Source organism: Mustela putorius, unplaced genomic scaffold, assembly GCF_011764305.1.
Source record: "Mustela putorius furo isolate JIRA1106 unplaced genomic scaffold, ASM1176430v1.1 tig00000127_pilon_pilon_pilon, whole genome shotgun sequence".
Lineage (NCBI taxonomy): Eukaryota > Metazoa > Chordata > Mammalia > Carnivora > Mustelidae > Mustela > Mustela putorius.
Window position 1 is genome coordinate 935,740 of NW_025421288.1, and position 72,089 is coordinate 1,007,828.

The 72,089-nt window shown below is 37.8% G+C and overlaps 3 protein-coding genes and 1 pseudogene across 3 annotated transcripts; all 4 read left to right on the top strand.

Moving 5' to 3' along the window:
• The window catches only part of LOC101682213, a 932-nt pseudogene extending 929 nt beyond the window's left edge, over nucleotides 1-3 (top strand).
• A 6,050-nt stretch (nucleotides 4-6,053) lies between these two features.
• Nucleotides 6,054-6,980, top strand: LOC101681937 (olfactory receptor 140-like). The gene has a single exon (XM_004782460.2). It carries the CDS (start codon nucleotides 6,054-6,056, stop codon nucleotides 6,978-6,980), a length of 927 nt encoding a protein of 308 aa, XP_004782517.2.
• A 16,974-nt stretch (nucleotides 6,981-23,954) lies between these two features.
• On the top strand, nucleotides 23,955-24,827 carry LOC101671047 (olfactory receptor 4C6-like). The gene has a single exon (XM_013050576.1). It carries the CDS (start codon nucleotides 23,955-23,957, stop codon nucleotides 24,825-24,827), a length of 873 nt encoding a protein of 290 aa, XP_012906030.1.
• Nucleotides 24,828-42,211: 17,384 nt separating this feature from the next.
• Nucleotides 42,212-43,126, top strand: LOC101691515 (olfactory receptor 4C11-like). Its single transcript, XM_004781644.1, has one exon. It carries the CDS (start codon nucleotides 42,212-42,214, stop codon nucleotides 43,124-43,126), a length of 915 nt encoding a protein of 304 aa, XP_004781701.1.
• Nucleotides 43,127-72,089: the final 28,963 nt, after the last annotated feature.

The following is a 72,089-nucleotide window of genomic DNA, read 5'->3' on the forward strand; positions in this document are numbered from 1 at the left end:
TGACCCAATACAAAGATTTTATTTCTATCCTGATCTTTACATTTTTTATATTACTTTAAAACACTTTCCATACCTCCCATGTGAGACAACTCCTCTGCAAGGTAGGTATTATTATGATTATTGCTGTTTTACAGATGAAGGAAACGGAAATTCAAAAACATTGAATAAGTAGCCCAATGTCAGAGCTAGTGTGTGGATCTGCTTTTTTCTAAATCCAAATCTGATGATCTTTCAACCATTTCAAAGACTATTAGGGAAAAGACAAGCAGTAATTCATCAGAACCGTTCTTGTTTTATAACAAACTTAAAACATGCCTTTCTAGCTACAGAGTTGTATAATAGCTTGTGTATATAAGCAGTTGGTACTCAGAAAGCTGTACTGCCTACTGGCATATGGGACAGTGTGGAGTATAATTTAGAAAGAGGATACTTGCCAAGACACTTTTGGCCCACAGTTGATATACCTAATGTTTAAAGTTATTTTGGGGTTTCCTGTTCTGTTGAATAAAAGTTGTCAGGAATCATAAAAATTAATGGTATTTAAAATGACATGAAAATGTTTAAGTGTTTTCACATGGTCACCCCTTATAAAATTGAATTTCTATTGTTTTTACTTTACAGAAAAAAGTGGAAAATCAGAAGGTTTAAATAAGTAGATTCTAGAACATAACAGTCAGCCTTGAGCCCAAATATTCTTACTCCCCATCCTTTGATCTTTTCGCTATATAGGGGGCTTGGACCAGTATTAGATTATGATTTGTACTATAAAAATAATTTTTATTATATGCTATAGGTTATGACACTTTATCAGAGTAATAATTATTAGTAAAATCAAATGCAAGTGTTTCTCAAAACATACAATAGAATATATTTTAGAAACTTTTACTACTAAAAAACTGGCTTTACTTTTAGTTCCTTGAGACTGGAATCGTCTCTGGAAACTGCTTTAGGAGGTCATTTATAAGAGATACGGAAAAAAAAAGGAAGGAAAAAACTATTTTTTAGCAAAACAACTTATATGACTTTGTTGGCTCTTTTTAAAAATAAAGTCTGTTAAAAAAAAGTCTGTACCTAAATTCAAATGTATATGCATGTCATAAATGTGCTAATAGCTTCTTCTTTTCTTAAAGAAGATTTTATTTATTTATTTTAGAACTGAGATAGAAAGTGTGAGCACGTGGAGGGGCAGAGGCAGAAAGAGAATCTCAAGGACACTCCACACAGAGCATGGAGCCCAATGCTGGACTCAGTCTAATGATGCTAAGATCATGACCTGAGCACAAATCAAGAGTTGGAACTTCAAAAAACTGAGCCACCCTGGTGTTTCAGTAATTTTTTCATTTGACAGAAAGTTCCAGGCTCCTACCTCACATGGATACCACATGTTTTATTAAGAACATCAGTTGATTGCATGATGTGAAAATATTTAACAAGCGTATTATGGTTAAGAAAATGTAGAGCAAAAACCTTATCTTCAGGATGAGGAGACATGATCTTATTTCTCACTATGCCATCATCCCTTTCTGTGACACAAAACAGCTCTCCCTATTTCTACCAGTAGTTTACTTAGGTAATTCAGAAGCTATTTCCAAGTTCTGTGATTCTGCTTATGCCAATATTTTTATTATTATAAATGCTGTTAATTTGCTTCTACTTCAGTTTGAAGAAGTAAAATTGGAAAGGTTATGAGAACACATATCATCTCATGTAATTTTTCCATTACTCATAAACAACTTAGATGTCCTTCTGGGCTGAAAGGGTCTGTGGATTGGTCTAAGACAGTATGAGTCCTGCTCTTTGAGAACATGTCCTTCTCCCTACTGAAATGTATAAAGCTGCCCACAAAAAGAACACTTTGGCAGGTATCTGATTTTTATGAAACTAGTCCCCGAACCCATCAAACATCACATCATACCTCATCTAGTTTCTGACCAGCTATGATGTGATCTATATTTAATTTATTTTTCATTCTGGTTTACCCTTCTAGGTTGAAGCTCTGTGATGCTATTTCTCAAGGGTTACCAACCAGTCTGTCTCTGGATTTATATTCTGGAAATAGACTTTCTTGGGATAGCTCCAAATAACTTATCTTTTGAATAATTATCTTCATTGCCAAGTCTCAGTGATTTAGATTGACCTTCATTTTATGCTACTTTCATCATTGAGGGGGGTAGACTAGACAGATGTAGAGGTTCTAATGCAATTAACGACCACTGTAGCTAAGTTGAGGCTGGATGACCACTTAATGGTCAATATGAATGGATTGCAATCTTTCCTGATGTTGAGTATGATGTCTGCTTAAATACATGCTAATTCTCTGATCTGGCTCTGGCTTTCATTCAAGAGCTGAAAGACAAGTTCAAAACATTTTCACAGATGATACTTCAGTAAAATGTGTATTCTGTACAGCTTTTAATTTTCCATCCTCATTCAAGCTTTCTTTGGCGTCTGCCATCACAAATATTATCATAGCATTGTAATACTCAAGTGTCTAATGAACCTGGGTTTAGTTGGTCTCAGTTATCGTAAACTGTTCTCCTCATGACATGTGTTGCTCACAGTGACCACCTTCTCTTGAGCCAATCCAGATTTATGTACAATTTCTTTTTCTTTTAATAAAGGAAACATATTTGAACAAGGGTGAATGTGGTTCTATATAGGAATATTTCTGAATTGAATTGAATTAAATTTGTTTAAAAATCATTCTAAAAATTAATATTTATTTCTCTTAGTATATAATTGTATTCTAAATCACAGTTGATGACAGCATAAACGTGTAATGACACTTTAGTTGTAAAACAATAATTTGGGAATTAGGATCCTGAGCGAAGATTGAGAGGCCTGGCTTTTTCTTTTGCCTTGGTGAATAGCATTTTCAGTTCCTGTCTTATAATTCCTTGTTATGAACTGTGAATTCAGATGCATATTTCTCTTCCCTTTCATAGGTATATCAGAGATTAAGTTTAAGTGGCTGAAATAAATGCATTTTATCATCTGTGACTTGATTCATAGAATGGAATTATTTTCATTATTATGTTTATCTAATTTCAGAATTGGCCCAAGTAACAACTGCTTTGAAGAAGTAAGCTTTAGCTGGTTTGAAGTGTCAGTATTATAATGGGGTTCATAAATATCACTTAATTTATATCTTTAAATAATATTTAAAAATTATTACCAGGAATGATAGATCAGTCAAAAACACAAAATATTATAATGAAAATTTAAAAGGTAAGATTCTTATCCTCCTAAGTGTTTAATTTATACAATACCAAATATAAAGTCTCTTTATTAAACTCATCTTTATCAAGCATATAAATTCGTAAGTGGTTGAGTTTGTTTTTTGCTCTTGTTATGGAGTATTGTTTTCATACAGACTAAAGGAAAAGAATTAAAAATTAAAGATGAATACTATAAAACTTCTCTCATGTTCAGTTAAGTTTCATGAAATAATTGGGTTGTTGGTAAGATCGAGTAGTAACGGTGACATATCCCTGAGGTCCAATTAGCCACAGCTAATAAACTTCGCAGAATGCACCCACAAACAGGGTATGTAGTCGTGCCTGTGAGGCTCAAGAGAAAAGTGCTGTTTATAAATCAACAAAGACACTTACCGAGCTGGGTGAGTTAGTAATTTCAATCTTACAACCTAACTTATTTCTTGGTGAACTAACAGCTGCCGGGGATCCTGGCCATGAAGCTGTGCTAAACAAGTCTGTAGGTGAGATAATTTTTTCCCCAGAAATTTATATAATTATAGAATCTCAGGTTTAAATGCATCTAACATATCATATAATCACGTCTCACATTCCATGGAACTGAGTGTTAAATCTCTTCAGGAGGTCAGGCATCACAATACAAACAACTACATCCCACCAATTTAGAAGTGAAAACATTTTTTGGGTCTTTTTTCTTACTAATATATACATTTTTATATATTTCAATTAATTAGAATCCGGTTATATTTTCAAATTTGTTCCAAACTTTTGCCCACCTATTTTTACACTTAATACTTTTCCTTAGGCATTGTACAATTTTTAAATACATCTTTCTTATAAACAACACATTATTCAAAGAGGTGCACTATATTTTAATTATCTGCTTCTCTAATGTTGGACATCATATGCAGTTTCTAGTTTTCCACAGCACATAATAATTTTGTTGAACAGATTTCTACATAATGATTTTTCTCTTTTAAAAGTATTTTTCTTTGGGTTTCATTCCTAGAAAGAATATGTTGAAACAAAAAGGACCATATAATTTCTATTTCTTCACAGCTATTTCTAAATCTCTCATTAACTGTATTTTTCTGAGTTTATGTCCACTATACTATTTTATGATCTGTTGAGGGAGTGCACCTCAGAATAAGGGAATGCAATGAAGCTTCTGCACTTGGTTTTCACACATGAGTAAAATTTTCATTTTGGATAATTAAAAAATAATCTTCTTTGTCCACTTATCTTTGCAAGGAAAGGAAATATTTTCTTAAAAAATACATTTCATTATATTTACATTTTCTCCTCTGTTTTCTTTGGGAACTATACATCTTTAAATTTCCTCATTGTATTAGTATTGCAATATCCTGCAACCAAGAATGATGGTTGATGGACGTTATGGGAGGATGGGAAAAGAAGCCATGAGAAGGCACATAGGAGATATGTGAAGGAGTGGAGGGATCTCATTAATGATAGCTCTGCTGCCGTTTGGTGATAACGTGTTGGGGAGGGATTACCAAAGGCATTTAAACTGGGACACTTTTTATGGCCTTCTCTGGACAAACATACATTTATATACATGGAAGTGCCAATAAATGTTTGTTGAATGAGTGAACATTTAATGGGCACTTACAGTAAATAGTAGATATTACGTATTTGTGTGTGTGTTTGTATATATGTATGTATATAGATAGTATGTGATCTATCTTACCTAACAGAACATTTCTTTCTGTTCTCTGATTAAATTTCTATTTTCAAAACTTTTAAATAAGGGTTTCCTTTGCTTGATAGAGCATCATGTAATGAACACCCATCTAGGAGTTTTTATCCTGTTCTACTGAAGCTGCCCATTTACTGAATGTGGTTATGTTAAATTGTATGTGGAACAGCATGTTGAAGAATAAAAAATATTAACTAACAAACACTGTAATAATCTTGAAAGTAAAATGACCTGGGAACATATTCTTTCCTAGAAGCCAGTTATATTTTCATACTCACTTTATAAATTTTGTCAGAAACTATTAAGCTAGAATACAACTTTTTTCTTCAGAAGTCTATTGATGTGTCATAAAGTAAAGAGTAAAAACAGAGTGGGAGGACAAGAGAGCTTGGGTATCTATGTTTATGGGATGGGGAAGTGAGTGCATTCTTACCCATGGAGATACAGGAATGTGGTAATTCACCAAGCATTTATTCATTACCTAACAGGGACCAGACACTGTAGACATTGTGCCTGACACTGTGGTAGGCACAGTGAAGAAACACAGGAACACTATATATGTTATGGTAGTTCCAGGGAAAACATGTCACCAATGGCTTGTGCATCTTCCATTTTAAATCACCTGCTTATGATTGGTACTTATGACCATGTCTTTCTTTCCACATGTGTGGTTCGAATGTAAATTCCCTTGAAGAGGGAATAGCTCATACTTTACAAAATACACATGAGAGTTAACAATTTGTAAGCTCACAGACACAGAGGACGGCTCAGAAGCATGGGACACTGACATGACTTAGCAAAGTCATGGAGAGTGGGAACCAGGAAAATCCCAATGTCATGTTTATAGCCCAGTGTTTTTTCAGTTAAATTTACTCATCCCGGGTTGTGCTATGGGTGTTTACAGGTCACAAGTATGAGGTATCTGAGGAGACGGAATGCATTGTAGAGAAAATAAGAAAGAATTGAAACAAATGTTGATGCAAAGAGTGCCCAGAGAATGCTCTACAGTTAGTCACTGTTTTTGTACTATGAAATCTGACTACAATACTTTCAGGGATAATAGGTATCTCTCTTTATCCCTTTGTAGGGAATTCAGGCCCTAGGAAGGTGTTTCTTCCTTAATGGATCACCTCACACCTCCCAACAATGTGACTGGATTTATTCTCTTGGGACTCACGCAGAATCCATACTTTCAGAAAATACTCTTTGTGCTCTTTTTGTTCATTTTTCTATTTACTGTGCTGGCCAATCTGCTCATTGTTATTACCATCTCCCTCAGCCCCACACTTTCGGCTCCCATGTATTTCTTTCTCACATACTTGTCCTTTATAGATGCATCCTACACCTCTGTGACTACCCCCAAAATGATCATCGACCTGCTGTACCAGAGGAGAACCATCTCCTTGGGCGGCTGCCTGACTCAGCTCTTCGTGGAACACTTTCTGGGAGGATCAGAGATCATCCTCCTCATTGTCATGGCCTATGATCGCTATGTAGCTATCTGCAAGCCCCTGCACTACACGACCATCATGCGACCAGGGCTCTGCCACCTCCTGGTGGTGGTGGTGTGGATAGGGGGGATCCTGCATGCCACTGTGCAGATCCTTTTCATGGTCAAATTGCCCTTCTGTGGTCCCAATGTGATTGACCACTTCATGTGTGATCTCTTCCCTCTGCTGAAACTTGCCTGCAGTGACACCTACATGCTGGGAATGGTGGTGGCAGCCAATAGTGGGGCCATGTGCTTGCTCATTTTTTCCATGCTACTCCTCTCCTACATAGTCATCCTGAGCTCCTTGAAATCCCATGGCTCCGAAGGTCGGCACAAAGCCCTCTCAACGTGTGGCTCCCACTTTACTGTAGTTGTGCTCTTTTTTGTGCCTTGCATATTCACCTACATGCGTCCTGTAGTCACCTACCCTGTGGACAAGTTGGTGACTGTGTTCTTTGCAATCCTCACTCCCATGTTGAATCCTATCATTTACACAGTGAGAAACACAGAAGTGAAAAATGCCATGAGGAGTCTGTTGAAGAGGAGGATAACTTAGTCTGTTCCTAATGCCAAGGAAGGGATGGTTTATTTAATAGGGAGGATTCTATCTGTTGTACAGTGTGAAAGAGAATGGAAGATTTTGCAGATCAATAGTGTAAAAAAAAATTCCTATATTCTAACACTGATGAAGCACTTAACAGTGGCTAGGCCTTTTGATAGGTGCTTTTGATAGCTTTTAATGTACTTTATCAAAGCCACAGTGTTCACAGATTCAAAAAAAGAATAGAAAGAACAACTATAAATCCCTAGTTTGTTTATTCTAGAGTATTTTTTTTTCTCCAAGGTCTTATGTTACTTTACTAAATTTTTCACGTTTGTTACTTGACTGAAATTTTTTATTCCATGCGACTTCTTTTTTTCTTGACCTATGGTTAATCAACAAGAGAATAGAAATTCTTAGGTAGATATATCAGAGGGAGCAGTTGGGGAATAAAAGAATGACTCCTGATTTTTTTTTAGCCTGATGAATGTACCAAAGCAAAGAGGACACCAATGAAAGGAATAGACTAATTCACAACCTCTTTCTGTTCGTTTTGTTTTAATTTTTGGCACAAAAAATAAACTAGAAATCTTGAAATTATTCTCAATTTGGTCTTTTTATTTTTAAATGTTCTCATAAGTCACAGTTTTTATCGTTTTTGTTTTGTTTGTTTGTTTTTTTACTGTAAAGGAAAACTTTTCTTTTTCCTTACCAAGACTTGAACCATTTGAAGCAACAACAGTAAACATTGTTTTATTTAACCTCAACAAAAGGGCATATGGTTAAGTTTTAAAAGTTTTGCTCTGGAGGTTTGATACCTACATATATGTTACATGAACATGTTCTTATTTGTCAGGCATATACACCTCAGGTGATTTATTCATGTGGAAAGCTGATAATTCCAATATTACTGTCCTCATTTTACAGAGAAACAAATAGGTAACAAGAGAGGCTTACTAAGTCACTTGCCTCAGGTCAAAAGTATATATGATTTACAGATATAAAATTCAAGTCCAGCATTGGGGAAGGTATGTGCTTTGGTGAGTGCTGTGAAGTGTGTAAACCTGGTGATTCACAGACCTGTACCCCTGTGGATAAAAATATATTATATGTTTATAAAAAATAAAAAAAATTAAAAAATAAATAAAATATCTTACTTGGGAAAAAAAAATCAAGTCCAGGTCTTCCAGATCTCAGTCCTACTTTCTTTCAAATAAAACACAGTTGCCTGGAATATTTACATATATATATATATATGTATATACATATATATGTCTATATTATATATTTATGTCTATAGATAATTAATTCTTCTTCAGTCTTTTATTTTTTTAAGATTTTATTTATTTATTTGAGAGAGAGAGAGAACATGAGCGGGGAGAAGGTCAGAGGGAGAAGCAGACTCCCCACAGAGCTGGGAGCCCCATGTGGTACTCGATCCCGTGACTCCAGGATCATGACCTGAGCTGAAGGCAATCGCTTAACCAGCTGAGCCACCCAGGTGCCCCTTCTTCTTCAGTCTTAATGATTCCCTCTGTTTTTTAAGAAATATGGTGTCAAATTTGCTAAAACCTTGTCTCACATGTAGAGACATATTTAAGCAGCAATGCTCCTCTCTGCACATGGGAACGATCAGGTCATTCTCCATGACTATACAACACTTTATGAGACTCTGACTATAACATTCCAGCCCGTGTTACTTCTCACAAATACCCCTTTCTCAAACTCACTTGTCATCTGGAGCTATTTCTTAACTGACCATACAGTAATGCCAGAGCATGGTATACCTGTTCTTGGGGGTAACTCTGTGTCCTAGCTTATGCATGGCTATCTCAAATCCTAAGACAGAGAAACTTGTCCCACAATGTCCAGGCCTGGAAGATAATTTAACAACACTTAGTTTACCAAAGATGATCAAGTTGGCATGTGCTGGTGAGAATTAAACATTTCGACAGAATCCAGACGAAATAATGTGTGCTTTATTTTGACAGTTGGATAGGAGCTAAGGCTAAGCCAGGGATAAGGATAGGAAAAGTATTGAGTAAATATTATTTCTAGTTTAAGACCAAAGAGGGGATTTGAAGAGGGAAGCTAGGGCCAACAATAGTGCCTTAATGGTAACCGATGTGAGAAGATGAAAAGGACACAGATTATAAACTGTCAACAGCAAACTTGGAAGGCATAAGAACTGAAAGAATAAATGTAAGGCAGTCTGATGTTCTCAGTAGATGGAGTCTTGCTGATTTGTGAATAATTTTAAGAAATGTTAAGATATTCTTTTGTAAAAGATCTCATCATCAAGATCCTCTCATGAAGGTTAAATGCCATCTGATTATTTCTCAGATTTAAAACAAAATGGAATTATACTTACCCTGGGAAATTAATGAGATAAATAATATTAGGATCTGTTGTACAAAGATACTTTACCTTATAAGGACTTTAATTTTTTTATTAATTTTTTTTTAGAGAGAGAGAGTACACATGTATGTGCATACATGATTTGGGGAAGGGGCAATGGACAGGGAGAGAATCTTAAGCAAGCTCCACAACAAGCATGGAATAGCTTATATGGGCTTCCAGTTCTGTGAAAATTTCAGGCATTAAGTGAAGGAATGGTCTAACCCTTATTGAAGGCTATGATGCATACATTTTGATAGGGCTTCATATGCTAAGTCTCTTAATGTAATAAGTTTTAATAGATAGATCTCTATGCCTTTGATACAAAAAAAATAAGACTGAATAAGGGTTAAGCAACAATAGCAAGTCTTTTAGACTCTGCCTTCTCTCCTCATCCCACTTCACAATAATCTTTGCTAGCATAATGTAGAAACACCCAAACATAGAACTGTTCATTGGCTGCAATGTGAAGATTGTCCTTGAGGCATTCTGTCCTTATTTTGGAGTTCACTTTCTTCTGTTCAGCTCTCCCCTGAGCTCTGCTTCCCAGGCTGCTTGTACCTTCCTGATTCTTCTTCGGTCAGAGGAAAGCCACTTGATGATCTGATGTCTACCGATGTAATTCCCTTCATGGATGTCATGTAAGGTGGGATGTAATGGGCTCAGGAAATGCAACTCAAAAGGTCACATTTGAAAGATAGTGACATATGGATGAGAGATATTTGCAGGAAAAATAAACAACTCAATTGTTGAGGAGACTGACAGTCTGGGTATGAGGGTAGCACTACGAAGAGCTAACTGTCATTTCTATAGGGCTTTTTCTATTGCTAGTCCATAGTCTTAATATTTATTACTTGAAAATGGTGGCTCCAAGGTCAATTAAGTGTAGGAAATTCATATTTCATTCATTCAAGTAATTCTGTTGAGTGCCTGCAGTGTGCCAGAGAGCTTCTGGGGGCTTGGTATAAGGTGTTCAATAATACGAACAGAGGCTGTGTTTATATGGAACTTAAATTCCCATGAGGAACAGATGGTTAATAAGCAAGTTAGAGAAAGGAAGGGAGTTGGGGGAAATTGGAAGGGGAGGTGAACCATGAGAGACTATGGACTCTGAAAAACAATCTGAGGGGTTTGAAGTGGCAGGGGGTGGGAGGTTGGGGTACCAGGTGGTGGGTATTATAGAGGGCATGGATTGCATGGAGCAGTGGGTGTGGTGCAAAAATAATGAATACTGTTATGCTGAAAATAAAAAATAAATTAAAAAAATAAGCAAGTTAACTCATGAGTGAAAAATGTAATTGTGTTAGTAGTAAGTATGATGAAAAACATTTTATTCAGGGGGCGTTGCAGAAGAGAAAAATTGGAAATGGATGTGTGTGGTTGTTTGAAGCCCAGGTACAATTTTGCTTAAGCTCAAGTTTAATCACATTATTTCCCCCAACCCTTTTCTTCTTATAAATAGGTTATCTAACACACGAATTTGCAGTGGGCACTGGGAACCATGCTGTAAATGTTGCATATCAATATTTTTCACTATTGAAGGTGAAAAAAGAATGAAGTCTATAACGCCAAATATTCTAAATGGAAAACATGTTATTTTGGAATAATAATTGTTATGGAGCAAGAAAGAATGGAGTCCTTATTTTTTCTAGCTGAGGTACATTATTTAATCCTTAATAACGGCAGGTCTCCTGCAGTACAATATGACACAATTTTAATAATACTCTTAAAAGATGAAGGCGACACTAGGCTAAGTGAGAACAATTTGGTCCCAGGACTTGCCTTGTATATTGACTTTTCTTTATTTGTGTCATTAGGCAGATGGATTGCTGTATGGCCATTCTGTTACTGAAGAAGAGAGTTTACTTGTGGAGCAGATAATTGAATGGTTAATGGTAATGCCATGATCTGGTGGTGTGTTTGTGGAGCATCAGCCTGGCCTGGATCCAGTCAAGCTCTGCCCCTGGGAAAAACGTATCACTGCAGGGATGGGATAGGAATTCACTGGTATGGTGATTAGCTCCTGTCAGTAGAGACACAGCCTCCAGGGCATGCACTTGGAATGATGCAAGTCTGCACATTTTGAAATTCTGTGCCATTTGAAAATGTCACCCTGCCCTCTTTTAGCTCAAATTTATTATGTGAAGGAAAATATCTTACTAAATAGTGTTTCTTCTAAGATGTGAGTTGGAGAAACCACTGCTTTAGGGAGGAGTCAAGATGGCGGAGAAGTAGCAAGCTGAGACTGCTTCAGCTAGCCGGAGATCAGCTAGATAGCTTATCTAAAGATTGCAAACACCTGAAAATCCATCGGCAGATCGAAGAGAAGAAGAACAGCAATTCTGGAAACAGAAAAACCACCACTTTCTGAAAGGTAGGACCGGCGGAGAAGTGAATCCAAAGCGACGGGAAGATAGACCCCGGGGGGAGGGGCCGGCTCCCGGCAAGCGGCGGAGCAACCGCGCACAAAATCAGGACTTTTAAAAGTCTGTTCCGCTGAGGGACATCGCTCCAGAGGCTAAACCGGGGCGAAGCCCACGCGGGGTCAGCGTGGCCTCAGGTCCCGCAGGGTCACAGAAGGATCGGGGGTGTCTGAGTGTCGCAGAGCTTGCGGGTATTGGAACGGGAAAGCCGGCTACAGAGACAGAGCCGACAGTAAGCTCGCAGCTCCGTGTTACCTTGAACCGGTCGCAGGCTCGGTGAGCTCGGAGCGCGGCCGGAGGTCAGGCAGACGGGAGTAACTGGGCGCTGTTCTCTGAGGGCGCACTGAGGAGTGGGGCCCTGGGCTCTCGGCTCCTCCAGGCCGGAGACCAGGAGGCCGCCATTTGTATTCCCGTCCTCGGGAACTCTACGGAAAGCGCTCAGGGAACAAAAGCTCCTGAAAGCAAACCCGAGCGGATTACTCACCCCGGCCCCGGGTAAGGGCGGTGTAATTCCGCCTGGGGCAAAGACACTTGAGAATCACTACAACAGGCCCCTCCCTCAGAAGATCAACAAGAAATCCAGCCGAGACCAAGTTCACCTACCAAGGAGTGCGGTTTCAATACCAAGGAGAGCAGCAGAATTCCAGAGGAGGAGAAAGCCAAGCACGGAACTCATGGCTTTTTTCCTGTGATTTTTTTTAGTCTTGCAGTTAATTTAATTTTTTCTTTTTCATTTTTTTTTTTTTTCTCGCCTTCGGGTAAAATTTTTTTTTAACTGTTACCTTTTTCTTTTTTAACGATTTTTTACTAGTTTATCTAATATATATATATTATTTTTTACATTTTTCTTAGGTGTTTTCTTTTTTTAAAAATATTCTTTTCTTTTTTTTTTTTCTTTTTTCTTTCTTCCTTTTTGAACCTCTTTTTAGGCCCTTTCTCCCCACTCACGATTTTGGATCTCTTCTAATTTGGTTAAAGCATATTTTCCTGGGGTTGTTGCCACCCTTTTAGTATTTTACTTGCCCCTTCATTTACTGTTATCTGGACAAAATGACAAGACGTAAAAATTCAACACAAAAAAAAGAACAAGAGGCAGTACCGAAGGCTAGGGACCTAATCAATACAGACATCGGTAATATGTCAGATCTAGAGTTCAGAATGACAATTCTCAAGGTTCTAGCCGGGCTCGAAAAAGGCATGGAAGATATTAGAGAAACCCTCTCGAGAGATATAAAAGCCCTTTCTGGAGAAATAAAAGAACTAAAATCTAACCAAGGTGAAATCAAAAAAGCTATTAATGAGGTGCAATCAAAAATGGAGGCTCTCACTGCTAGGATAAATGAGGCAGAAGAAAGAATTAGTGATATAGAAGACCAAATGACAGAGAATAAAGAAGCTGAGCAAAAGAGGGACAAACAGCTACTGGACCACGAGGGGAGAATTCGAGAGATAAGTGACACCATAAGACAAAACAACATTAGAATAATTGGGATTCCAGAAGAAGAAGAAAGTGAGAGGGGAGCAGAAGGTATACTGGAGAGAATTATTGGGGAGAATTTCCCCAATATGGCAAAGGGAACGAGCATCAAAATTCAGGAGGTTCAGAGAATGCCCCTCAAAATCAATAAGAATAGGCCCACACCCCGTCACCTAATAGTAAAATTTACAAGTCTCAATGACAAAGAGAAAATCCTGAAAGCAGCCCGGGAAAAGAACTCTGTAACATACAATGGTAAAAATATTAGATTGGCAGCTGACTTATCCACAGAGACCTGGCAGGCCAGAAAGAGCTGGCATGATATTTTCAGAGCACTAAACGAGAAAAACATGCAGCCAAGAATACTATATCCAGCTAGACTATCATTGAAAATAGAAGGAGAGATTAAAAGCTTCCAGGACAAACAACAACTGAAAGAATTTGCAAATACCAAACCAGCTCTACAGGAAATATTGAAAGGGGTCCTCTAAGCAAAGAGAGAGCCTACAAGTGGTAGATCAGAAAGGAACAGAGACCATATACAGTAACAGTCACCTTACAGGTAATACAATGGCCCTAAATTCATATCTCTCAATAGTTACCCTGAATGTGAATGGGCTAAATGCCCCTGTCAAAAGACACAGGGTATCAGAATGGATAAAAAAACAAAACCCATCTATATGTTGCCTCCAAGAAACACATTTTAAGCCCGAAGACACCTCCAGATTTAAAGTGAGGGGGTGGAAAAGAATTTACCATGCTAATGGACATCAGAAGAAAGCAGGAGTGGCAATCCTTATATCAGATCAATTAGATTTTAAGCCAAAGACTATAATAAGAGATGAGGAAGGACACTATATCATACTCAAAGGGTCTGTCCAACAAGAAGATTTAACAATTTTAAATATCTATGCCCCCAACGTGGGAGCAGCCAACTATATAAACCAATTAATAACAAAATCAAAGAAACACATCAACAATAATACAATAATAGTAGGGGACTTTTACACTCCCCTCACTGAAATGGACAGGTCATCCAAGCAAAAGATCAGCAAGGAAATAAAGGCCTTAAATGACACACTGGACCAGATGGACATCACAGATATATTCAGAATATTTCATCCCAAAGCAACAGAATACACATTCTTCTCTAGTGCACATGGAACATTCTCCAGAATAGATCACATCCTCGGTCCTAAATCAGGACTCAACCGGTATCAAAAGATTGGGATCATTCCCTGCATATTTTCAGACCACAATGCTCTAAAGCTAGAACTCAACCACAAAAGGAAGTTTGGAAAGAACCCAAATACATGGAGACTAAACAGTATCCTTCTAAAGAATGAATGGGTCAACCGGGAAATTAAAGAAGAATTGAAAAAAATCATGGAAACAAATGATAATGAAAATACAACGGTTCAAAATCTGTGGGACACAACAAAGGCAGTCCTGAGAGGAAAATATATAGCGGAACAAGCCTTTCTCAAGAAACAAGAAAGGTCTCAGGTACACAACCTAACCCTACACCTAAAGGAGCTGGAGAAAGAACAAGAAAGAAACCCTAAGCCCAGCAGGAGAAGAGAAATCATAAAGATCAGAGCAGAAATCAATGAAATAGAAACCAAAAAAACAATAGAACAAATCAACGAAAGTAGGAGCTGGTTCTTTGAAAGAATTAATAAAATTGATAAACCCCTGGCCAGACTTATCAAAAAGAAAATAGAAAGGACCCAAATAAATAAAATCATGAATGAAAGAGGAGAGATCACAACTAACACCAAAGAAATACAAACTATTATAAGAACATACTATGAGCAACTCTACGGCAATAAATTTGACAATCTGGAAGAAATGGATGCATTCCTAGAAACATATATACTACCAAAACTGAACCAGGAAGAAATAGAAAGCCTGAACACCCCATAATCAGTAAGGAGATTGAAACAGTCATTAAAAATCTCCAAACAAACAAAACCCCAGGGCCAGACGGCTTCCCGGGGGAATTCTACCAAACATTTAAAGAAGAACTAATTCCTATTCTCCTGAAACTGTTCCAAAAAATAGAAATGGAAGGAAAACTTCCAAACTCATTTTATGAGGCCAGGATCACCTTGATCCCCAAACCAGACAAGGATCCCACCAAAAAAGAGAGCTATAGACCGATATCCTTGATGAACACAGATGCGAAAATACTCAACAAAATACTAGCCAATAAGATTCAACAGTACATTAAAAAGATTATTCACCACGACCAAGTGGGATTTATTCCAGGGCTGCAAGGTTGGTTCAACATCCGCAAATCAGTCAATGTGATACAGCACATCAATAAAAGAAAGAACAAGAACCATATGATACTCTCAATAGATGCTGAAAAAGCATTTGACAAAGTACAGCATCCCTTCCTGATCAAAACTCTTCAAAGTGTAGGGATAGAGGGCACATACCTCAATATCATCAAAGCCATCTATGAAAAACCCACTGCAAATATCATTCTCAATGGAGAAAAACTGAAAGCTTTTCCGCTAAGGTCAGGAACACGGCAGGGATGTCCATTATCACCACTGCTATTCAACATCGTACTAGAGGTCCTAGCCTCAGCAATCAGACAACAAAAGGAAATTAAAGGCATCCAAATCGGCAAAGAAGAAGTCAAATTATCACTCTTCGCAGATGATATGATACTATATGTGGAAAACCCAAAAGACTCCACTCCAAAACTGCTAGAACTTATACAGGAATTCAGTAAAGTGTCAGGATATAAAATCAATGCACAGAAATCAGTTGCATTTCTCTACACCAACAGCAAGACAGAAGGAAGAGATATTAAGGAGTCAATCCCATTTACAATTGCATCCAAAACCATAAGATACCTAGGAATAAAACTAACCAAAGAGACACAGAATCTATACTCAGAAAACTATAAAGTACTCATGAAAGAAATTGAGGAAGACACAAAGAAATGGAAAAATGTTCCATGCTCCTGGATTGGAAGAATAAATATTGTGAAAATGTCTATGCTACCTAAAGCAATCTACACATTTAATGCAATTCCTATCAAAGTACCAACCATCTTTTTCAAAGAAATGGAACAAATAATGCTAAAATTTATATGGAACCAGAAAAGACCTTGAATAGCCAAAGGGATATTGAAAAAGAAAGCCAACGTTGGTGGCATCACAATTCCGGACTTCAGGCTCTATTACAAAGCTGTCATCATCAAGACAGCATGGTACTGGCACAAAAACAGACACATAGATCAATGGAACAGAATAGAGAGCCCAGAAATAGACCCTCAAATCTATGGTCAACTAATCTTCGACAAAGCAGGAAAGAATGTCCAATGGAAAAAAGACAGCCTTTTCAATAAATCGTGCTGGGAAAATTGGACAGCCACATGCAGAAAAATGAAATTGGACCATTCCCTTACACCACACACAAAAATAGACTCAAAATGGATGAAGGACCTCAATGTACGAAAGGAATCCATCAAAATCCTTGAGGAGAACACGGGCAGCAACCTCTTCGACCTCTGCCGCAGCAACATCTTCCTAGGAACAACGCAAAAGGCAAGGGAAGCAAGGGAAAAAATGAACTACTTGATTTCATCAAGATCAAAAGCTTTTGCACATCAAAGGAAACAGTTAACAAAATCAAAAGACAACTGACAGAATGGGAGAAGATATTTGCAAACGACATATCAGATAAAGGACTAGTGTCCAGAATCTATAAAGAACTTAGCAAACTCAACACCCAAAGAACAAATAATCCAATCAAGAAATGGGCAGAGGACATGAACAGACATTTCTGCAAAGAAGACATCCAGATGGCGAACAGACACATGAAAAAGTGCTCCATATCACTCGGCATCAGGGAAATACAAATCAAAACCACAATGAGATATCACCTCACACCAGTCAGAATGGCTAAAATCAACAAGTCAGGAAATGACACATGCTGGCGAGGATGCGGAGGAAGGGGAACCCTCCTACACTGTTGGTGGGAATGCAAGCTGGTGCAGCCACTCTGGAAAACAGCATGGAGGTTCCTCAAAATGTTGAAAATAGAACTGCCCTATGACCCAGCAATTGCACTATTGGGTATTTACCCTAAAGATACAAATGTAGTGATCCAAAGGGACACATGCACCCGAATGTTTATAGCAGCAATGTCCACAATAGCCAAACTATGGAAAGAACCTAGATGTCCATCAACAGATGAATGGATCAAGAAGATGTGGTATATATACACAATGGAATACTATGCAGCCATCAAAAGAAATGAAATCTTGCCATTTGCAACAACATGGATGGAACTAGAGTGTATCATGCTTAGTGAAATAAGTCAAGCAGAGAAAGACAACTATCATATGATCTCCCTGATATGAGGAAGTGGTGATGCAACATGGAGGCTTAAGTGGGTAGAAGAAGAATAAATGAAACAAGATGGGATTGGGAGGGAGACAAACCATAAGTGACTCTTAATCTCACAAAACAAACTGAGGGTTGCCGGGGGGAGGGGGTTTGGGAGAAGGGGGTGGTATTATGGACATTGGGGAGGGTATGTGATTTGGTGAGTGCTGTGAAATGTGTAAACCTGGTGATTCACAGACCTGTACCCCTGGGGATAAAAATATATGTATATAAAAAATAAAAAATTTAAAAAACTAAAAAAAAAAAAAAAAAAGATGTGAGTTGGAAATGGTTTACAAATTCAGCTCAAAATACAGCCAAATGGTGGGCACAGTTCCATAAATTGTTTGTAAATAGATTATCTGCCCCCACCCACCCCACTACCTTTCCCATTTCGGTGAAATTTGAATTCTTCTGCCATCTACAAGATTTGTTACCTATTTAAGCCCTTGGACACTTAGAGCAACTATTTTAAATCTTTCTTTAAAAATCATTAGACACTCTGAACCTATCAAAACAAATTCCCATTAAGTGCTTAGATGATTTGTTTTCAGAACAGGTCCTGATTTACTTGTATCTGCTAAGTTGAAACTCTAATAAGTAAAAACATATATCTCTTTTGTTGATGAAGGTTCATGTAAGCAGATCCTGGATGGGGCCAGAACTTTGGTTACCTTGACATTATCCTGGAATATTTATTGTATTCTGTCTGCCTTCTACTTCTTGAGACTGTCAGTTAACTGCCTTTTGGAGGTCGCAAGGATGACATCAGGTTGACTTCTGGAGGTAACCTGAACAAGTTACTTGAGTATTAAACCATCTTCTTATTAATTTGAATTACTATTTTTAAAATTATTGAAACAACCGAATCACTTTACATATATACACAATTACATATGTACATATATTAAGTATAATTATACTTAAAATGTATCAGTAGGTCATCTGTTTTGACTATACTCACAAACTGTGCCTTTGGATAGAAAGCCTTAAGCTATCAACACTTTTGGGCTGGATTTACTTTAATCACTCTTTGAAATTATCAAAATTTAAATGTCTGCCTAATGCAGGTCATGAGCTTAACAACTATAAGAGTGTGTTTGAAAGCAGTGATTCTATTGAACTAGGAGTCCAAGGTATGGCTCTGCCATATGGCTCTTGGGTTTGGTTAAAGCCTGTCTAGGAGTAGAAAAGAGAGAGCTGAAAGACAATAACTATGTGGATATGTGAGCCTGGATGTTGGAGGAATAGCAGTCAGGCTCTGGCAATGGCAATCTCTCATTTCTGGATGCAGGATTGGTACCACCATTGCCTGGGCCCAAGGATCAATACTGCTTTCTTTGTATGAATTCAATTTCATGGTTTAATTAAATTTAATTAAATGACCTGTGTGTGCACAGTGCAGCATTAGAAATTTGTGAAAATAGATAAATTAGCTATCTTTAAGCATCCACATAAGGAGATAGAACCAACCTGAAATTTTAAAAATGGCTAGGAAGCCAATTGAATTTTGCTGATATGCACTCTATGTTTATTGTTACAAATATCTAGGATAGTGATGGTGAAAGGGACACTGGAAAGGAAGTAAGGCTGGAGGAAGTAGAATGGATTTCTTGACAACAGATGGCATACACAGAGGCAGGAGGAAGTCAGGTGTTTAGAAGAATAGAAAATAATCATGAAAATGTTGTTAGTCTTCCCAAATATTCTCATGCTGGTACTCCTTTTGATGCTCATGAAAGTATTGTGAGGGAGGGTATATAACTCTTAGAGAGGCTGTAGAAGATGATGGTTAGTAGCTTGTGCTATGGATTTGCTCAAAGACTCACCCAAAGTCCCAAGCTCTCAAGCATTATCCACTGCATCAGATAATCAAGATAATACCATTCCACTTCTCATAGTTTTTTGTGGGACATAAAAGAGGAAATCATGAAGCTCTTAGCACAGTACCCTGAAAATAACTCCACAACACATACTAACTTTAACCATTATAACACTGTTTAATTTTTGCAGGATTAAAGATTATATTAAGTCCGTAAGTATCATAAGTGGGACAGAGAGTGAAGTCTATTTGCTCTGAACCCATGGCTTATCACTGTACTAGAGAGAACAAGCTGTGTGTTCTGGTAGTAAAAAAAGGACTTGATTTCTGTGAAGGAGACATACAAAAAAAAGTGAGGTGATTTCTTTTTTTTTTTTTAATTTTTAATATTTCTTTTTAGAGTAACAGTATTCATTGTTTTTGCACCACACCCAGTGCTCCATGCAAACCGTGCCCTCTCTAATACCCTCCACATGCTTCCTCCAACATCCCACCCCCCCCTCCTTCAAAACTCTCAGATTGTTCTCTAGAGTCCATAGTCTCTCATGGTTCACCTCCTCTTCCAATTTCCCTCAACTCCCTTATCCTATCCATCTCCCCCTGTCCTCCATGCTATTTGTTATGCTTCACAAATAAGTGAAACCATATGATAATTGACTCTCTCTGCTTGACTTATTTCACTCAACATAATCTCTCCCAGTTCCGTCCATGTTGCCACAAAGTTGGGTATTCATCCTTTCTGATGGAGGCATAATACTCCATTGTGTATATGGACCACATCTTCCTTATCCATTTGTCTGTTGAGGGGCATCTTGGTCCCTTCCATAGTTTGGAGACCGTGGCCATTATTGCTAAAAACATTGGGGTACAGATGGTCCTTCTTTTCACTACATCTGTATATTTGGGGTAAATAACCAGTAGTGCAATGGCAGGGTCATAGGGAAGCTCTATTTGTAATTTCTTTATTTTTAAATTTTTTTTTATTTTCTGCATAACAGTATTCATTATTTTTCACCAAACCCAGTGCTCAATGCAATCCGTGCCATCTATAATACCAACCACCTGGTACCCCAACCTCCCAACCCCCCACCACATCAAACCCCTCAGATTGCTTTTAGGAGTCCATAGTCTCTCATGGTTCACCTCCCCTTCCAATTTCCCACAACTCCCTTCTCTTCTCCAACTCCCCATTTACTCCATGCTATTTGTTATGCTCCACAAATAAGTGAAACCAGATGATAATTGACTCTCTCTGCTTGACTGATTTCACTCAGCATAATCTCTTCCAGTCCCGTCCATGTTGCTACAAAAGTTGGGTATTCATCCTTTCTGATGGAGGCATAGTACTCCATAGTGTATATGGACCACATCTTCCTTATCCATTCATCCCTTGAAGGGCATCTTGGTTCTTTCCACAGTTTGGCGACCGTAGCCATTGGTGCTATAAACATTGTGGTACAGATTGCCCTTCTTTTCACTACATCTGTATCTTTGGGGTAAATACCCAGTAGTGCAATTGCAGGGTCATAGGGAAGCTCTATTTTTAGTTTCTTGAGGAATCTCCACACTGGTCTCCAAAGAGGCTGCACCAACTTGCATTCCCACCAACAGTGGAAGAAGGTTCCCCTTTCTCCACATCCCCTCCAACACATGTTGTTTCTTGTCTTGCTAATTTTGGCCATTCTAACTGGTGTAAGGTGATATCTCAATGTGGTTTTAATTTGAATTTCCCTGATGTCTAGTGATGATGAACATTTTTTCATGTGTCTGATAGCCATTTGTATGTCTTCATTGGAGAAGTGTCTGTTCATATCTTCTGCCCATTTTTTGATATGATTGTCTGTTTTGTGTGTGTTGAGTTTGAGGAGTTCATTATAGATCTTGGATATCAACCTTTTGTCTGTGCTGTCATTTGCAAATATCTTCTCCCATTCCATGGGTTGCCTCTTTGTTTTTTTGACTGTTTCTTTTGCTGTTCAGAAGCTTTTGATTTTGATGAAGTCTCAAAAGTTTATTTTCGTTTTTGTTTCCTTTGTCTTTGGAGACATATCTTGAAAGAAGTTGCTGTGTCTGATATCAAAGAGGTTACTGCCTATGTTCTCCTCTAGGATTTTGATTGATTCCTGTCTCACATTCAGGTCTATTATCCATTTTGTTTATCTTTGTGTACGGTGTAAGAGAATGGTCAAGTTTCGTTCTTCTACATATAACTGTCTAGTTTTCCCAGCACCACTTATTGAAGAGACTGTCTTTTTTCCACTGTATATTTTGTCCTGCTTTGTCGAAGATTATTTGCCCAGAGAGTTGAGGTCCATATCTGGGCTCTCTACTCTGTTCCACTGGTCTATGTGTCTGTTTTTATGCCAGTACCATGCTGTCTTGGTGATCACAGCTTTGTAATAAAGCTTGAAATCAGGGAACGTGATACCCCCAGTTGTATTTTTGTTTTTCAACATTTCCTTAGAGATTTGGGGTCTTTTCTGATTCCATACAAATTTTAGTATTATTTGCTCCAGCTCTTTGTAAAATACTGGTGGAATTTTGATCGAAATGGCAATAAAAGTATAAATTGCTCTAGGCAGTATAGACATTTTGACAATGTTTATTCCTGCAATCCTAGAGCATGGAATGGTCTTCCATCTTTTTGTGTCTTCTTCAATGTCTTTCATGAGTGTTCTGTAGTTCTTCGAGTACAGATCCTTTACCTCTTTGGTTAGGTTTATTCCCAGGTATCTTATGGTTCTTGGTCCTATGGTAAATGGAATTGATTCTCTAATTTCCCTTTTTGTATTTTCATTGGTAGTGTATAAGAAAGCCACTGATTTCTGTGTATTGACCTTGTATCCTGCCACGTTGCTGAATTGCTGTATGAGTTCTAGTAGTTTGGGGGTGGAGTCTTTTGGGTTTTCCATATAAAGAATCATGTCATCTGTGAAGAGAGAGAGTTTGACTTCTTCATTGCCAATTCGGATACCATTTATTTCTCTTTGTTGTATGATTGCTGTTGCTAGGACTTCTAATACTATGTTAAACAAGAGTGGTGAGAGTGGGCATCCTTGTCATGTTCCTGATCTCAACAGGAAGGCTGCAAGCTTTTTCCCATTGCAGATGATATTTGCTGTGGGTCTTTCATAGATAAATTTTATGAAGTTCTGGAATGTTCTCTCTATCCCTATACTTTGAAGTGTTTTAATCAGGAATGGATACTGGATTTTGATCTTTTTCTGTATCAATTGAGCTTTTTCTGCATCAATTGAGAGGACCATGTGGTTCTTCTCTCTTCTCTTATAGATTTGTTCTATTACATTGATTGCTTTGTGAATATTGAACCATCCTTGTAGCCCAGGGATGAAACCCACCTGGTCATGGTGGATATTCTTTTTAATGTGCTGTTGGATCCTGTTTGCTAGGATCTAGTTGAGAATCTTAGTATCCATATTCATCAGGGATATTGGTCTGAAATTCTCCTTTTTGGTAGGGTCTTTGCCTGGTTTGGGGCTCAGGGTAATCCTGGCTTCTTAGAAAGAGTCTGGAAGTTTTCATTCTGCCTCAATAAAAAGTGAGGTGATTTCTATGCGTAAAGTCTTGAATGTCTGATTGAGGTATGTATTAGTGGTCGATAAGAACTGTGATGAATTTATAGACTTTAGACAGAACAGGCATTATTATCTATAATAATGTATTATGCTTTTTAATACCTTAAGTCCTAAGATGGCTCACCAAACATCTGTTTGGAAGTGTGAAGATTTCATGCAGGTATTTCTGAACTGCTGTCTTTGAGAGGGACAGAGTCCCTTAGTTGGCTTCTTCGAACCCCCAACTTACCAGTCATCTACCATATATGCCTCTTCTCTAATAGAGGAAATGGAGCCCCAGAATGCTGAACAGTGTCACAACACACTCTAGGATTTAGAGGAATAATTTGAAATAAAAACCAGCTCTCCTGATTCTGAGACTATGCTCCTTCTACTTTATTAGAGATACTAAATTTGTATCAAAGTTCTTGGGCTATAGATTGGGGTTAGCCTATATTGTAGACTGCAAACAGTGTCCTGGAAGCTGTGTACCTAGTTTAGTAAAAGAGATAATATGAAGAACGTGTCTTTGGGTTTTAGAGGAGCCTAAGAGAGCCTTATTTTATATGCCTATTTAAAGTAGTGGTCTCTAATGTGTTCCCACCCAAGGGCAGACAGCCTCTGCTAAGGATCCAGAGCCAGGAGAACTTTACTACTGGAGCAGTAATTTCCCTGTATCATTTGGGATCAATTAAGATGGAGCTGTTATGAGATTATACTGTTAGCAGATGGTGGCCATATTAGTGGCTGGAGAAAAAAGCAGGTCAAGAGGGTCTGAGACACAGTGTAAAACTTGTCCAACACACTTAGTGATTACTAATTAAAAACAATATTCTTTTGTAGATTTTCTATCTCAGAGTGGTGTGCTTATATCAGCCCATAGTAAATGAAGAATCCAAACAATGTGACTGAATTCATTCTTTTGGGCATTACAGAGAACCCGGAGCTGCAGAAAATACTCTCTGCTGTGTTTCTAACCATGTATATGTCCACAGTGTTGGAAAACCTACTCATTGTGGTAACTGTGATCACAAGTCAGAGTCTGAGATCACCTATGTATTTCTTCCTTACTTGCTTGTCCCTCATGGATGCCACCTACTCTTCTGTCATTGCCCCGAAGATGATTGTGGACTCTCTCTCCAAGACCACTACCATCTCATTAGAAAGCTGCCTGACTCAGCTCTTTGCAGAGCATTTCTCTGGTGGTGTGGGGATCATCCTTCTCATCGTGATGGCCTATGACCGCTATGTGGCCATCTGTAAGCCCCTGCACTACATGACCATCATGAGCTCTCGAGTGTGCTGTCTGCTGCTGGGAGGGACCGGGCTGGGGGGAGTTTTCCACGCAGCAATACAGCTTCTCTTCATGTATCAGATACCCTTCTGTGGCCCCAATGTTATTGATCACTTTATGTGTGATTTGTTTCCCTTGTTGAAACTGGCCCTCATGGACACGTACACCATGGGTCTCTTAGTCATCCTCAATAGTGGGGTGATGTGTGTGACCATCTTCCTTATCCTCATCACTTCCTATGTGGTCATCCTCTGCTCCCTGAGGTCTTGCAGCTCTGAAGGGCGGCGCAAAGCCCTCTCCACCTGTGGCTCCCACCTCACTGTGGTCATCTTGTTCTTTGTGCCATGCATTTTCCTATATGTACAGCCTGTGGCCACTTACCCCATAGACAAGGCAATAGCTGTATCCTTTACCACTGTTGTGCCCATATTAAATCCATTGATCTACACCCTGAGGAATGCTTAGGTAAAAAATGCCATGAGGAAACTGGTGAAATGAGTGACCCTGGATGTCATTGGCTTACATGCTAAGGAAAGATTTTTCCTACAAGGACAATGAGTTCCTTCAAGTCTCATTCATTCCAAATCATTGGGTACCCTAGAGCCAATGGCATCTTTTATGTGTGCCATTCAGATTAAGATACTATAATCAAGTTATTTCTTAATTCTCTAGTACATTTACTCCAACCTTGTTTTTAGAAGACTCTGGGAACCCTTTTTCCTCTTCCTTTTTTTTTTTTTTTTTAATTAATTCAAGTCTGGTTTTCAATAATTCCAGTCCTGGTTCAGGGCTTTTGTTTGTTCTTGGTCTGCTTGCTGCTGAACTTCTCTCTCCCAGAGTTATTGCTTGGCTGGCTCCATCTCATTTTTTTTTTTTTTTTAACCTTCTTACGGTAAAGTTTCCACATCTCTTTAAACAAGTCTCTCCTGATGCTTTTCCCTGGGCATTCCCCTTTGTTATTCTCTGCCTCTTCATTCCTGGATTCATTTTACTTGTTTTCATTTTGCCTCATGTCAAAAGAGAAGAAAAAGCCCATGGCAGCATAAATAACTGGTTGTGAGTAAAAAATTTAGGAATATAATGTTTCTGTTTTAATTTTAGAATTACAGAACTGGAAGGATCTTAATGATATTCCTAGCCTCAAATGTTTGTACTCTGTTTGTGAATTTTTCTAGTGTCAAAAGTAGATCAAAAAGCTCCATCTTCTATTACATAGGTAAGAGCTGTTTTTAACATTTGTGTTGAAATTTTACCTGTCAGTTTGAATGCAAATTTCTTCTCTTAACTCTTACAAGTTCATTCACATTAAATAGCTTTCTTGTTAATCATATTACTTCAGAGTTCAGTGTCTGTATTCTTTTTTTTTTTATTTTTTAACAATTTTTTAAAGATTTTTAATTATTTATTTGACAGAGAGATAGATAGATAGATAGATAGATAGATATCACAATTAGACAGAGAGGCAGGCAGAGACAGAGAGAGAGAGAGAGGAGGAATCAGGTTCCCTGGGGAGCAGAGAGCCCAATGTGGGGCTCAATCTCTGGACCCTGGAGTCATGACCTGAGCCGAAGGCGGAGGCTTTAACCCACTGAGCCACCCAGGAACCCCCCAGTGCCTGACTTCTTCTTCATCTTCTTCTTCTTTTTTAAAAAAATTTATCTATTTATTTATTTATTTTCAGCATAACAGTATTCATTGTTTTTGCACCACACCCAGTGCTCCATGCAAACTGTGCCCTCTCTAATACTCACCACCTGGTTCCCCCAAACTCCCACCCCTCGCCTCTTCAAACCCCTCAGATTGACTTTTTAACAGTAACATCTGAAACAAGTTTTGATCTTACTCCCCTTTATAGGAACTTGCTGTTAATAATGTTAGCTTATAAATCATATGATTCTCTCTCTATTAGAACTGAACATTTCAGTACCATTCATGATAAAATTGCATAGCAAAATAGAGTAAAAGGGTGTCATAGTTTGGAGAAGATATCTTCTTAAAAAGATATTGCCAGCATGAAGTTAATGGAGAAACATTAAATGAACTTGCTTCCTATTTCACTGAGAAAAATTAAGTCATCAGAAGAACATTTCCACAGATCCATGACTATCAATCTATCAGCATCTGTTCAAATATATAACACCTTCTTACCATCTCCAGTAAACACATAACCTTGCTCCTATCCAAAGGCAACCAATCTCTTTACAATCTGTGTTCTGAGCCTCACCTCCATTTCACTTACATAAAGGCATCTCTTATTTCACCTATATTTCCCTTACTGATGGATCATTTGCTTCAGCAAAGAAGCAGTCTGTCATTTCTTTTATTTTTAAAATGAAATCTTCCCTTGGTCTTATTTCCTTTGTCACATACTACTCCATTTCATTTCCTCCTCTTTGTAGCAAAACCTAAGAGGTTCTTTGATGCCTGTTACCCAATTCTTTCTATTCTCTTTAAACATTTTCCAGGGATACTTCAGTACCTAACACTGAAAATGCTCATTTCAAGGTCACCAGTGACATCTGTGTCCCAAGTTTGAGTAGTCTTTCCTCATTTCTTATCTTATGGACTCCATCATTAATCCCAGTCGGAAGACTGAAGTATCTTTCTGTGTTCTAATCAGACAATAAGCAAATACAAAAGTACCTCCTCTTTCCCTGCAATTCTAGAACTCCAGCAGTAATTCACTCTATCTCACCCTGGATATTCACCGAGGCAGTGGTCCTTTGGGAAATTTGCTGGCTCTGCCCAGTAAGGCCCTGATTTTGAGACACCATTTTCTATAATGAATTAATAACACCCCTTCACCAGAATGACAAAGTATATTTTCATTATAATTGATAAACTTGGGGCGCGTGGGTGGCTCAGAAGGTTAAAGTCTCTGCCTTCGGCTCGGGTCATGATCCCAGAGTCCTGGGATCGAGCCCCGCGTCAGGCTCTCTCCTTGGTGGGGAGCCTGCCTCCTCCTCTCTCTCTCCCTTTCCCTTCCTCTCTGCCTACTTGTGATCTCTCTCTTTGTTGAATAAATAAATAAAATCTTAAAAAAATAAAATAAAATTGATAAACTTGATTCTTAAATTTGTATGTATGTGTAGCTATGTTTGAACATCCTTGGCAATAAAACCAGTGTGAGGGACGTAGAGATAGGGGACAGGATCTTCTATGAACCAGAACATACCATAAAGCTCTGCTTTGTAAACATTTTTCTGTAGGCCTGTTAATAAAGAACTTTAACGAATGGAAGAAATGGCCCAGAGATAAGCCATCTATCTTTGGAAACTTGGTATAGATTTTGTATATTAATAAATGATGAAGGCAAGATTTTAAATCTGAGGATAGAATGGTTTATTGGATCAATTCCCCTCATTTCATACATTTGGACCAATTGGACCAATTCCCCTCATTTCATACATTTCTTTGTGCGTGTATCTGTCTCTGTTCTCTCTCATTTTTGACTTGTAAAGCTGTTTTTTGAAACTTCACCTAATATTTGCACAAATAACATGTTTGTTATATTATCTGTCTCCCCCACCTTCACACTATTATTTCAGTGTTACAGCTCTCATTTCTGCTAACAGAATCAAGTAATTAGTGATGGAGAAAACAGGGCATGGAATAAAGTAGAAGATGTCAAGTGTGGTTTGAAGTAGGGTCCAGAGTTCCAGAAATAATTGCTGGAGTCCTGCTGTTGAGTCATGTGTTTAGAGGATCAGCTTCTCTAGGAATGTGGTCCTGGTCAGATGGTTCTTCTGCTCAGGGAATCTCTCTAAACTGTTAGTGAAAAGATAATAATACTTGTTCCTTAACACCACAGGGGAATAACACCTGTCCCTCAATACCACGGGTGAAAGTGCTTCTGCAAGTTCATTTTTCTGATGAATCAATTCAATATTGCTTCTTTATGTCAGATGTGAATAGATATAAAAATAGGTAGGATACAGGAGTGTGTAGGACAACAGACTCCTGGGTATGCACCCTCTCCCCAGGGACATTATGAACTAAGTCTAAGTTTCCCTCAAGCTTCAATCCCAGGGCTACCTAGATTCAGAGTATACAGACCTGCCATTCCTTCTCCTTTAACAAAAAAATGGAAAAGAGAAAAAGTCCTTTAATCTTTAAATATTGTGTCCTTTAGTTTTAAAATGATGACATATATAGCTTAAGTACTGAGGAATAAAAAGTAGATTTCAGATTAGACATACATCTTTTCACATTATTCATTATTCTTAACAAGCACCTGTTGCTACTCTACTTCCAACACATTACAGGTCTTTCTTTCTTTCCTTCCTTCCTTTCTTTCTTTCTTTCTTTCTTTCTTTCTTTCTTTCTTTCTTTCTTTCATTTTAAAGATTTTTATTTACTTATTTGACAGAGATCACAAGTAGGCAGAGAGGCAGGCAGAGAGAGAGAGGAGGAGGAAGCAGGCTCCCTGCAGAGCACAGAGCCAAATGTGGGGCTGGATCCCAGGACCCTTGGATCATGACCCAAGCAAAAGGCAGAGGCTTTAACCCATTGAGCTACCCAGGTGCCCCAAGAAGGAAACTTTTGCTTCTTTACTTTTTTCCTGGAGACCATGCTGAAGATTGATAAGTAGTGGGGAACATTCTCTACCTTGTCAGCCAGAGTTACTCTTCCTCTCCCTCTTACATGTACAAGTAAGACTTGGGACTCATTTCACATGTTGGGTAGCCATTGAAGGGGCTTTTCTCTGTGCAGTATAGGAGATTGCCATCACCAGAATTTTCAAGAGACTGACAAATGGTGAGATTTATAATGCACATTTTTGCATTTGCAGAGTATTTTAAAGTGTGAGATAGTAGTTAAAAGAATGGTGTTGTTGTCCAGCTACCAAGTTTAATGCAAGCATTAGTCTATCACTTAGCCGTGGACCACTGGGCCAGCTATATAACTTTTTTTCACCCTAAATCTTCATTTTTAATGTAAATCATATATAAAAAGTCTCAAAGGATTTAGAAACAAAATAATCCACGTGGTGTTCACAGGACAGCACTTGACACAATAATATGTTATCAATAAATAGTAGCTGTTAGAATGCAAACATTTTTTAGAGGGTTAGGAGTACCTAGTACATCAAGGCTAATGAAATTAGAACTTATTTAGTTTTTCATCTTCAGGTTAAATCCAAATGCTGATGTAATGCCACATATACCTATTTAGGTCCTAGTCATGTTATCCTATTTTTTATTTGTTTGGGCCTCCTGGGGGGCTCAGTGGGTTAGGCTTCTCCCTTCAGCTAGGTATCATGATCCCAGGTTCCTGGGATTGACCCCCACATTGGGCTCTCTGTTCTGCGGGGAGCCTGCTTCCTCCTCCTCTCTCTCTTTGCCTGCCTCTCTGCCTGCTTGTGATCTCTGTCTGTCAAATAAATAAATAATTTTTTAAAAGACATTCATATGTGGCTAATATGTACTAATAAGTGCATAAAATCTTAAATTCAGCCTGAAATAGGATTATAGAATATTACATACAATGGTGACTATACTATTAATTCCTCATATAATTTTGCTTGTTTCTTTTTTCTTTAATGTCCTCTACCACAGAACTATTAGATATGGGTATAAGCAAGATGTCAGAGAAATAATTCAGGAGAGCAATCAAAGTCAAGAGCTAGGCTTGAATAAAGTATTAGTCACAATAGAATCTCTAAGGGCAGAAATGAGATCCAATTAGGTCAGATTAAAAAATGCTATGAATGAGTTGCAGTCTAGGGGCACGGGGGTGGCTTAGTGGTTTAAGCCTCTGCCTTTGGCTCAGGTCATGATCTCAGGGTCCTGGGAGGAACTCTGCTCAGCAGGGTGCCTGCTTCCCCCTCTCTCTCTGCCTGCCTCTCCTTCTACTTGTGATCTCCCTCTGTGAAATAAATAAACAAAATCTTTTACAAAAAAAATGCGTTGCATTCTAAACTGGATACTCTAACAGTCTGGGTAAATGAAACAGAAAGGGAATCAGTGATCTAGAAGATAAGCTGAGGGAAAGAAGGAAGTTGAGTAAAACAAAGATAGGCATCTAGAAGCACACGAAGAAAGGGTTGGAGAGATTAATGAAGACATTAAACGTTCCAATGTCAGAATTCTTGGGATTCTCATATAGTTTTATAAATTTACTTCAGTGTTCAAATGGGAATTTCTATTATTTTCAGAATGATTGATGCTAGAATTAGTTTTGTGCCAAAATGAGTGGGAAGGAAATAGTGGGCAAAGGGGAGAGTAGGGAGGCAAAATTTCCCAGGTCACAGCCCTGGAGATGGTTCACAGTTCCATTTACAGCCACGAAGGTCCTTGAGCAATCTCTGGTGCACCTCCAGTGTATTGAAGAGTATGGCTATTGAGGAAGAATAGACCTTTGAATCTTCGGGAAAATTTGGGCCATGATACATCTATTTGTGAAAAGCTTATAACAGTTTAACACTTTTAGTTTAAGAAGCTATGTTATGTTATCATGAGAGTTCCACCTACACAAATTAATTATACTGGACACTTGATAAAATGATTTTCAAGCTCCCTCTCCTTTTTTTCTGAACTGCTAAGTTGATGGAAAATGATGGTGTTGTGGATTTGAAGATTTTTAGGGGTGTCTGGGTGATCCATTGGCTTACGCATCTGAATGTTGCTTTCAACTCAGGTGGTTGATCTAGTGTCTTGAGATAGTGCTCTGCCTCTGCATTCTGCAGAGTCTGCTTCCGACTGCTCTGCAAACCTGTTGCAGTTGCTCTGCAACTCTGCATTCAGCATGGAGTTTGCTTCAGATTCTCTCTCCCTCTCCTTCTGCCCCTCCTGCTCATAATCTCTCTCGAGAATAAATAAATCATCTTAAATAAAGTAAACTTGATTTTTAATTTTAAACTTCATACAGTTCTCTCTAGATACTTACTGAAAATAAAAGTCTATTATTTTTGTATGTTCACATCTTGATTTTGATTATATAACATGTCAGTATAAATGGGCAGAGTTATTATGCATTTGTTGTTTTTCTCTTTTCACATTATAAAAATGCTTCATCGTTCATGTCCTCACACTATTAATTAGTGTTTCACTGTCAGTATAAGGTGCTATCAATCTGTCATAGCCTGAATTGCAGAAGCATCCTCCTATTGTTGACCACGTTAGATATATCTAAATTTTCACTATCATAAATTACATGACATCATCCTCCATTATAAAAGTTATACCACCCTGGGGCACCTGGGTGGCTCAGTGGGTTAAGCCACTGCCTTCAACTCAGGTCATGATCTCAGGGTTCTGGGATCAAGTCCCACATCGGGCTCTCTGCTCAGCAGGGAGCCTGCTTCCCTCTCTCTCTCTCTCTCTGCTTGCCTCTCTGCCTACTTGTGATCTATCTCTGTCAAATAAATAAATAAAATCTTAAAAAAAATTTATACCACCCTATTTCACTTTAGAATAACCTTTAGTGCGGGAGTTACTACTATAAGGAACACAAACATGTTTGTCAGTCTGGAAATAATGCAAAGGAATTTTGCAAATGAGTGCATGAATAAAGCAGTTTTACTGCAACTTTAGAATTAGTATATTTTTAAAACCCGTGATTTAAAATAAAACCACGTATTTTACCTTATGATAATCTAAAATTTCAAGCTTACTGTGTGTGTAGACAGTGCTTAAAAATAATGCCATTGATAGATTGTATCTTTAAGTAATTGGGCATTATCTTCTGATTCTACATTCATTTATTCTGTGTTCTTCATCAAAAGGCCTCATCCAAACATGAACAAGGGAATCAGAAGGCTTAAACCTCTACAGCTGGGTGGAGAGTTGAAAGGCCAACCTGCTCTTCATTCTTGCAAGGAGAGGAAAAGGCTTGTTCCTTTCTGTTGACACAGTGGGAAAGACTTAGGTATTAGAACTAAATTTTCTCTATTAATATCCCAGATCTAACTTCTATTCTTAAATTTATCTTTGTATGCATGAGTTTCATATCAGTACAATAAGGATAAGACCTAACATGGACTGTATCCTAGGCACTAGGCCTACAACTATTTTTCGTTTGTTTGTTTTGTTTTGGTATTATTTAATTTAGTAAACATGCCAACACTCTGGTATAGGTTTTTTTTTTCCCCTTCTAAATTCCAGTTCTTATTTTAAAATGATGAAGAAAACAAAAACAAAAACAACAACCAAGCAACTCAACACATGGATACTTGCTCTGTGTTTGTATGGAGCTTTCCCATGTATCTTCTCTTTTATAAGGAATGAATGAACTCACCTTAAAGGCCATGTTCATTTCAGATGTTTAAAGAAATATTTGAGAGTAACCATGATTTGCAAGTGCTTCTTAACCTGAACGTTATTCTTCTGTTTGCAGATCAGGCAAACTTCTGGCAGGGATAGCATGTAAATGTACTCTGCTCCTATTCTGTGCTCAGGGGTGGACATGATAACTCCAGTGTCATGCTCCTTTCCTTAGAATCCTCCTCCTCCTCCTCAGTACTTCCTGAGCTTCCACTACCACCTTCAACAAATTTGAATTTTGTGTTCACAGTGATGCTAGAAACACAGAAGATAATTTTTTATGTAGATGCACCAACTTCTTAATGACGACCGTATCACTTTACACTGGTCTGAAACACATTTTTCTTTCTCATAATTGTAGCCTCTACATGGTCCTTCTGGCAGCTTTGAGCTTTCCCTTGGAAATCATGCAAAACCAAAATTTTGTAACTTGAGTTTGTTCTCCTGGGGCTTTCACAAAATCCTAAGTTCAGAAAACAGTACTTGTATTTTTGTTTGGATACATTGCAACTGTCAGGGGCAACTGGCTAATTGTCGTAACCATCAGCAACAGCCCAGTACTCCTCAGCTCCCCCACGTACTTCTTGGCTTTCCTGTCCTTCCTGGATGCCTGCTTCTCCACTGTCATTGCCCCGCAAGATGATTGTGGACTCTCTCTATGAGACGAAAGCCATCTCCATTGAGATTGCTTGACCCAGCTCTTTGCTGAACACTTCTTTGCTGGGCTGGAGGTGATTGTCCTCAGAGCCATTGCTTATGATCACTATGTGGCCATCTGTAAGCCCCTACACTACACAACCATCATGAGCTATAGGCTCTGTGGCATTCTGATGGTATAGACTGGATGGCGAGTTTTCTGCATTCCCTGACAAAATTTTTCTTTACTCTCCACCGGCCCTTCTATGGCCCCAATACCATTGATCACTTCATGTGTGATTTGTACCCATTACTGGAGCTTGCCTGCACTGACACATCTTTGGCCTTTTGGTGGTTGCTAACAGTGGGTCTATCTGCATCATAATACTCTCTTTGTTGCTTGTCTCCTATGTTGTCATCTTGCTCTCTCTGAGCACCCATGAAGGGTAGTGGAAAGCTCTCTCCCCCTGTGGATCTCATGTCGCTATTGTGGTTTTCTTCTTTGTCCTCTGCATATTTGTGTATGCACGGTCTGCACCTGTTTTCTCCTTTGACCAAATGGTGACTGTCTTTTACACCATCCTAACTTCTTTGCTCAATCCTTTTATTTACACTTTCAGGAATAGGGAAATGAAAAATGCCATAAAGAAAATATGAAACAGACTAATGGTGGTTTGTAGAGACAAATGAAACATTGAAGTTCAAAAAAATTGTGAAGAATAAAAGTCAGATATTCGAGACAAAATCTTTGTGTGTTTTTTTCCTCTTTAATAGGAGCTTATATATTGGAAAAAAAAAGAAAAGAAAAGAAAGAGAAAAAGAAAAATGAAAAGACAAAAAGCCAGTAATATGGTGCCAGGAAAAATATTTTCACAGTTAGTTCACTTACCAATTCGGATTTGGTAATTCAGTATTCATAGTAAATTAAAAAGTGTTGGAGATTATGTTTACTTAATATGTAAGATCCAGTGAAAAGATTAGGAAGAGAAATTACCCATCAAAACTCTTGCCACTCATCCCATGTTTTGATAAATCTTTGTGGAGGAATGACAAAAAAAATCTGAGAGATTAGAAACAGAAACTTAAACTATTTCAAGTTAAAAGAAACTTATGTGTAGGATATTGATCTCTCTGATCAATGAAGACAGCAGTCAGGACTCAAGGGTGGAAAAGATCAAGAATTCTCATAAACTGAGCAGTATAGGAGATCGTACATCATATGACTATGTTCTGAAAGAGGAACTCATACCTTGGATTTCATGACCTCACTTCCCCATCTACTCTTATTTATTTTATTTTATTTTTTTTATGTTTCAAGAAAAGTTATTGCTTTCTGATATGCTGATATAATTTAATTTTCTTATTTTTTGTTTTGTCAGTTTCCTCTCATGGACTGTATGCTCTAGTTGAGGCAGGGAATTTTTTTTTCATTATGTATCATAATAGTCTAGAACATCCTTATGTAGGAGTTCAGTGAATAACTATTGAATAAGTGCATAAATGAGGTATCTTCCCATATGCCCCTTTAAGTATATCTGTAACATTAACACACCAAAGTAAAGTTTGGCAAAGGAATGTAGTTATTGCTGATATTAGATTTTGGTAATGGTATCTCTATCTCTCTATATAAAATTTTATATAATATGTATAAAATTATATTTTATATACTTTTATATAAAATACAATTATATGTATATATGTACATACATGTATATATTTTTATATATATTTATATAGATAAAATTTCATATATTATATATAAAATTATATTTTATAATCTTTTATATAAAATATATTATATTTATAATTATATGTATATACAAAATTCGAGTAGAAAATAAAGCCACTGCTGTCTATGCATTTTCTCATTCTTCACACTCTGTTCCCTCTTCCACTCTCTGAAAATAATAAGTCTTGCTCCCAGTGATCTGAATTTTAATTGTGACTGTTTCTTTATTAAAAAAAAAGATTTTATTTATTTGACAGAGGTCACAAGTAGGTAGAGAAGCAGGCAGAAAGACAGGAGGAAGAAGGCTTCCTGCTGAGTAGAGAGCCTGATGTGGGGCTCGATCCAAGGACCCTGGGATCATGACCTGAGCCAAAGGCAGAGGCTTTAACCCACTGAGCCAACCAGGCACCCCTGAACTATTACTGATCCAATTAAAATCATTTCTCTCCTCAAGTTTTCATTGTATTAGTTGGGTTTATCTAGCCAGAATTTCTAAATTATTCATTTGAAACCTTCCTTTGTAAGATACAACTTTAAATAAGCAGAGTTTAAATCAGTGCCCTGGTTGATGTTAAGTTGAGGACAGAGGGGGCTTAAACTAAGACAAACCTCAGTTGGGAACCCTGCAACTGCACTACTGGGTATTTACCTCAAAGATACAGATGTATCTTTGTACAGAAGGGACATCTGTACCCCAATGTTTATAGCAACAATGGCCACTGTCGCCAAACTGTGGAAGGAACCAAGATGCCCTTCAATGGACGAATGGATAAGGAAGATGTGGTCCATATACACTATGGAGTATTATGCCTCCATCAGAAAGGATGAATACCCAACTTTTGTAGCAACATGGACAGGACTGGAAGAGATTATGCTGGGTGAAATAAGTCAAGCAGAGAGAGTCCATTATCATCTGGTTCCACTTATTTGTGGAGCATAACAAATAGCATGGAGGACAAGGGGAGTTAGAGAGGAGAAGGGAGTTGAGGGAAATTGGAAGGGGAGGTGAACCATGAGAGACTATGGACTCTGAAAACAATCATAGGGTTTTGAAGGGGTGGGGGGTGGGAGGTTTGGGGAACCAGGTGGTGGGTATTCGAGAGGGCAGGGATTGCATGGAGCACTGGGAGTGGTGCAAAAATAATGAATACTGTTATGCTGAAAAAAAAAAAAGACAAACCTCAGTTGGTATTTGTTCTATTTCCACAGGTTTCATGATGGGATGAGTATAGTCAAGTGATTTCAGGAAATCCTGGCATTGTTTTGACAGAATTTGGAACCTCAATGTCATCTGGTCTTATGGTGTACAAGAAATTTAATGAGCACTAAAGGTCTTTTGACTCAGAGATTGAAGAATCTTCATGAGATTGTTGACTCAGCTTCTTGCCTTTGGCCACTTCAGGATCTCCTTGCAAACAACCCTCCAAAATTTTCCCACCAGAACTGGAGACCTTAATAATTCTTTAAAATGTAAGGAGTTTGTTTAGGACTTTTGAACAGGGAGGTTTAATGCAGGAGCTCGTTCATTGGCTGTTCTTGTTCTCCAGGCAAAGAAATCTTATGACCTTACTGTGCACATAATATGAACATAAAAGAGATTTGGACTTATACTTAAGAGATATGGATTCTAGGCTCAGTTCTGTTACCAATTAGCTGTGGGAACTTTGTGTGGTATTTCACTTCACTGGTTCTCAGTTCCTCATGTTTAAGTAAGATTAATAATAACACATGACTATTTCTTCTGTGCTTTCTCTGAGCCAGAGATTCATTCTTTCCCTATGTTAGATATTTTAAGATTTACAGAAGCCTTTTAAAGGTAGGTATTCATATTCCCATTTAATTAATGGGGAAGCTGAGGTTCTAAGATCTTTTTTTTTTTTTAATTTTTTATTTTTGATAAACATATATTTTTATCCCCAGGGGTACAGGTCTGTGAATCACCAGGTTTACACATTTCACAGCACTCACCAAATCACATACCCTCCCCAATGTCCATAATCCCACCCTCTTCTCCCAAACCCCCTGCCCCCGGCAACCCTCAGTTTGTTTTGTGAGATTAAGAGTCACTTATGGTTTGTCTCCCTCCCAATCCCATCTTGTTTCATTTATTCTTCTTCTACCCACTTAAGCCTCCATGTTGTATCACCACTTCCTCATATCAGGGAGATCATATGATAGTTGTCTTTCTCTGCTTGACTTATTTCGCTAAGCATGATACGCTCTAGTTCCATCCACGTTGTTGCAAATGAGATCTTAAGTGACACACCAAACACCATTCTTAGGATTCTTCCAGTCCATTTGTAATAAAAGAGGCCAAGTGTTGGGGTATGATTTCCTCTCAGACATTTATGTGAGATACCAGGGCTTGCGGCTTGCTGGTTACCACTAGACCCTTCAGCAAGAGTGCAAAGCATTGTGCAATCTTTTGTGAAGACCTCTCACCTCCATTCCTGCCTCCACCTTGTGTCCTTCCCCTGTACCCTGCATGGCTCACCTCATCCCCATTGAAGGTGCCTAGCAGACAGTGACACACCTGGCAGGTGATTCTTGAACCAGAGTGCTGGGTAGTAACATGATTTTCCATTGGAAAAGTAATTTATGATGCAATCTATATCATCTTTGATAGCTTATAACTATTCTCAGGCAACTTTCTGTGTGGATATGAAGAATGGCATATATCTTTCTGTGTGGCTATGTGGAATGGCACACATCTTTTTTTAAAGACTTATGTATACATTATGTATGGATGTATGTATATATGTACGAATGTATGTATGTATTTCAGAGGGAGAGAGAGAAAAAAGTAGGGGGAGGAGCAGAGTGAGGGGGACAGTAGGGGGACAAGCAGACTCTGTGCTGAATGCAGAGTCTGACACAGGGCTCGACCTCATGACTCCAAGACCATGACCTGAGCCCAAATTAAGAGTCAGAGACTTAACTGATTGAACCACCCAGTACCCCATGGATGGCACACACATTTAAAAAGAAAAAGAAAACACAGAAGACATGTATTCAAAAATTCCTTCCCTTTCCTTCTTTCCTTTCTTCCTCTCTACATTAACTTAGAAACGTAGTTAAGATTTGGAAAGGGAGTACTGAATATTAATGTTAAAAATTATATATATATATATGTATATATATGTAAAATTATATATGTGTGTATATATGTATATATGTGTTTATATATGTATATATATGTGAGTGTGTGTGTGTGTGTGTGTGTGTGTGTATTTGGGACACCTAGGTGGCTCAGTCAGTTGAAGGTCTGACTCTTGATTTCAGGGGTCAGGTCATGATCTCATAGTTAAGAGATTGAGCCCTGTGTGGGGTTCTTCACTGGGTGTAGAGCCTGCTTAAAATTCTTTCTTTCCCTTTGCCTTCCCCCCAACAACTCCTGTGCTCTCTCTCTCTCTAAAAAAAGTATTCAAAAGAAGAAAGAAAGTTGAAAGAAAGAAAAAAAGAAAGAGAAATTTTTATTACTGGTTGACTTTTCCTAAGAGAAAATGGAAATTAAAGAAGGTAAGAAACTTGCTTAACATCACATAGCAAATAATGGTGAGGCTAGGACTCATGTCTGTCTATCTGACATAGTTCATGTATCTAAACCTTTAGGTGGATTCAACAACTTTCACGCTTCTAGAAGAGATGGGCTGAAGCAAAGTTTACGGAGAAGTGAACAGATTTTCCTCTCCTGCAGTTCACAGTGAGTTGAAGCTAACTAATTGGCCCCAAAGCATGTGTTTGCCCATGGACCGTCTGAACAAGTTGACACATTGGACATCCTTTGGGACGGTTGGGAGTAATGGTTTTCCTGGGGTTCCTGAGGCTGGATGCCTGCCTTAGGCATTTGTTAACTTGTGTGAGAGTTGCCATAAATATGCAGTGCTGTGGAAGAAACCAGTTACTCATATGTTTTCCAAAGGAGCAACTCTGGGAAGAGAGGCAGCCTCAAAGGAATTTCTCTCTCAGAGTGCAGGGATAAGGTTCCTTCACAAAGTTTTGAGGAACTGAATTAAGAAATTTCTCTTTTTTATGAACATCTCCCCTACTCCAATCTAGAGCTTGTTGTTTTTGTCTAAATTCGTGTTTTGGGGGTGGAACTATGTGATGTAGGACCACATGCAGAGTCCCTTTTCTGCATAAACTCTCTACATCCCATCACCTCTTGTGATAAAAACATTGATAAATCTCAATGAAGTATAGTTTGCATGTTTTATTCAAGCTTCATATGATTCAGCCTCTAAGTAAATTGAAGTTGAAGATACGAAAAAATTTGCTCTATTGGAAGTCATCTATTTTTTCATAAGCAAAGAGGTAAGCTTTTTAGTTTGTCTGAGATCATTTCCTCACATTCCCTTGTCAAGCCTGATCTGATGGAATCTATATTCAGAGGGTCTTCTAACAAATGGTGAAGTTCCTGGACACTATTTCCACCCATGGGGTACTGAGGTAGTTAAGGCTTCCCAAACCTTTGCTGACCTCAGTGCAAGGATTTCCTACTTTTAGATCATCTCTGTTTAATATAGGGGTGGGGTAGAGCAAGAAACTTCAGCATGGCATTGCGGCCAACTTGGGAGAAATTTCTCTCTTGGGGAGGCCACTGATTTGCAAAGTTTTGGGTCAGTGGTGATGCTTCTGGGCTGGGTATAACTAAGAGTGAACTTTCTATACACTTGGGTTTTAAGACCTTGTTAATCCTCTGCTTATGATTCACCCCTGCAACTTCTGTCTGGTTTTGGGGTGAGGGATCATGTGGTGGGTCAGGAAGAAAGAAGCTGAACTCTCCAATAAAACCTCAGGTCAAACGACCCTCTCCAATATGGTTTGCTCACCTCCCCTCTTTTGTATGCCTTTTCTATCTTCTCCCCTAACCCTTCTCTTCATGGTGTCTCCTCACTCTCATTCTCCTCTCCCCTGCTCTGACTCTATGCTCTCCTTGCCCTATCTTCCTCTTCACCATTATTCATTTGGGTATCTAGTTTTCCCTATTCCTCACCATGCAGTTTATAGAACCCGATTTTTACAGAACTGGAAGTTAAGGTATCAGATGGCATCCTTCTCTGATCTTTCAGGATTTACCTTCTCTTGCATGCAATGATGATAGGGATTTGATGTTTTATATGCTGTGGAGGGTGAATACTAGGGACAGAAAATGCTATCTAGTAGCATCCCATTCCTGCTTTAGCTTGACTGTGCTGTACCACAGAAACTTTCTGGATCACAGGTGAAACTTTGTATACAGATTTTTCTGTACATAAAGCAAAGGGCCACACTGAACTTGCAAGAAAATGTGAATGTCAAAAAAACTAATAAAAGAGGAATATTGTTTCAGTGATGTTTGAAGATTACAGAACAAGAAACATATATAATCTGGGATTGCAAAATCAAATTGTGTGTATAATCTAAATAAGTATATATATTAAACATATGTATGTATTTAATAAAGCACATATTAATAGAAGAGATAGAGGTAGAAGTCTATTGACCTGAAAAAACCAAGGGATATCTTTTGGTAGCAATATAATTTGAAATGTAAAATTTAAACAGGCAAAAATTTAAAATTAGGATTAAGGAGAAGAAGAAGCATGCTCTATTACTGTGAAGTCACCCAAAATCTGAAAGATAAGACAGTCTGGGAGTGTGAAGGGATAGTAGTGATTGAATTCAGTGATAGAACTATGAGTGGTGGTGTTGATCTCATATTATGTGCATATCTTATAAATGGTATTTTCTTGTCTTAATGCCCCAAATCTTCTTTTTGCTTATTTAAAATAGAACAAGATAGAGCTACATCACTTGGATTTACTGATTGTCCATTATTTGCCCCTAATCATCTCTATTACAACCTCTTAAAGTCACCCAGATGCCCCAGGAATCTAATGTTTTAAAACAAAACAATCATTATTTTTATTCTTTTCTAATGCTGTCAGGATCGTTGGAACTATTGATCACAGTGTATAGTTATAGCATCTCTAGTTTATCATACAACACTAGTATTATTTTAGCTAGATGGCAAATTAATTTTAAGTTTTATTTAGATAAGGAATTTTATTAGGGTGAATGGGAAGTTTATATTCTATTTAGAGAAATTGAGAGTAAATTATGGCATAATTGAATTTCAGAGAACTGTGCTGGAAAATCCAGTTTACATATTTAAGGCCAATACTTCACTTCTTTATTATTTTTGAAACTTCACTGACCAGCCAATTGATAATTAAGTGACCGTTGTTCTTTTGAAATCAAAATTCACTTGGTATTATCACATATGGTTTTATGTAATTCTTATATCAGTAATGATCTTATCTAAAGGTGTGTTATCCTTCTGACTTGAATGAAAAGAGGCTGAGGAAATATTTATATGCCCCCTTACATAGATTGAAGATATTAGTATGTACTTAGTATATATTGGTAACTACTTTGTTTTGTTATTGAAGAATTTTGATTTATCAGAAAGAGCTTCTCAAAACTCATATTAAAATAAATTCTACATTATTTGAAATCAATATTAAAATGTACAGAAATATTGTAGACAGAATAAAAATAAATTGTGCTAATTTCCTAAATGGAAGCATTAGAAGAAAGTATAACTATGGCTGCCATGAAGCTGAATTAGGAAGTAATTTCTTCTTAAAGCATAATCCAAGCAAGGTACTCAAGAGGTCAGGAATAATAAAGGCAAACTGGTGACCAAATCAAGAAATGTTTATTTTGAGAGAGAGTCTCCAAGTGAATACATTTTAAAATAATAAGGGATAATCTTTTTCAGTAATTCAGCTGCATTTACATTGTAAGTACATCATACACATAGGTATATCCTTAATAAAGTATCTATTAGGGTGTCTAATTGTCAAATGAAGATAAAGCTTCAAGACCTTGAAGTGACCTGATCAAAATCATACAGCAAAGTCATTAGTTCTCAGAACTTGGCAGAACTAACCATTACGTGAGAGCTTTGTTACCCCTGAAAATCTTGGTCCACATAAGAAGACCTTCAATTAATGCTCATTGTTAAAGCATGGGCATAACATTAAAAAACAAAAAACAAGTTTCCCAAGGGATTTCGATATATGAATATATGAAAAACTGAGAGCCATTGGTTTATGTGTTGATGGAATTAGAAATATATAAGTGCAATTTTGAGTCCAATTTCATCACCATAGCCAGGTCACTATTTCCCCAATTTTCTCTGCAGATGATTAGCTTCTACATTCCCTGTAACCATGGAATTGAATAGCAGTGTGAGTGAATTCATTCTGCTTGGGCTAACCCAGAATGTTCTGAAAGAGAAAGTCGTGTTTGTGGTCTTCTTCTTTCTATACCTTGCAACTCTGATGGCAAATTTACTGATTATGATGACCATAAGATTCAGCCGGACACTTGGGAGCCCCATGTACTTCTTCCTTTTCTACTTATCCTTTGCTGATACCTGCTTCTCAACAACCACTGCTCCGAGGTTGATAGTAGACTCTGTATCTGAGAAGAAAGTCATCTCCTACAATGAGTGCATGACCCAGATTTTTGCATTTCACTTCTTTGGGTGCATGGAGATCTTGGTGCTTGTCCTCATGTCCTTAGATCGCTATGTGGCTATTTGTAAGCCCCTGCGGTACACAACTATCATGAGCCACCGTGTCTGTGGTACAATGGTGAATCTGGCCTGGGTGGTATCTTTTATCCATTCTTATTCACAGATTTTCTTGGCTTTGAAACTACCATTCTGTGGACCCAATGTTATCGATAATTATTTCTGTGATATGCCAACTTTGTTGAAACTTGCTTGCATGGACACTCATTTAATTAATTTACTCATAGTTTTTAATAGTGGGGCTATCTGCATGGTAAGTTTCATTGTCCTGCTTACCTCTTACATTTTTATCTTACATTCTCTGAATAACCAGAGTGCAGAAGGAAGAAAGAAAGCCCTCTCTACCTGCACCTCCCACATTATCGTTGTCATCTTATTCTTTGTCCCATGTATATTCACATATGATCGTCCTGTAACTACATTTCCAATGGACAAGATGGTGGCTGTGTTCTACACTATTGGGACACCCTTGCTCAACCCTCTGATTTACACTCTGAGAAATGCAGAAGTGAAAAATGCAATGAGGAAGTTATGGTGCAACAAACTCTGACTTGAAATGGAAAAACAAACAAACAAAACAAAGCAAAACAGAAGACTCAAATTTCTAATCCTGTAACAGCTTAAATAAGATTGGGTTGATAGAAATCATTTCTATGTTTTCATCCCAGTGTGGACAATTGAATCTTCTCCCAGTAGGTTGTTTGTAGATATAGTAGAATGACCACGGAGCACAGACCCATTTCATTTTGAGTCAGCATCATACACTGCCACACTATCAAATACAGTAGTATTTGTGGGAGATAAGCCCAATTCACTTTTTTGCTGTCTGCACAGCAGATTGTGAGGTAGCCCTTGTTTCATCTATCACCTTAGCTCCCTCCTTTGTACATTATTCTTGGTTGTGTTTCTCTTTTCCATGGTTCTGAGCTGGGTTGAAAGACTGGCCCCTAATTTTGACTGGCCTATTTTGTTGGAAAATCAGTTTTGACACTACTAAATCTTGATCTTTTCTTTTCTGGCTCAATGATGAATATCCTCAAGTCAGTACAAGAAGCTAATGATCCCACAGGACCATAAATATCAACTAATTAAGCTATTTGTCACTTGTCTTCCCTTTGTAACTTCTGTAAAATTAGCCTTTTCGTTTTCTTGTCTCTTGAGCATGTTCAAGGATATAACTCATGACCTTCTATTCAAATAGTATAATTCTAGCTATAATAAATAAATTCATTGTGTTGATCCACAATTTCTATGTACTTTAATATCTTTTTTCTTTGTTCTTCATGATTACCATTATTTAATCAAATTTTAATGTCGTATACATTTCTTATATAAGTCCACAAGCATTTCCCTAATTGTTGGTTGGTGAATTTGGGACAATTTTATCCAATCCTGAGTGTTATATTATAAAAACAAATGCCTCCTGGATAAGAGCACACATATGAGAAAAGCAACAGCTGACAGAGAAAATAGAGTTAATGTTACAATATTTCATCCAAAAGAAGAATATACAAGGGATTGTTTCATAACTAGTGGATAAGATTGCTTGGTTGCCTGGCATGGCATGCACATTTCTGGGTTGAGAGAGATGTTTCAGGTTATGGTTTATTGAATTCTACCTTTAGTAAGCAAACTTTGCATGGTAATTTGACTTTCTATAGAGATTTCCCTCTTTGAAGAGAAAAGTCTTGACTAATGACTAGAATAAGTACATTAGTGTTTTGATTTATATTTTTCACGTATGTCATTAGACTTACATTCTATTTCAGGTACTGTTAATGAATGAGTAGGGGCACCCATAGTCATTTCCTGTGAGAGTGGGCAATGAGTCTCTGTCTGAGAATAAATATAATCAAGACTATTTTGCTACAGATCTGTAGCAAAGAAGCTACAGTTGGAGCTTGACGTGTGGCAGATGAATCCGTATAAATCCATTCTGAGAGGCTTTGGTTGAGTAAGCCTCCTTGAGGATAAAGGTCAAATTTCCTACTCTGACAATGAACGTTTGGAAGACTTACTTAAAGTTCATCTCCTGTACTGGAATATCTCTCAATGTACAAATCCTATAGAGGTTCCTGGGTAACTGAGTCAGTTAAGCATCTGACACTTGGTTTCTGCTCAGGTCGTTTTCTCATGGGTTGTGAGACCTAGCCCCTTGTAGGGCTCCATGCTCAGTGGGGAGTCTGCTTGAAGATTTTCTAGCTCTGTCCTTCCCCCTACTTTCATGCTTGCTCTCTCTCTCTCAAATAAATAAATAAATCTTAGAAAAGTACAAATCCTGTAGATGATGAGACAGGAATTTCTTGATTGGTAACATAAGGCATCAATAAGCTACTTGCCTTACCACATTTGCCACAAATTTAGCTTTGCTATAAATTTCTATATTTTGGTATTGCTATAGAAACAGAGAGGAAGAACAGAAAAGAGGAGAAGGAACAAGTAGTGATGAAAGTGAGATTCTGAAGGAGAGAAGGCCTTTCAGCTTCAGTTTTAGGAACTTCATTAGGTGAATGTTTGTGGAAGATCACTGATAATCAGGAAGCTTTTTGTTTTTTCTTTTTTTAATCAGTTCTCTTTATCTGAGATTTCTCTGAAAGTACATGTATTTAGGAAATGAAAGCTCAGAGGAAAAAATTCACTTCCTATGTTTTATTAAAAGTAAAATAAAATCAAGGGTCTTTGTGACTTTACATACTGTCTCTATGCTGATGACTCACAAATTTGCATTTCCACTACAGACCTCCTCCTTGAATGCCAGACTTGTACACTCAACCTCTTGCTTGACACTTGCTTTCATATATTTATAGATATCTTTATATTTAATGACTGATTTTTTCCCTTTCAAAAGTCAGTTTAATATGCTAGAAACCTGTGTGTGTATAAATTAACAACTCAATATTAGATATTTTTAAATTCACAGATAGGCACTCTTTGAAAGGACAATTATATAATCTTGACATACAGTCCCTCTGGGTGGAACTACCTAAACTCTGATTTTTAAAAAATCTAGTAAAGATGATTAGTCTAAAGTATTTCTGTCAGGTTACATTTTTCTTTTTGATTTGTGTTAAATGCTCTATTTGATTCTTTCTAGCAACTTAACTAAACAATTTATTTTCAGGGTAGTCATGTAAAGCAGGTTAAAAAGGCATAGTATTCAGGTGCCTGGGTGGCTTAGTTGGTTGGGTGACTGCCTTCAGCTCAGTTCATGATCCTGGAGTCCCAGGATTGAGTCCCGTATCAGGCTCCCAGCTCCAAGGGAATTGTGCTTCTCCCTCAGACCTTTCTCCCTCACATGCTCTCTCTCATTTTCCCTTTCTCAAATAGATTTTTTTTTTTAATGGCATAGTATTTAGTCCACTTAAATTGTACATGACCTCACCTGGAAGATCTTTTTAGCATAATTAAACAGTCATGGTAAAAACTGCCTTCCTGAAACACATGATTCCTGAAACATCTGAGCCTGGGCTGTTACACTTTCACATAAAGAACCATGGTTCTACTAGAATAATGATAATTTTAAAATGTTAACTGTTTTCCTTTAGTATCTTTAAGGCATAATTTATACTGTGTTGTGTGTACTCAGAAGACAGCAAAGATGATGAATTCCAGAGTGACTGTACTGAGGAGTCTTAGGTCAAATTGAGCAAAAGTAAGCTGATGTGGTTTAGTGCAAGCTGTGACCCTTGGCTGGGCTCATGATGTGGTATCTGCTCAGGCACATCAACTGTTGCTTCGAGGTGTCAGGGCAATTACCTTTCTTTTTCTTTTTTTTTTTTTAAGATTTTATTTATTTATTTGACAGAGGGGGACACAGCAAGAGAAGGAACACAGGCAGAAGGAGTGGGAGAGGGAGAAGTTGGGCTTCCCTTGGAGCAGGGAGCCTGAGGTGTGGCTGGAAATCAGGACTCTGAAATCATGATCTGAGCTAAAGGCAGGTGCTTAATGATTGAGCCACCCTGGTGCTCTGGGTGATTACCTTTCTTTAGTGTTGTGCAATCTGCACATTTACATTCAGAGTGAAAATGCACATTTCATTACTGCTAGGTTTTGCTATCAAATCTGGTGAAATTCTTTCATGAGACAGTCATGTTGGGAAAGCTTCCTGGGGAGCAGGTGTTCATAGGAACATCAGTTTGAGCTCTGAGGTGGTGTATGCCTGAATCTTTACATTTCCAAGAGCAGCAGAAATCAGTATCCTCTCATCACTCCATGTGTGTCCAATATAATGCAAAATCTACCTCAGTACACATCTTTTTGTTCTTTCCTTTCCTTTCTGCTCTATTTCTTTTCTTAAGATTTTATTTATTTATTTGAGGGAGAGAGAACACACAAAATGGGGGAGTGGGATAAGGAGTAGCAGGCTCCCCACTGAGCAGGGAGCTTGAATCAGAACTCTTTTCCAGGATCCTGGGACCATGACCAGAATAGAAGGCAGATGACTAACTGACTAAGCCACCCAGGTGCCCCCTACTTCTTTTCTTTAAATTAAAAAAATCTTTTTATTATTGATATTAATTTATATTAACATACCGATATTAATAATTAATTTTATATTAATATCTTTATCATATTATATTAATATTAATAAGTAATAATTATTTTTAATAAAATATTTTGAAAAGATTTTATTTATTTATGTAGGGGAGAGAGGGACAGTGAGCAAAGCAGGGGGTAAAGGGTAGAGGAAGGGGAGAAGTAGACCCCTCCCTGAGATGGGCTTGAAGCATAGAGGATCCCCCGGTAAGATAGTTCCAGCACATTCTACACGATTAACCTGGTTTTGATCAGGTCTGTTATGGGTATCACAACGGTGAAAATCATGTCTGCCAGATTCCCAGCCATAGTGGAGTCCACTTGGAAATAAGGCCCAGGTCATCTGTGAATAGTTACTAAACTTTTAGTAGACATGGTGTTGCAGGGGAAGAGGTGCAGTGATGGCCCCCTGTGTCCCTTCCAGGTCCTAAAATCCCTGTGTCTCCAGGACCCCTCCCCAGGAACCACCCCCAGGCTGAGCACATCTACTGGCCCCATCCAAGCCAGGGAGATCAACAGTAACTAATTGTTGTCACAGTCAAACACCTGTGGCCTTCCCCAGACAATTCCATCCTTCTAGTTTCTCAGGCCAAAATCATGGAAGTCCAAACAATTGAGAATATCACAGCTCACACCTAACCTGTTAGAAAAACATTTGTCTGCCTTAAAAATATATGCAGAATATGATCTCTTTTACCACCACATCTCCTTCCATCCTATTGTGAGCTGCCATCATCTCTCACTTCCATCATAGTCATGAACTCAGAATTGTCCTTCCTTCCACCCTGAAGTGATTCCATTTTGCTCATAGAAAAAGACCAAATTTTTACAACGATTTGACCTTCTATTGCCCCTTTGAACCTTCTGGTGTTTCGATACTTGCTCCCTTAGCTACAGACATACTGATTGGCTTTCTTGCAATTTCGTGGACATCAGGCAGACTTTCCTTACTTAAGATATGGGAGATTGCCCAATAGCTTCATCTACTTATGACATTATTCTAATTTCTCCTCAGTGAGGTCTTCCTTATGGTTATTTAATACCAAATTCTTATTAGCATGCATGATCTTTTTATTCTTTTTTAAAATTTTTATTTTTTTATAAACATATAATGTGTTTTTATTCCCAGGAATACAGGTCTATGAATCGCCAGGTTTACACACTTCATAGCACTCACCATAGCACATACCCACCCCAAATGTCCATAACCCCATGATCTTTTTATTCTTTTTTGCCTTTCCTTTTTTTTTTCCCCCCTTTTAGAGAGGTAGTGGTTTGGGGCAGAGGGAGATAGAAAATCTTAAGCAGGCTCCATGCCCCTTGTTGTTTCTATTATTATCTCTTTTCCTGTCCAGTTTATGTTACTTTTGGGCTCTCTCTTCACACAAAGAATCCCCCTTAATATTTCTTGAAGGGCTGGTTTAGTGTCACAAATTCTTTTTGTTCCTGTTTGTCTTGAAAGCCCTTTATCTCTCCTATCTTATTCTGCTTCTATGACAGCCTTGCTGGATAAAGTAGTCTTGGTTGCATAGTTTTTTATGTAGCACCCTGAATATATCATGCCAGACCTTTTCTTTATTTTTTTTTTAAAGATTTTATTAATTTATTTGACAGACAGAGATCACAAGCAGCAGAGAGGCAGGCAGAGAGAGAGGAGGAAGCAGGCTCCCTGCCAAGCAGAGAGCCCGATGCGGGACTCGATCCCAGGACCCCGGGACCTTGACCTGAGGCTCAACCAGAGGCTCAACCCACTGAGCCACCCAGGCGCCCCATGCCAGACCTTTTCTGTCCTGCCAGGTGTCTGTGGATAGGTCTGTTGCCCGTCTCTGAAGTTTCTATCCATGTAGGTTAAGGAAGTCTTGTTCTGAACTGGTTGCAGGACTTTTGCTTTGTCTCTGAAATTTGCAAACTTCACTATTACATATAGCGAGGTGTTGACCTATTTTATTGATTTTGAAGGAAGTTCTCTCTCTCCTGGACTTGAAAGTCTATTCCTTCCCCAGAGTAGGAATGATATCTCATATACTTTGCTTCTAAATACTTACTGCCCCTCTTTTTCTTTCCTTTTCTTCTGGGACCCCAATTATTCTAATATTGTTTTGCTCCATGATATCAATTTTCTCTCAAATTTTTCCTTGTGATTCAGTAGTTCTCTATCCTTCTTTTTCACAGTTTCTTTATTTTTTATCATTTAGTCTTTTATATCACTGATTCTGTCTTCTGCTTCATTTACCCTGGCAGCTAGAGGCTCCATTTTTTATTTCATCTCATGAATAGCCTTTTTAATTTAAACCTGGTTAGATTTTTGTTCTTTTATTTCACCAGAAAGGGATAATCTTATAGCTTCTATGCTTTTTTCAAGCCCAGATAGTATCTTTTCTTTTTAAGATTTTATTTACTTTTATTTGACAGAGACAGAGACAGTGAGAGAGAGAATACAAGCAGAGGGAGTGGGAGAGAGAGAAAATGGCTTCCTGCTGAGCAGAGAGCCAATGCAGGAATCAATCTCAGGACCTTGGGATCATGATCTGAGTAGAAGGCAGACACTTAATGGCTAAGCCTCCTGGAATCCCCCAGCTAGTATCTTTATATTCATTGTTCTGAACCCTACTTCCAGCATCCTACTTATGTAGACTCTGATCTGGTTCCTGGCTGTCAGTATGCCTCTTGTTCTCTTTTCTGGGATTAGTTCTTCCATTTTATCAGTCTGTCCAGAGTGGGATAGATGAATGAAAGAACAGCATACTAAAAGAGCAATAACCCCAGAGAAATGTACACTAAACTATTCACCTGTTCAGAAGAGACAGAAACTGGAAAAAGAGAGATAGAGAGAGAAAAAGAGAGAGAGAGAGAAAGAGAATGAAATAGTTGAACAGAACAAATCAATACACTAGATCCTGGGTGTATTTTGGTCTGTTTGTTAGAAGAAACTAGATCCTCATATTTTCAAGAGAGGAAAACTTATATATATACAAAAATAAAATAAAATACAATGAAAAGATAAACTATACATATGGAAATAAAGATTAAAAAATACTTTTAAAAAGTGTGGATAAAACAAGAAATTAGTTGAAAAGGAAAAAAAATAAATCAAAGGTCTAAAGAATCATGGGAAAAAGCACAAATCCTATATACTTTTTTCCTCTTGGACTGGGTTTTTGCAGTTCTGGTTGATCAAGAAACTTGATGTTAGTTGGATAATCCTGCTGGTCTTCCGGGGGAGGTCATGTTATTCTGACTCTCAGATGTCTTTGTTCAGGGTGGAATTGCACTGAGTTTGCCAGGGGTATGGGCTCAGTTTAAGTGGCACCAGATTGCTCTATGTGGGTTTTGTTCCATGAAGGCTTTCCCACTGCTTTAGAAGATGAGAATGAAATGGCAGCAGCCTGATCGCCAGTCGTGGAGAGGAAAGTTCATGCTTTTCACCCTTTAGTGAGCCCTTGGAGAAGAGCACTCAATCACTCCAGTCTGTGTTTTCTCTAGTTTGTGACCAAGAATTTCTATCTCAGGCACACAACCCCATTTCTAGTGTCCAAACATTACGGACAGCGGCAGGAGGCACCAGTGCTGTTCCTACCAGGGAGGGGAGAGGGGAAATCTCTCCATAGTTTTCCAATTCCTGGACCCCTGACAAGAGACTGGTCACCAGAATGTGCTGCAGTTTGCAGTTTATGGCAACACTGAGCAGAAAGCTGGTGCCTGGGCTCGTTGTTTGCTACTACCTGGGAACCCTCATGCAGTAAGGCATCCCCGTTCTTTTTGTGACCCTGGGGATCCTGAGACCACATTGTCCCACCAGGGATTTTGCCCCACTTCACCCCTTGAGCGCCTTTCAGCAAACTTCTAAAGGTTTTAATTTTGTGCTCTGTTGCTTATACCATTTTCCAGCACCCAGCTTACAGAGGCTTCCTCCTCCCAGGGTTTATCTTCCCAGAGATTACCTTCGATTCATGTCTCTGCAGCTCCTACCCTGCAAAACACTGTCACTTTTCCACTTGTAGAATTGTAACATTTCTTTTCTCAGGTCTCCAGGTGATTTTGAAGGTGTTCAGAATGATTTGATATCTATTTAGCTGATTTCCTGGGACCAGATGAAATTAGGGTCCCCTACTCCTTCACCATCTTAACTCTAACCCCAGTCTGCAGCTTTACATACGTGGTCAGAGTAGTCTTCATGGAAGACATCACATTTGAATAGATAGTTGAAGAAGGGGAGGATGTCACCCATGTGGATATACACAGCAGAAATGTGTTGGAAGGTTTGAATCCAGTGAGATGGGAACACAGAGAGTATTAGATGAGGTCAGAGAAGAATTGGTGAGTCCAGATCATGCAGAGTCTTGTAGGCTACATTTAATGACTTCATTTGTGATGAGAGCAACAATGGAGTAGCGCTGGAGAGCACTGATCAGAGAAGAGATAAGACTTGGTGTAGGACATCAAGGTGGATAATGGGTGAAACATTGAAAGGTTTGAGAATAAACCAGTCATGGCAAGCACTGAGCAATCTATATAATTGTTCAATCCAAAAAAAAAAAAAAAGGTGCGTTTTATTGGATTTAAATTATAACAATTTCATTTTTTTTAATTTTTAATTTTTTAATAAACATATAATGTATTATTAGCCCCAGGGATACATGGGGCTGCGAATCACCAGGTTTACACACTTCACAGCACTCACCATAGCACATATACTCCCCGATGTCCATAACCCCACCACCCTCCCCCTGCACCCCACCCCTGGCTCCCACATTTTCTCTTATAACATATATTAGGGCTAAGAGATTTGTGTTTATTTAGAAAAGTCTGGACATAAAGAGCAGGATCTTTGGAAAATTTTAGTACCCTATGCTTCAGAATGACTTTAAAGGTGTCCTTTTTTCTTAGAGCAGGCACATGAGTGGAGCAGTTGGTAAATGAAATGAGTGGGTTCCCTTTGGGGGACTAGGAGGGGAAAGGGCTCTGGGGACAGAATATGCCTGTTGACAGGTTTGTCTAGGATTCCTTGGCACCATGGTTTGCTGTGATTCAGCATTGCCTGAGCTAAGTAGTTTATAGAGCATATCATTTAGGGTTGGGTGGGAGGGACAGAGTCCTTATCCCTCCAAAGACTGGGTATTTGTCATAGGATCTCCCTGATATGAGGAAGTTGAGAGGCAAGGTGGGAGGGTTGGGGGTTAGGGAAGGAAAAAACAAAACAAGATGGGATCAGGAGGGATACAAACCATAAGAGACTCTTAATTTCACAAAACAAACTGATGGTCATTAGGGGGAGGGGTTAGGGAGAGGATGGTTCGGTTATGGACCTTGGAGAAGATATGTGCTATGGTGAGTTCTGTGAAGTGTGTAAACCTGGAGATTCACAGACCTCCAACCCTGGGGCTAATAATACATTATATGTTAATAGAAAAAAAATAAAAAATAAAAAAGACTGTGTATTTGTGAACCTCTCTAAAGTCCCTATAACTATCTGATGGAGGAAGAAATGTTTCATCCATGTGTTCTGCTAGGGAATTGTTCTGGGGTAATACAGCTGGTTTTAGAGATGTTTCTGTCAGAGAGTAGTGATAATATTTACTTTTTATGCTAGAAAGTTCTAAGAGTAGCCATAACAAACTTTCTGCTGGTATTACAGACCCTTTAGAAGAGTTTAACTCAAGCCTTCTAGAAAAGACTGGCTGCTGTGGAGTATCTTCTCTCCCCATAGATCCTGCAGTGGAAAGCTGAGTAGATGTACCTGAGGTACAGTTTACATGTTGCAAACAGACTGCACATGATTCATCTTCAAAATAAATCAGAATTGCGAGAGCAAAATATATGAGCTTTTTGTATAAGAAATAAAGTATGTTTTCAAGCCCAACTAAAGAAATTCCTTTATCTTGCCTCTCATTAGGGACTGGGTATTTTCGGCAGTTGCCATTTTGTAGTTCTGTCTCCTGAGAAGCATGAAGTTCCAGAAACATATTTCTCTCATTCATGAGAGGATTCTGATGTGTCAGGATTCCTGGCTTTCACTGGCCTCTGCTTGATGCAGCACTGCCTCAGGAGTATTTCTTATGGAAAGCAGGGTCCATTGACGGGGCAGATATATCTCTGCTGGTGGACTTCTTATTTGCAAAGTTGAAGGTCAGGAGAAGGAAAGGATGTGTACTGACCACATGCAATTGGTATGCACTGATACTGTTGATACCATGATTCTATGACACTATGATCCTGGTTGTTCTGATATTAATGATACTGTTGACTGCCAAAACCCACTGGCACCTATGAATTACATTCTCTTACTGGTTTTGGAGTAAGGAATGATATATGGAGAGGATGAATGAGAAGCAAACTCTCTAAGAAAGTCCTAGGAGGAAGCATTCTTCATCTCTAGTAACGTTCTTTACTCAGCCTTGGACTGGGGTTTATATTTAAGTATAAATGTAAGTGCTGGTCTCTTTTTTGGACACATCTTGAAATTTCCATCCATTTGATAATCAGGACATATACTGAACACACCAATGGTTTTCTTCCTTACCTGTTTATTGTTTCTGACTTTATACTGGCTACACTGTTATAGTTGTAGTCTGATGTTTTGTATGGTGTTGGAGGGTGGAGTATACAAGAAGGAGAAGTTGCCATGGAGCACAAAAGCTACAGATCTGGTACTGGTTTCTTTTTGACTGCTCTCTGCTAAACTGCCTTCCAGCCTATCCTATATTGCACAAAATAGATTAGTGTGAACTTGACTTAGGAGATATAAAATCAAGTGAACAAAGATATGAAAGCAAAAGAAAGAAGGCTACAATTAAGGGTTAAAAGGCATTATATTATTATATTATTAAGGGTTAATTAAGGCATGATTCATTAAACACATATACACACATACATTTTACCAGTTTAAGTTCTTTAGCAAGAAAGTGGTTTGGGAAATCTTGGAAGGCTTTGCTGAGGACACTGTATCTGCAACTGGTACTCTGGGCACAAGTAATGATGGAGACTGGAGATTGTTTCAGAGGCAGGTCATTTATGCGCTAAGAAATATTGAAAATTTGATGAGTTTGAATTCTCATCAAATGAGATGGTATGGGCATATTTATGAGGGATATCAAGTGTCAGGCGTGGCTGGAGCATGCATATCCAGAGGCCATGAGAGGAAAGGTGGTAAGAAAAATTGTGACACAGTGTTTGAGGTCTGCGAAAGTCATGGTGAGTATTTCAGCCATTGCACTTGAAAAATAATAGTAGCTATTTTATCATTTTTATAATTCATCATATTTTTAAAATGATTCCTTTTCCAAGTTATACCAAGGAGCTAAAAACAGGGAGAGGGTAGAAAGGAGAAGGAGAGGGAATATCTGACGTTTTTTCATTCTGTTTAGAAACTTAGGAAGTCCACTTAATGGACTAGAATTGGCCATTTATAATAGTCACGTCGATGAAATACCAACCTGCTTCTATGGTGTCTATGAACTGATAATTTTCATAATGAAATCTCACATAGATTTCTCACTCAGTGTGTTCTTTTTTTCTTACATAAAATAATGCAAGACATTTTATTTAGAATTTAAGAAATACTAGACATTGTGTGAAAAGAATTTTCATCTTCTGTGTTTTGGGAATCTGAGATGACCCTGCTTTTAGGGCAGCGAAAATACTCTGTATGATATTATAATGATGGATGGAGGTCATTAACATTATTCCAATTCCATAGAATGTACCACACCAAGAGTGAACCCTGGGGTAAACTCTGGCCTCTGGGTGATGGTGATGTGTCATGGTTAAATGATCAGTTGTGACAAATGTGCCATTTTGGTGGGAGATGCTGATAATGGCAGGGAGTGTTATCTGTGTGGAAGCAGGACTATATGGGGACTCTGTACCTTCTTAGGCTTTGCAGTGAATCTAACACTGCTCTAAGAAAAGAGTCTTGACAGCAACAACAAAACAAGACAAAAAAAACAGAATGATTGTTATTAAGACTGAAGGCTGCTGTCTATGTTTGGTACCCATCCTGCCCCAGAGACAGCTGAGAGTGAGCACTTCTGGTCCTTCACTATGAGGGGATGTGACAATTCTGAAGCTGCCACAGATTCATTTTGTTGGAGTACAGCAAATGCACTTGTATGGTTTCCCCTGAGTTTCTCAGTTCAGGGGATACAAAGATGGATGTCTTTAGTGTAACTCATCCATCTTGAAGGATGTAAGCACTGCATTACAGATAAGCTCAAAGTCCAATGGGACTACATTTAGAAAAAAAAAAGATGACTAAATTTTGTTAAACAACTAAATGATTTTTACGGGGAACTTGAGTGACTCAGCGGGTTAAATGGCTGCCTTTTGGTCAGGTTTTAACCTCAGGTTCCTGGAATCCAGCCCTGTGTTGGGCTTCTACTTCTTTGCCTGCTGTTCCCCCTACTTGAGGTCTTTCTCTCTCTCTTTCTCTGTGTGTCAAATAAATAAATATAATTTTTTTTAAAACTGAGTAATTTTGTTCTTAGGTGCTGAATAAATCATAATAAAATCAGCTCTCATATTCTCTGTGTCTCGAAATTGTATACTTGACCACAAGAATATATTAAAACTTCATATCCTGGTTTTCATGGCCTTTGACTGAGGAAAACTTGATTTTCCAAGTTCTTCCACTATGACTTTAGAAAATGGGTAGAATTTTGAGGTTTATATTGACTTCTTTGCCCTATCATCTCTACTAATACTTTGATTTGATTTCTTTCATCTCAAATACTCTCCCCTCTGTTTTTCATATCATATCTTTGCATCACAAACTCTTTACAAGTAATGGCCTATTTTATTTCTACTTTCTTCTCATCGTGGACCCTACATAACAAAGCTGTTATATACCTTTTCTATAGTTTTGTTGTTGTTGTTGTTTGTTTTTTTTTTTTTTTTGCTTTTTATTCTAGACATTTGGAGACATCATTCCGAGGTTCTGACCACCATAAGCCAATTGGCATGATCCACAGTAATAATATGATTTTTCAGCCAGCCAGCAAAGGAAATTTGTGTGTAAAACCATTGTGCAGCTCTATTACAGGTAAATGAGCAAGGTAGATTAACAATTTTGAAAGTAAATATTAATAATCATAGTGGAAAATTGATACTAATAATCATAATACAAGTAACCATTTCAATTGCAGGGAGTATAGACCTGCATCTCCAATGCTTTATGCATACTGATTTAGCCTCCATAAAAACCCTATAGAATAGGTTATTTTACTTTTAGTGTTTACAGGTGAAGAAAATGAAGCACAGAGATATCAAGGGACTTGTTCAACATTGCACCATAGTGGGCAGTTGGATGGGGTATGAATCTAGGCGGTTTGGCGTCAGTCTATGCACTAGGTGCTAACAGAGGAGCCCACCTACTTCTCTGCTCTTCTTTATAATACCTGTATCTCAGAAAATCTGGTTTAGAAACTTTCTTCAGTTAAAGTTAACGTAATTGTGAATTTTTTACTGCCTATATATCCTTTGGGAATTTGTACTCTTCCCAGGCAGATGGTTTGTATTCTTCTAATACCAATTGTATTCTTCTAATACAATCAAATGGTATTCTTCTAATACCATTTCTTACATAATGAATAATTTCATCTACCTTGGTCTTAAAACTCATATTACATAATTTCAAATAGGAGAGCATTTTGTCCACTTTTTATAATAACTCCAGATAATTGTGATTCAATATTTAAATAAAATGTAATTATAAAATTATGAGAGAAGAGCATAGATAGTACAATTTTAAAATGTGTTGAAAAGAAGCCATCTTAGCTCTGGCAGCCATCTCAGACCCCTGTGCCCAAGGGCTGAACTTTCCCCCACCCTGCCTTAGTAAGCCCCACCCTGTTTTGGTTCCAGCAAGCCCCACCCTGCTTTAGTTCCAGAGACCACCACCCTGCTTTGGGTCCAGGAATACCCACCCTGTTTTAGTAACAAGAACCCATAAATACCCCTGCCCTAACTAAGCTGAGGGTCCAAGTCCCTACACCCCTGCAACTGGTATACTTGGGCCCAAGCTTAAGCTTGTTGAATAAACCCTTGTGTGATTGAAAAAAAAAAAAATTGTTGAAAAGAGAATAAATTTAAATGGGGAAATTGACGTCTTGGACCATATGACAAGAGAAACATCACAGAAAAAGAGATAAGGTAAAATGTTAATAGTAAAAGAGGCAGAACATGGGGCTCACATAGTACCTAACTTATTATGCAACTATTATGCAATATTATGTAATTAAGTTCTTACGTATGCACTTCTCCAAATATCTTACTTCTTACTTACTTCTTATGAGCCAGATTGTTTTCTCATTTTACCTGGAGAGGTACCATGATTATGTTTAAAATTGCTTTCCCAGGCCAGTTAATATTGGAAATGGCATTTGAACTCAAGGCATCTGACTCTAGCAACTGTGTTCTTGACCAAAAATGTAATTATTTTGCTAGGTTAATACCTATTCCAGATAAAATATCAAGATTGCAAAATATAAACTGATAAGAGATGAAAAATTCTCAGAAGAGCAGTATTTTAGTAAAAAATACAGTAAAAATGTAAAACGTGTTTTGTGATAAGAAGTATGTGCACTTAATAAAATACATTCTTTTCAAAAGCTTACTAAGTGATAATGTAAGACATTGTCACAAAATAATTGTTCTGTTTGTCTGCATGTTCATCAGCTTTTCTACAATATCATCAACCTTGAAATATTGGCCATACTTGTATATAGAAAACAGTTGCAGAGTTCCAGGTGCAAGGATACTGATAGACTATTTCTAAAAGGACATATCAAAAAAAACAAAAGGGGTTATACCTGGAGAGTAGGATGATAGATTCAATAATATGGAGACAGATTTTAATTTTTCTCTTACTCTTCTGTGTACTTGGAAGAATTAATGATAAGTTGTGAATTATTCTGCAATAAAAATAGCTAATAAATGGACACAAAATACTGATGGACATTTTAGTAATTTTTTTAAAGATTTTATTTATTTATCTGACAGGCAGAGATCACAAGTAGTCAGAGAGGCAGGCAGAGAGAGAAAGGAAGGGAGGCAGGCTCCCTTCTGAGCAGAGTCCAATGGGGGCTTGGTCCCAGGACCCTGGGATCATGACCTGAGCTGAAGGCAGAGGCATTAACTCACTGAGCCACAGAGGCAGCCCCATTTTAGTAATTATTAATAGCAATGATAATCTCTAGTGTGTGGGGCAAAACCATGTTGTCATATATCAATTATTCAAAATCGTTACTTATGAGCATATAAATTAGAAGCAATATCAATATCCCAATGGATAAGGAGTCAATTAAATATCATTTAGAAAAATTTATACAATGTCACATAAATAAACAAAAGATGGGAAGTACAGTAGTATGAAAAGAACTGTATAATAATTTCAAATCAAAATCAGAACAGAAAATGATATACAATTTCAATGAGAAACTACATATCCTAAGAGCAAGAACATGAAATAGAAAAATCAAGATGTACTATATTAGAATTATGAAATATTTTTCAAATGATATTTCTCGAAAAATTATTCTGGGGAATTCAGGGTAAAAAGAAAGATATAGAAGTCAAAACACTAGATTAGATTATAGACTACATTAGACTATAGGCATTGTTAAAAATTTTATATCACATTGGATTCATATGCAGAGATTCTCCATGTTCTCAAGTTCAGATTAACAGTATAGTAAAGAGGGTAAACAGGAGTTTTCCTCAGTTTTGCCAACCTCAAAATTCTCCAGATATTTGTTACATAATGACGATCAATGAAGTTGACATTGAACACAAGAGATGTAAGTAAAAGATTGACAATCTCTTCAATAAATGGTGCTGGGAAAATTAGACAGCTATATGTAGAAGAATGAAACTCGACCATTCTCTTACACCATACACAAAGATAAACTTGAAATGGATAAAAGACTTCAATGGAAGACAGGAATCCATCAGAATCCTAGAGGAGAACATAGGAAGTTACCTCTTCGATATCAACCAAAACAACTTCTTTCAAGATATGTCTCCAAAGGCAAAGGAAACAAAAGTGAAAATGAACTTTTGGGACTTCATCAAGATCAAAAGCTTCTGCACAGCAATGGAAACAGTCAAGAAAACAAAGAGGCAATCCACAGAATGGGAGAAGATATTTGCAAATGACAGTACAGACAAAAGGTTGGTATCCAGGATCTATAAAGAACTTCTCAAACTCAACACAGACAAAACAGATAATCATGTCAAAAAATGGGCAGAAAACATGAACAGACACTTCTCCAATGAGGATATACAAATGGCTAACAGATACATGAAAAAAATGTTTGTCATCACTAGCCTTCAGTGAGATTCAAATGAAAACCAAATTGAGATACCACATTACACCACTTAGAATGGCCCAAATTAGCAAGACAGGAAACAACATGTGTTGGAGAGGATGAGGAGAAAGGGGAACCCTCTTACACTGTTGGTGGGAATGCAAGTTCATGCAGCTACTTTGGAGAACAGTGTTAAGATTCCTCAAGAAATTATAAATAGAGCTTCCCTATGACCCTGCAATTGCACTACTGGGTATTGACCCCAAAGATACAGTTGTAGTGAAAAGAAGGGCCATCTGTACCCCAATGTTTATAGCAGCAATGGCCATGGTTGCCAAACTGTGGAAAGAACCAAGATGCCCTTCAAGGGATGAATGGATAAGGAAGATGTGGTCTATATACACTATGGAGTATTATATCTCCATCAGAAAGGATGAATACCCAACTTTTGTATCAACATGGATGGGAGTAGAAGAGATTATGCTGAGTGAAATAAATCAAGCAGAGAGAGTCAATTATCATATGGTTTCACTTATTTGTGGAGCAGAAGAAATAACATGGAAGACATGGGGAGATGGAAAAGAGAAGGTAGTTGGGGGAAATTGGAGGGGGAGGTGAACCATGAGAGACTACGGACTGAAAAACAATCTGAGGGTTTTGAAGGGGTTGGGGGTGGGAGGTTAGGCGAGCCAGGTGGTGGGTATTATGGAGAGCACATATTTCATGGAGCACTGGGTGTGGTGCATAAACAATGAATTCTGTTACGCTGAAAAACATTAAAAAAAAAGAGGAAAATAAAATGAAAACAGTAAGAAATAAATAAAGAGCATATTTGTGATGAAAAAAAAAAGTATGTTTCAACCAAGATACTGACAGGTCTCAGATGAAGGAGTCAAGAACCCAAACGTGAGTGAACTGAAGTGAGAATATTTTCTTCAGGAAGGATTCTCTAACAATATCAACATCAATATCAATAACAATAACCATAGTTAGTGCTTGATTATATTGGAATGGCGTTTTTCAGATTTTAAAGCACATAGATAAAAAACATAGTACATGAACTATATGTGTGTATATGTCACATAATTTTTTTTTTAAACCATAGGGAAACTTATGGTAACGTAAGACAGCTATTTGACTCCATTCTTTCATATGAAGGATAAATTTCAAGGCATTCAAGTCACTTGGCCAAGGATGGTACAAGTTCTGCCATGTTCAATCTTGGTAGGAATCAAAATTTTAAAAGATACTTAATTTTGGAGGAGGAGTCAAGATGGCGGAGAAGTAGCAAGCTGAGACTGCTTCAGCTAGCCGGAGATCAGCTAGATAGCTTATCTAAAGATTGCAAACACCTGAAAATCCATCGGCAGATCGAAGAGAAGAAGAACAGCAATTCTGGAAACAGAAAAACAACCACTTTCTGAAAGGTAGGACCGGCGGAGAAGTGAATCCAAAGCGACGGGAAGATAGACCCCGGGGGGAGGGGCCGGCTCCCGGCAAGCGGCGGAGCAACCGTGCACAAAATCAGGACTTTTAAAAGTCTGTTCCACTGAGGGACATTGCTCCAGAGGCTAAACCGGGGCGAAGCCCACGCGGGGTCAGCGTGGCCTCAGGTCCCGCAGGGTCACAGAAGGATCGGGGGTGTCTGAGTGTCACAGAGCTTGAGGGTATTGGAACGGGAAAGCCGGCTACAGAGACAGAGCCGACAGTGTTACCTTGAACCGGTCGCAGGCTCGGTGAGCTCGGAGCGCGGCCAGAGGTCAGGCAGACGGGAGTAACTGGGCGCAGTTCTCTGAGCGCGCACTGAGGAGTGCGGCCCTGGGCTCTCGGCTCCTCCGGGCCGGAGACCAGGAGGCCGCCATTTGTATTCCCGTCCTCTGGAACTCTATGGAAAGCGCTCAGTGAACAAAAGCTCCTGAAAGCAAACCCGAGCGAATTACTCACCCCGGCCCCGGGTAAGGGCGGTGTAATTCCGCCTGGGGCAAAGACACTTGAGAATCACTACATAGGCCACTCCCCCAGAAGATCAACAAGAAATCCAGTAAAGACCAAGTTCACCTACCAAGGAGTACGGTTTCAATACCAAGGAGAGCAGCAGAATTCCAGAGGAGGAGAAAGCCAAGCACGGAACTCATGGCTTTTTTCCTGTGATTTTTTTTAGTCTTGCAGTTAATTTAATTTTTTCTTTTTCATTTTTTTTTTTTTTTCTCGCCTTCGGGTAAAATTTTTTTTTAACTGTTACCTTTTTCTTTTTTAACGATTTTATACTAGTTTATCTAATATATATATTTTTTCTTTTTTACATTTTTCTTAGGTGTATTCTTTTTTTAAAAATTCTTTTCTTTTCTTTTTTTTTTTTTTTTTTTCTTTCTTCCTTTTTGAACCTCTTTTTATCCCCTTTCTCCCCACTCACGATTTTGGATCTCTTCTAATTTGGTTAAAGCATATTTTCCTGGGGTTGTTGCCACCCTTTTAGTATTTTACTTGCCCCTTCATTTACTCTTATCTGGACAAAATGACAAGACGTAAAAATTCAACACAAAAAAAAGAACAAGAGGCAGTACCGAAGGCTAGGGACCTAATCAATACAGACATCGGTAATATGTCAGATCTAGAGTTCAGAATGACAATTCTCAAGGTTCTAGCCGGGCTCGAAAAAGGCATGGAAGATATTAGAGAAACCCTCTCGAGAGATATAAAAGCCCTTTCTGGAGAAATAAAAGAACTAAAATCTAACCAAGGTGAAATCAAAACAGCTATTAATGAGGTGCAATCAAAAATGGAGGCTCTAACTGCTAGGATAAATGAGGCAGAAGAAAGAATTAGTGATATAGAAGACCAAATGACAGAGAATAAAGAAGCTGAGCAAAAGAGGGACAAACAGCTACTGGACCACGAGGGGAGAATTCGAGAGATAAGTGACACCATAAGACGAAACAACATTAGAATAATTGGGATTCCAGAAGAAGAAGAAAGTGAGAGGGGAGCAGAAGGTATACTGGAGAGAATTATTGGGGAGAATTTCCCCAATATGGCAAAGGGAACGAGCATCAAAATTCAGGAGGTTCAGAGAATGCCCCTCAAAATCAATAAGAATAGGCCCACACCCCGTCACCTAATAGTAAAATTTACAAGTCTCAATGACAAAGAGAAAATCCTGAAAGCAGCCCGGGAAAAGAAGTCTGTAACATACAATGGTAAAAATATTAGATTGGCAGCTGACTTATCCACAGAGACCTGGCAGGCCAGAAAGAGCTGGCATGATATTTTCAGAGCACTAAACGAGAAAAAACATGCAGCCAAGAATACTATATCCAGCTAGGCTATCATTGAAAATAGAAGGAGAGATTAAAAGCTTCCAGGACAAACAACAACTGAAAGAATTTGCAAATACCAAACCAGCTCTACAGGAAATATTGAAAGGGGTCCTCTAAGCAAAGAGAGAGCCTACAAGTGGTAGATCAGAAAGGAACAGAGACCATATACAGTAACAGTCACCTTACAGGCAATACAATGGCACTAAATTCATATCTCTCAATAGTTACCCTGAATGTTAATGGGCTAAATGCCCCTGTCAAAAGACACAGGGTATCAGAATGGATAAAAAAACAAAACCCATCTATATGTTGCCTCCAAGAAACACATTTTAAGCCCGAAGACACCTCCAGATTTAAAGTGAGGGGGTGGAAAAGAATTTACCATGCTAATGGACATCAGAAGAAAGCAGGAGTGGCAATCCTTATATCAGATCAATCAGATTTTAAGCCAAAGACTATAATAAGAGATGAGGAAGGACACTATATCATACTCAAAGGGTCTGTCCAACAAGAAGATTTAACAATTTTAAATATCTATGCCCCCAATGTGGGAGCAGCCAACTATATAAACCAATTAATAACAAAATCAAAGAAACACATCAACAATAATACAATAATAGTAGGGGACTTTAACACTCCCCTCACTGAAATGGACAGGTCATCCAAGCAAAAGATCAGCAAGGAAATAAAGGCCTTAAACGACACACTGGACCAGATGGACATCACAGATATATTTCATCCCAAAGCAACAGAATACACATTCTTCTCTAGTGCACATGGAACATTCTCCAGAATAGATCACATCCTCGGTCCTAAATCAGGACTCAACCGGTATCAAAAGATTGGGATCATTCCCTGCATATTTTCAGACCACAATGCTCTAAAGCTAGAACTCAACCACAAAAGGAAGTTTGGAAAGAACCCAAATACATGGAGACTAAACAGTATCCTTCTAAAGAATGAATGGGTCAACCAGGAAATTAAAGAAGAATTGAAAAAAATCATGGAAACAAATGATAATGAAAATACAACGGTTCAAAATCTGTGGGACACAACAAAGGCAGTCCTGAGAGGAAAATATATAGCGGTACAAGCCTTTCTCAAGAAACAAGAAAGGTCTCAGGTACACAACCTAACCCTACACCTAAAGGAGCTGGAGAAAGAACAAGAAAGAAACCCTAAGCCCAGCAGGAGAAGAGAAATCATAAAGATCAGAGCAGAAATCAATGAAATAGAAACCAAAAAAACAATAGAACAAATCAACGAAACTAGGAGCTGGTTCTTTGAAAGAATTAATAAAATTGATAAACCCCTGGCCCGACTTATCAAGAAGAAAAGAGAAAGGACCCAAATAAATAAAATCATGAATGAAAGAGGAGAGATCACAACTAACACCAAAGAAATACAAACTATTATAAGAACATACTATGAGCAACTCTACGGCAATAAATTTGACAATCTGGAAGAAATGGATGCATTCCTAGAAACATATAAACTACCACAACTGAGCCAGGAAGAAATAGAAAGCCTGAACAGACCCATAACCAGTAAGGAGATTGAAACAGTCATTAAAAATCTCCAAACAAACAAAAGCCCAGGGCCAGACGGCTTCCCGGGGGAATTCTACCAAACATTTAAAGAAGAACTAATTCCTATTCTCCTGAAACTGTTCCAAAAAATAGAAAAGGAAGGAAAACTTACAAACTCATTTTATGAGGCCAGCATCACCTTGATCCCAAAACCAGACAAGGATCCCACCAAAAAAGAGAGCTATAGACCGATATCCTTGATGAACACAGATGCGAAAATACTCAACAAAATACTAGCCAATAGGATTCAACAGTACATTAAAAGGATTATTCACCACGACCAAGTGGGATTTATTCCAGGGCTGCAAGGTTGGTTCAACATCCGCAAATCAGTCAATGTGAAACAACACATCAATAAAAGAAAGAACAAGAACCATATGATACTCTCAATAGATGCTGAAAAAGCATTTGACAAAGTACAACATCCCTTCCTGATCAAAACTCTTCAAAGTGTAGGGATAGAGGGCACATACCTCAATATCATCAAAGCCATCTATGAAAAACCCACCGCAAATATCATTCTCAATGGAGAAAAACTGAAAGCTTTTCCGCTAAGGTCAGGAACACGGCAGGGATGTCCATTATCACCACTGCTATTTAACATCGTACTAGAGGTCCTAGCCTCAGCAATCAGACAACAAAAGGAAATTAAAGGCATCCAAATCGGCAAAGAAGAAGTCAAATTATCACTCTTCGCAGATGATATGAAACAAAGGCAATTTTTATGTTCAGGATGATTCAGCTTAAGATCAATTTAGGAAGAGTTTACAGCTTTCCAGTACTGAGAACTGTTATCCATGAGCAGCTTTCTTCATTCAACAAGTCATCTTTATGACTTTGGGTACTCCTTCCATTGTGACTTACGCCTTCTAGATATCTCCTGTCTTTCATCAATAACCCTGAAATGCTTTTTGGCACTTTAGCTGTAAGAAAAACCATCTCTTTCAGGATGTGTGTGACTGACTTCTTTGCTGACTATCTATATGGCCATCTGCAAATGCTTGTACTATGTAATCATTACAAGTGACAGGGATAGGGCTTCTTCTTTCAGGTGATATGTACTAGAGGCTTTGTCCTTGCTACCATTCAGGTCCTCCTCACAGTGTGGCTCCCTGTGTGTGGCTCTCCTAGTTGGACATGATATGCTCACCGAGGACCTGTAGCTTGGAGTAGAGACACAAAGCCGTGTCCACCTGTGTCTCTCAAATCACTTTGGTGGTCTTAGTATAGTGTCCAGAATATGTATATATTTGCAACCAGTCACCACCTTCTCCACTGATAAAGCTGTGGTTGTGTTGTGTAGCATGGTAACTGCTTTGTTAGACTTAAACCTGCAGACTCAGAAATTTGGAGGTGAAAAATGTCATTAGGAGAAGTTCTAGGGTAAAAATGGTAAGTGTAAGAGATATCCATAACTTTATAAGATAAATTTGTCTCTTAAATGGAATAGAGAAAATATAATTTCTATATTACAGAGGCACACGAGCACTATTTGTCCAAAGTGTATTTATTTTAACCTATAGACACCAGGAACAATTTATTTCTTAATGTAAAAATATCCTATTTCGATATACATATTGTCCAATTGACTGTAAAAGTTCAATATACTTAGAGAATTAGATTTCTTGTAAAATCCAGATTGTCAGGACACAGCTCTGGAGATTTTAATTTACCAGCTTTGTTGTTGGAGGACATATTTACTTTCAGAAAAATTACTCGGGTATCTCTGAAGCCAATATCTTTGCATATACTCTAGCTATTATGCTATAATTAATGTTCACAACATGAACCTGTCAGTGAAATCGACTTAGTTCCTTTTTTTCTGCTACTCTAATTTTTTTCCCTAATTTTTTATGTATTTTGAATTTCCAGTATAATTAACACAGTGTCATATTAGTTTCAGGTGTACACTGTAGTGATTCATCAATTCTATACAATACTCAGTGCTCTTCACAATAAGTGTACTCTGGATCTCCTTCATCTATTTCACCCTAAACACCACACATCTCCCCTTTGATAATCATCAATTCTCTATATTTAAGAGTCCGTTTTATCTCTTTTTTCCCCATTGATCATATGTTTTCTTTCATAAATTCCACATGGGTGAAATCATATGGTACTTGTCTTTCTTGGATTGACGAATTTCACTTAGCATTATAACCTTTAGACCCATCTGTGTTGTTTCAAATGGCAAGATTTCATTCTTTTTATGGCTGAATAATATTCCATTGTATATACATACCATTCTTTATCCATTCATCAATCAATGGACAGTTCCATAATTTGGGTATTGTAAATAATGTTGCAAAAAACGTAGGGGTGCACTCATCTTTTCAAATTAGTGTTTTTGTTGAGGTGCCTGGGTGGCTCAGTCAAGTTACCCATCTAACTTTGGCTCAAGTCATGATGCCAAGGGCCTGGTATCTAGCCTTGGGTCAGGCTCCTTGGTCAGCTGGGAACCTGTTTCTCTCTCTCTCCCAGCTCATGCTCTTTTGTTATCTCTCCATCTGTCAAATAAATAAATAAATAAATCTTTAAAAAATTGTGTTTTCATATTCTTTGGGTGAATACTCAGGAGTGGGAGTACTAGATCACATGACAATTCTATTTTTATTTGTTTAAAGAGCTTCCATGCTATTTTCCACCCTGGCCACACCAGTTTGCATTCTCACCAACAGTTCCCTTTTCTTCACATCCTTGCCAACACTTGTTATTTCTTATGTTTTGATGTTAGCCATTCTGACAGGTATGAGTTGATATATCACTGTATTTTTTTTTAATCACTGTATTTTTGATTTGCATTTCCCTGATGATGAATGACATTAAGCATCTTTCCATGTGTCTGTTGGCCATCTTTACGTGTTCTTTGGAGTAATAGCTGTTCATGTCTTTTGCTTATTTTTAGTTGGATTATTTGTGCTTTTCTGGCATTAAGTTGTATAATTTCTTTACATATTTTCAATACTAACCCATTATTAGATAAGTCATTTGCAAGTATCTTTTCTCATTCCTAGGTTGTCTTTTAGTTTTGTTCATTATTTTTTTTCACTGTGCAGATTTTTATTTCAATGAAGTACCAATAGTTTATTTATGTTTTTCTTTCTCTTGCTTCAGCATGCTGGGGTTTCAGAATATAGGTGAAATTTGGTGGGGTGAGTTCCGGAGCTGTCAGCCAAGAAAGAAATCTTGAGATGTCTCTGGTGCAAAAAGGTGGTTTTATTAATGCATGTGGACAGGACCCATAGGGAGAAAAAGCTGCCCAGGGTTTGTGAAGTGTGGCTGATTATGTACTTGGGAGTTGGGGAAGGTAGGAAAAAGGTGGTTTCAAAGGATTTTTATATGTTAAAGAAGACTCACAGGATACCAGAGACCTTACCATTGTGAAATTAAAGTTGTTTTTCCTTTTAGTAAGTCATTAACATTAAAAGAGTTGGGAGCTTCCTGGAGGAACAAAAATTTCACTGTGCCTGCTTCAAGTATCTGTCAATGGGCTGCAGATTTTGAGGACCTTTAATTGTATTTACATTTCCTTCTTGAAGATAGGCTATTGATAGAAATGTTTTGTTGTAAATAGCTAAGATTTTTGTAAATTTAGGGAGACATGTCTTATAGGATTGCAATTTCTGTAAATTAATTTGTTTTTTCTTTAGGGCAGCCAGGAATGCTTGAGGACTGTCACATATATCCCATGGAAGGGTGGACTGTGGACTGTCAGCTTCTGCCTGTCCTCAGTGAGTCTTCTGCTCCCTCATCAAGGAGACATATCTAGAAAAATGTAACTGTGGCTAATGCCAGAGACATTACTGCCATTACTCTGTTTTAAGGTTTTTACATTTTCAGGTTTCACAGTTAGTTCTTTAATCTATTTTTAGTTTATTCTTGTGTATAGTGTAAGAAAGTGGTCCAGTTTCATTCTTTTGCATGTAGCTGCTGTCCAGATTTCCCAGCACCATTTACTGAGGAGACTGATTTTTCCTCACAACATATTCTTACCTCCTTTCTTATAGATTAACTTCCAATAATCATGAGTTTATTTCTGGGTTCTCTATTCTGTTCTATTGATCTATGTGTTTATTTTTGTGCCAGTAACATACTGTTCTCATTGCTACAGCTTTGTAGTATATCTTCATAGCTGGGATTGTGATACCTCCAGTTTTGCTCCTCTTTTTCGTCATTGCTTTTGTAATCTGGGTCTCTTGTGGTACCATGCACATTTTAGGTTATTTAGTCTAGTTCTGTGAAAATGCTGTTGGTATTTTGATAAGGATTGCTTTCAATCTGTAGAGTTCATAGGGTTAGAATGGACTTTTTAGCAAGATGTGTTCTTTCCATCCACAAGCATCAAATATCTTTCCATTGTTTGTGTCATTTTGAATTTCTTTCATCAGTGTTTTACAGTGTACAGAACTTTCACCTCCTTGGTTAAGTTTATTCCTAGGTATTTTATTATTTTGGTGCTATTGTAAATGGGACTGTTAATTTCTCTTTCTGCTACTTTATTATTTGTGTAAAAAAATGCAACAGATTACTGCATATTGATTTTGTATCCTGCGACTTTAGTGAATTCATTTATTAGGTATAGTAGTTTTTTTGTAGATCTTTAGGGCATTATATATATATATATATATATATATATATATATATATAATGATGGCATCTGGAAATAGTGAAACTTTTACTTTTTCCTTACTAATTTGAATGTTTTTATTTCTTTTTGAGGCTTGACTTCTGTAACTAAGACTCTCAGTACTATGTTGAATAATATTGGGGAGAGTGGGCAGCGTGGTCTTGTTCATGATCTTAGGGGAAAAGCTCTCAGTTTTTCATCATTGAGTATGATGTTTGCTGTGGGTTTTTCATATATGGCCTTTATTATGTTAAGGTATGTACCCTTTAAACCTACTTTGTTGAAGGTTTTTGTCATGAATGGATGTTGCACTTTGTCAAATGCTTTGTCTACATCTACTGAAAGGATAATGTGGTTTTTATCTGTTTTGTTGACTTGTTTTGTGGCCTAATAAGCAATATCTTCTGGAGAATGTTCCATGTGCACTTGAAAAGAATGTATATTCTGCTGTTTTAGGATGGAATGTTCTGAATATGTCTGTTAGATCCATCTGGTCCAATGTGTCATTTAAAGCCACTGTTTTCTTGTTGACTTTCTCTTTGGACGATCTGTCCAATGGTGTGATTGTGGTGTTAAAGTCCCAACTCTAATTGTTGCATTATTTATTACTTTCTTTATGTTTGTTAATAGTTGCTTGATGCATCTAAACGCTCCCATGTTTGGTGCATAAATATTCACAACTGTTATGTGTTCTTGTTGGATTGTTCTCTTTGAGAATGTAGAGTTCTTTTTGTTTCTGTTAACAGTCTTTGTTTAAAAATCAATTTTTTTCTGATATAAGTATTGCTACCTGGCTTTCTTTTCACTTTCATTTGCACGGTAAATGTTTTCTATCCCTTCACTTTCAATCTGCCTGTGTCTTTAGGTCTGAGATTAAACTCATAGACAGCATATAGATGGGTCTCACTTTTTTTTGTTTGTTCTTTCACTCTATGTCGTTTGATTGGAGCATTTAGTTCATTTATGTTTAACGTGATTACTGAGAGGATGTACTTACTGTCATTTTGTTACTTGTTTTATGGTTGTTTTAGTAGTTCTTCTCTATTCCTTTCTTCTCTTGCTCTCTTCTCTCATGGTTTGTTGGCTTTCTTTAGTGATATATGTGGGTTCCCTTCTCTTTATTTTTTCCATACTTATTACTGGCCTTAGTTTTGTGTAATATCTTATGCCTGTAGCAACCTATATTAAGGCAACAGTTGCTTAAGCTAGAACCCCCTCTAGAATCATTACATTTTTACTCTCCTCCAGCCATGTTTTAGGTATATGGTGTCAGACTTTATATACTTTTATTTTGCAAATCCCTTGACTGATTTTTATAGATATTTAATTTATTGCTTATGGAAGTTATCTTGGTTTTTAAGTTTAGCTTTTAAATTGTGGTAAACTATATGTGGCAAGTGTATAATGTTAGCCATTTGTAAGTTCATAGTTCAGGGGCATTATATTTCTTCACTACATTATAATAACATCACCACCATGTGTTTCTGGTACTTTTTCATTTTCCCAAACTGAAACCAGACACCCATTAAATACTAATTGCCATTCCCTCTCCCTGAGGCCTAGGCAACCACCGTTCTACATATGATCTGTGAATTTGATATGCTAAGTACATCTTGTAAGTGGGAACAGTGCTTGTCCTTTTGTGACTGCCTTATTTCACTTAGCAGAATCTATTATAGGTTAATATGTTTTGGCGTGTGTCAGAATTTCCTTTATATTTCAGGACTGAATAGTATTCCACTATGTGTATACACATCATTTTGTTTATACAGTTACCTGCCAGTAAGTGCTTTGGTTGCTTCTTCTTACTGGCTATTGTGAATACTGCCATGAAAATGAGTGTAGCAATATTTGTTTGAATTCCTGACTTCCATCACCTTGGGTATATACCCAGAAGTGAAATTGCTAGGTCATGTAATAATTCTTTAAGTGTTTGAGAACTACCATAACATTTTCCATAGAGCGATATCATTTGACATTCCCAACAGTAATGCACAGTTATTCCAGGTTTTCCACATTCTCTCCTACATTTATGTGTGTGTGTGTTCTTTAAGAGTTATCTGTGTAAGTTTGAAGTGGTGTTTCATTATGGTTTTAAAATCCATTTTCTAATGATCAGTGATATTGAGATCTTTTCATGTGCCCACAAGCCATTTATACATTTTCTTCTGAGAAATGTCTATGCAAGTCCATTTTAATCTGGCTGTTTATTTTACTGTATTTTTATTTTTCCTTAAAGTCTTTTTATTTATTTGAGAGAGAGAGAGAGAGAAAGAGAGAGAGTCTACACACAAGCTAGGGGAAGAGGCAGAGCAAGAAGCAGACTCACCACTGAGCAGGGAGCCTGAGGCAGGGCTCAATCCCAGGAGCCTGGGACCAGGACCCGAGCCAAGCCTAAAGCATATGCTCAAACAACTGAGTCAACTCCTAGATGCCCTTCATTTTGTTTTAAGATGCAGAAATTCTTTATGTACTGTGGCTATTGATACCTTATCAAATATAGTATTTGCAAATATTTTCTCCACATTTGTACATTGTTGTTTCACATTGTTGGTGGTGTTGCTTGATGCACAAAAGTTCTTAATATTGATAGAGTACAATTTATCTATTTCTTTTTGCCTGTGTTTTTGGAATCATTGCCAAATCCAAGGTCATGGTTTTTCTTCTTATGTGTTCTTGTAAAAGTTTTATACTTTTAGCTAGATTGTAGTTTTTGATCCATATTGAGTTAATTTTTGCATATGATATGCATTAAGGGTTCAATTTCATTCCTCCTATATGGTTATCCAGTTTCACAGCACCATTTTTTGAACCACCTGTCTCTACCCCGTGACTACTCTTGACATCTTTGTTGAAAATCATTGAATATATATGCAAAGATTTATTTCTAGGCTTGAATTTTATTTCATTATGATGTCATTTTTTTGGCAATATCACACTCTTTTGATTATCATAACTTTGTAGTAAGTTTTAGAACCAGGAAGTTTTCCATTGTTGTTGTTGATGTTGTTGTTGTTGTTGTTTTCTTGCCAATATTATTTTCTCTGTTTGGGCTTCTTGACATTCCATGTAAATTTTTGGATGGATTTTTCTATTTCTCAAAAAATTTATTTTTATTTTATTTGGATTTTTATAGGGTTTA

What these genes read in the sequence shown, in the direction of transcription:
- LOC101681937 (XM_004782460.2), top strand. Translation starts at nt 6,054, where the DNA reads ATGGATCACCTCACACCTCCCAACAATGTGACTGGATTTATTCTCTTG.
- LOC101671047 (XM_013050576.1), top strand. Translation starts at nt 23,955, where the DNA reads ATGAAGAATCCAAACAATGTGACTGAATTCATTCTTTTGGGCATTACA.
- LOC101691515 (XM_004781644.1), top strand. Translation starts at nt 42,212, where the DNA reads ATGGAATTGAATAGCAGTGTGAGTGAATTCATTCTGCTTGGGCTAACC.